The sequence below is a fragment of the Salvelinus namaycush genome, chromosome 4 (genome assembly GCF_016432855.1).
Source record: "Salvelinus namaycush isolate Seneca chromosome 4, SaNama_1.0, whole genome shotgun sequence".
Taxonomy (NCBI): domain Eukaryota; kingdom Metazoa; phylum Chordata; class Actinopteri; order Salmoniformes; family Salmonidae; genus Salvelinus; species Salvelinus namaycush.
Genome location: NC_052310.1, coordinates 25,845,069 through 25,917,157, shown reverse-complemented (window position 1 = coordinate 25,917,157; position 72,089 = coordinate 25,845,069). Strand labels below are relative to the sequence as shown.

Here is a 72,089-nt window from a genome sequence, read left to right as displayed (position 1 = left end):
GTGTTCGTTTTGTTTGATAAAATCAATTTTTATAGCCTAACACGAAACATTTGTAAACCGGTTGCGTTGTGATTTCCGTCTCATTCAACTTTGGACGAAGCGTTCGTGGTAATTACACACACTAAACAAACATTTATCCAGTCATGGTTGGTTTCATTGCAATCCTCTGGTTGTTACTAACACAACCATACATGATGGCTCTTTTCCCGGGACGTATTGACCGAAACAAACCGATTTGAAGACACCAATCAATGACCTCATTGCGCACCAATGGTAGGACCGGTCTATCGTTGATTGACTGTATTTTGGCCCAGTGACCACTGAAATCTAGCTTGGAAGATAGCCAATGAGCTGAGGTAAACGGCAATATGTAATGGTTATACGTTTGAAGACCAACCTTTGTCGTAAACTCTGGCGTAAAAGAGGTTCATTCGCCATTGCAAATCCTACTTGACGGAGCCACGAGTGTTACGCATAGCAGTACATATTCAATAGCATTTTCAACAAGTTTATATATTTAAATTATGCCGAATAAATCAGGAAAAGCTAAAACAAAGTCTAGGTATACAGAATTAACCCAAATTATAGAGGAAATTGATAGAGACAGCCCCCCATCTCACATCTAGCCTTCAGGGAGCTGCTCATCCAGGAGCTTGCTAGCTACAGCAAGTCCACTGCAGCACCTTCTGCTCCGTCAACCAGTGGTGTTCACCTGCCTAGATTCATCTCTGCAGGCATGAATATGCCTCAGGGCAAAAAGGGCACAGTGGGGAGGTGACGTTGTGCCCTTTGTCACAGGAAATGCCCCATCACCTGCACCACCTGTTCAGTAAGCCTCTGCTTTACAGCAGAAAGAGACAAATAACAATAAAAAAACAGAAAACGTATGTTTATTTTCTTCTACCAGATCTATTGTGTTATATTCAATTCACATTTCCAAACAATTCAGAGTGTTTCCTTTCAAATGATACCAAGAATATGCATATCCTTGCTTCTGGGCCTGAGCTACAGGCAGTTAGATTAGGGTATGTCTTTAGGTGGAAATTGAGAAGAAGGGGGGGGTACCCCAAATAAGTTAATTATAGCCATAATGCTGCATCAGTTGGTCTACAGGTGATAATGCTTATTGCTAATGGCATACCTGATAATATAGACCAAGCATAGTCAAGATGCATGGTCCAATATGTATACATATTTGTAACAAATTATTTTTCCAATATGTTGTGCTCATTTCTGGAGTTGGAAATGTATATTTTAGATGTCAGCATAATTACATTTTCATTCATTTTAGAGTAGAATGCCCTTTTTGAAAAGTCACCAGAACTGAGCTTCGCAGTCTTTCTACATAAAACGTATCTAGGCTGGACATACAAATTATCCAGGGGGGAACACTTTAGGTATAAATATGTCTGCTTCATTTGATGAGGTGATTTAAAAACAAACTTTTGTTGTTCCTGACAGGTGAGTGACACTGAGACTCGTCTGGAATGCCTGCTCAACAACAACAAAAACTCAGACTTCTGTGCACCGCTGACATCCTTTGACTGGAATGAGGTGGACCCTAACCTGCTGGGTGAGAATAACTTTATCCTTTTTTTTATGGCCAGACTACGTTACCGGATTCTCTGGACGCCTCTTCCAGATTGCCTTTGACATTTAGTGTTCAAAATAAGCTAAACAATTGAGTCTTGAGCAAGTATGAGCTCTTGACGCCTCTTCACAAACAAGAGACACTAGCATATACCATTAGCTCTCCAGGTGTCATTGTTATACAGCCTTGGTTGGTCTCATTTACACATTTTTTTTTTTACTTAAGACTTTATATAGAGCATTCATAATGTCTTCTACATCGACGCTTCATTTGATATTTTTTAAGCAAAGTCATACTACATGAAAGGTGATATAAAAGGTCCTTACATCTGTTGCTTTGCCAAATGCAGCATAACCCTTTTGCCACCCTTTATATAGCATGCCGTTTGCTTATGAATGATACATAGGCCTTAAAGGGTATAGGAAGGCATCATTAAAGATGTGTTGTAAAGCTTTTGTATAATTTCAGCCAGTAGTTTTGTCGCTCACAAGCCAAAACAGGTCCCCTGCAATTGAAATGATATGTTACAAACTCCAATTCATACAACATGTTACGAATTTATAAGTGCTTATGATCCCGTTCAATAAATCTCATGATGTTTCTTCTCTGTAGGTACCTCCAGTATTGACACCACCTGCACTATCTGGGGCCTGGAGACAGGTCAGGTACTGGGCAGGGTCAACCTGGTGTCTGGCCATGTCAAGACTCAGCTCATCGCCCATGACAAAGAGGTAAAGGCACTGCAGGGGTTAGGCCAGAGCTGAAATAAATAAAGTTCCAATATCCACACTTGCATACCAAGTATGTGGTGATGTATTGGCCATTCAGGCTAAGTAGTATGCTAGTGTGGATATTGGGCATAGTCAATGTAATGGTATAGCAATGTTCCAAGTGATCAATGAAATTACCGCCTCCACCCATTGTCAGTTGTTGTATTTTAGCCGTACTTGCCTAAAGTATCTGTCAAGTCAATAGACTATGAACAAACCATATTTTCTATCTCAGCAGTAGATGTCACCTGTTATTTCACCAAATGTGTGTCCTTGTCGCAGGTCTATGACATCGCATTCAGCCGAGCCGGTGGTGGTCGGGACATGTTTGCGTCGGTGGGGGCAGACGGCTCTGTGCGCATGTTTGACTTGCGCCACTTGGAGCACAGCACCATCATCTACGAGGACCCCCAGCACCACCCGCTGCTCCGCCTCTGCTGGAACAAACAAGACCCCAACTACCTGGCCACCATGGCGATGGATGGAATGGAGGTCAGCCCTGCATCTGTTTGCCTGTCCGTCTGCCTGTCTGTCTGCCTGTCCATCTGCATGTCTGTCCCATCCTTCATTGTACTGTATGTGATTACGTTCATGTGATTTGATCAATGCTATAGCAATTCAAATAATGCATGTTTGGTTATCTGGCTACAGTATTGGACCAGTAAAAGTCGGTCAATTATGCTGAACAAAAATTCTAGTAGTCTATGATTATATGTATTCTACCTTAGCATGTGCATTTTTCTCTCTGTCCGTCCCAGGTGGTGATCTTGGACGTCCGTGTGCCATGCACCCCAGTGGCCAGACTTAACAACCACCGCGCCTGTGTCAACGGCATCGCCTGGGCGCCCCACTCCTCCTGCCACATCTGTACAGCAGGTAAGCCCTCTGTTTCCTCCCGCTTATCTTATACAGTATTATCAATGTGCGTATGTGCCAACCAGCCATGTGCTAACCTTCCAAGTTAAAAAATACATATTTGTTTCCTCTTTTTTTTTAAGCAGTATATGGAAAATGCCAAGGACTTTGGGATTATTTTTACTTGAAAATTAAAGTATGATAATATAGGATACAGTTACTTAAATTGGTTTTTGGTTGTAAAATGCTAAAGTTGGCGGATGGTGGCAGTGGCTAGGTAAACAAACTCAAAGCTTGCAATGCACTCCGTCCTTCAATAGAGTGCCTACAAGGTATGGAAACATATGTAAATTTGTAATTTGGGTGAACTATCCCTTAAATGTATATTATTGATTCATTAATCCATAAGATTCTGTTGACAAAAACATCAGACATTCTCAGAAAATATGAATATAAATGAAATGGCACATCTGCATCGCGGGTGAGATTTTATTTTATAAGTCGTTGTTCCATAACATCCCCATGGAATTATTTAGTAAAACTAGAGCACAGGGCTGAAAAATATATACCATCGATTATCAAATCTGCCCTCTAGTAGCCCAGAACACAAGCATTGATTTCAGTCTACAATACACTAACTACTGTCCCCTTTCCTGTTCGGAAAGTAGCGGATGACCATCAGGCGCTGATCTGGGACATCCAGCAGATGCCCAGGGCCATCGAGGACCCCATCCTGGCCTACACGGCCGAAGGCGAGATCAATAACGTCCAGTGGGCATCCACCCAGCCTGACTGGATCGCAATCTGCTACAACAACTGCCTAGAGATTCTCCGCGTCTGACATAACCTGGGCTCAGCTCTTAGCGGGACAGTCTGAGGTGATCCTTGGAATCTGATCTGAGCTCAGTGTCGATGTCCTATTTTAATACAGTTGGTAAATCGAGAGGGATAGTTTAACTCCGGCCCGCTCAAGAACGGACATGGCAACTTCATTTTTATGATCTGACGTCAACAGGGACTCCTGTTCGTGTAGGACTGAACTGTATGATACTGGATTGTGTATGTGTTGTTGCCCTTTTCATTTGAGGATAATGTTATAGATGCCCTTTACATTCAAAGGGGGGCGACAACATTACCCACAGACAACGTTTACACCCTCCTGAGTAATTTACGGAAATGCTCAAGACTCCCCCTGGCTGCCTCTCAATTTAGAATTTTCTCAGAAGCTGTTATTTTTGACAGACATGTTTGAATAAGATGCGGTTCATTGTGAGATCATGTTTGTGAAGGGGAGAAACAAGAACACAAATCAAGAGTAGCCAAAAGACTCAACTTGTCACAATTATACCCACACTTACCAGGGCACTTTGTTTAAACCTGAGACTTTTTTCAGCATGTTGTTTGATAAGCGTATAGGCTTTAACATGTGAATGGATCTATTTCTTTAAAGTGGTCTTTGGTAGAATCAGCAGTTGCTACATCCATTTTTGGACTTATACATTTAATGATGTGTACCCATTTTGATTCTTGAAGAATATAACCTATAAATGCTTCATTAGTTCAAAGTCGTTCCAAATCAGAACCCAAAATATAAGCTCATGTTTGTAAACACTGTATAGCCTCTAAACATGGTACAACTATAGTTTTGATCTCATGAATGGTCAGTACTTGCATCCATAGCTGTCTACGAATTTGAGTGGTTCGATTTCTCCAGCCCCACCCCTCAGCTTTTGACCGAAACGGGGCGGGGAGTCTCTTGTTATTGTTTCTACTGCTGATTCCGCTTGTAAGCTTTTTTTTTTTTTTATGCAGTATAATGTACGTAGTTATTAGTTGAGTGGCCATTGTAATTTACAATATCTTTATTCTCTTAACACCCCATTTATGTCTGAATCACATCGTTTCAGATCATATGGTTATCTTTAAAACGGGACTGAATTCAACTGTTCAGGTATTCAATTGTTTATCTTCACATTTACAATGTGATATGAAAAACATCTTTATTTAATACAAACTACAGTAAATATCTGCATTGAACTTATTCATCCACTACTACAATACAGCTTTCCTATTTGTCTTGGTTCTGCCTGTAAAATATTGTAAAAAATGTTCATAGTGCTAAAGGTAACCCTAAACACTTTGTGTATAAACTAGATTAGGTAAATGTATATGAATTGTTGTAATGTACAGAGTGATATTGTATTGTTGAGGTGCAAACGTCATATCAAGAAGTGGTTCTACTTTTTACATTTTACTTCAAGCCTCGGTCGTAAGGGCTACATAACACTGTCACAATGACATAAACAGCCATGACAGCTGGTGTCACCTTATGGCAACCAACTTAAAAAATGACACAAACCATTAATAGGCTTAGTCAGTGGTGGTGGGGGGAGGGGAATAAGGGAGGGTTGTCAAAATAAAGTTTTTGTTTAACTTTTTTTTATTGGGCACAGAGGGTAGTGCTTTTTTTATTCTCGCTCTCTGTTTACATTCACCTTTTTTGCAGGTTTTACTATATAATTTATTCTATCCTAGACAGATTTCCTCATCTGCTTGCGTGCCCCCCCCCCCCCCCCCCCCCTATAGGTTGTTATCAATAAAACCTCACAATACGGTGCAGAGCGTTCGATTTGGCTGCTCTGGGTCAAGGAGACCCCCAGCTCTGCTAAAACCATTGACTAAGCCTACGTGCTGTTTTCAAGGGATTGTTAAATAAATATGAACTACACTGAACAAAAATAAATGCAACATGCAACAATTTCAAAGATTTTATTGAGTTACAATTCATATAAGGTAATCAGTCAATTTTAATTAATTAGGTCCTAATCTATGGATTTCACATGACTGGGAATACAGATATGCATCTGTTGGTCACAGATGAAAAAAATAAAAAAGAGGTTCGTGGATCAGAAAGCCAGTCAGTATCTGGTGTGACCACTGCATCATGCAGTGCGACACATATCCTTCGCATAGAGTTGTGGATTGCTGTCCCACTCTTCTTCAATGGCTCTGCGAAGTTGCTGGATATTGGCGGGACATCCAGAGCATCCCAAACAGGCTCAATGGGTGACATGTCTGGTGAGTATGCAGGCCATGGAAGAACTGGGACATTTTCAGCTTCCAGGAATTGTGTACAGATATTTGTGACATGGGGCCGTGCATTATCATACTGAGAGATGAGGTGATGGCGGCGGATAAAGGATCTCGTCACGGTATCGCCTTAGATAAAATGCAATTGTGTTCATTGTCAATAGCTTATGCCTGCCCATGCCATAACCCCACCACCACGGGGCACTCTGTTCACAATGTTGACATCAGCAAACCGCTCTCCCACACGACGCCATAGATGCGGTCTGCCATCTGCCCGGTACAGTTGAAACCGGGATTCATTCGTGAAGAGCACACTTCTCCAGCGTGCCATCGAAGTGGCCATCGAAGGTGAGCATTTGCCCGCTGAAGTTGGTTACGATGCCGAACTGCAGTCAGGTCAAGACCCTGGTGAGGATGAAGAGCATGCAGATGAGCTTCCCTGAGACGGTTTCTGACTGTTTGTGCAGAAATTATTTGTTTTTGAATACCTACAGTTTCATCAGCTGTCTGGGTGGCTGGTTTCAGACAATCTCGCATGTGAAGAAGCTGGATGTGGAGGTCCTGGCTGGCGTGGTTACACATGGTCTGCGGTTGTGAGGCCCGGTTGGACGTACTGCCAAATTCTCTAAAAAGACTGCAGGTGGCTTATGGTAGAGAAATTAACATTCAATTCTCTGGCTACAGCTCTGGTGAACATTCCTGCAGTCAGCATGCCAATTGCTCAACTTGAGACATCTGTGGCATTGTGTTGTGTGACAAAACTTCACATTTTAGTGGCCTTTTTATTGCCCCCAGCACAAGATGCACCTGTTTATTGATCATGCTGTTTAATCAGCTTCTTGATATGCCACACCTGTCAGGTGGATGGATTATCTTGGCAAACTATAAATGCTGACTAACAGGGATGTAAACAAATGTGTGCACAACATTTGAGAGAAATAAGATCCCAGGAATGTTATATTTCAGCTCATGAAACATAGGACTAATACTTAACATGTTGCGTTTTTTTATATTTGTTTTAGTGTGCTTTGTTTTAATATCATCACCTCTTGAAGAGCATAGAACTACACATTTGATTATTTATTCCACATTTGGCCGCATCAGTTTTACAGCAAGTAACTGCGTGCTTCTCATGATCAGTAAACATCATTTGATCATGTATTTTCAGATGATCTATTTGGAATGTAGCTAGTAGATTAGGCATTTGGAAAGAGGTTGACATCGGCAAGTCCTCGTCCTGGTAAAGTTGTCAGTCGGACTACTGTCATCACCCCTATAGATGGCAAGCAAATATAACCATCTAGTTTATCACCTGACAGTTAGTTTGTTAACAAGCCATATTGACGTGATCTGTTATGAGCTAGCTCATTTGATGTGGCCCATCAATCAATGTGACTTGTCTGTCAGCAGAAATCATGCTTAAACACTCTTAAAAACAATTTTGTAAAGGGGATACTTTTAGCTAACTTCACTAGGTTGGTTGGAGGAAAAAGTACATTAGGTCTACTTACCACTATTTATTCGAACTGAACAACATTTCTACTGGTAGCTTGCCAAGTAAACATTAACAGCTAATAGTGCATCGGCAAATAAGCCCTTCTGCTGCTTGACATGCAAGAGCCCACAAAGGATGGGAAATGAACCTAAACCACTCATGCTTGTCAGGTAAAGTTCATTTTTATTTTATATTACTAAAATACAATTTATGGTGACAAATCTTGAGGCTTCTGTATCTGAAATTACTTGCCCCCCAGTAGGCAAATTAAACACCCTGCAACTTGTGACTTTTCATTGATAACGACCTGTATGAAGGTGTTTTGGTACTTCCCTTATGCACTACACTTTTCCATGCGCAAACTATACCACAGGTCAATAATAGTCTATCCGGCCCTCTATCTAGCCACCATTCATAGTTGACAGTAGGCTAACTAGTCTTATACCACACACAAAATCATTCAAAGCTGCACCAATGTTCAATATAAGCAGAGAGGCCAGGTGCATCATTGAGCATGAAAGCACAGTGAAGACATGAGACAGGCAGTTTAGGGATGATACAATTATCTTACCTAGACTAGCCTACAACACCACAATGCAATCAATAATTTTGTTGTTTTCAAGGGAGTACATAATTATACTCTAGGCTGTAAACTGCAGTGGCAATGTCATTTGAATAACGGCGTAAAATCGTTGTGATTTTTGTATTTTATTCCATTTGGATCAGTTGTGGGTCTACTCTACAGTTTTTATACGGTCAAGAAAGGTGCAGTAGCAGGCCGTATTTTAAGTTCTGATACTGAGATACTGTTGCAGATCATTATTTTCCCAAGTCTAAATATAATAGTGTGCATTTGGAAAGTATTCAGACCCCTTGACACGTTCCACATTTTGTTACGTTACAGCCTTATTCTGAAATGGATTCAATAGTTTTTTCTTCATCATCAATCTACACACAATACGCCATGACAAAGCAAAAACAGGGTTTTAGACTTTTGCCAATGTATATAAAAAAACGATGACATTTTAAACAATATTCAGACCCTTTATTCAGTACTTTGTTGGAGCGCATTTTGGCAGCAATTACAGCATCGAGTCTTGGGTATGATGCTACAATTTTGGCACACCTGTATTTGGCGAGTTTCCCCCATTCTTCTCTGCAGAGCCTCTCAAGCTCTGTCAGGTTGGATGGGGAGCGTTGCTGCACAGCTGTTTTCAGGTCTCCACAGCGAGGTTCGGGCTCTGGCTGGGACACTCATAGACATTCTCAGCGACTTGTTCGAAGCCACTCCTGCGTTGCCTTGGCTGTGTGCTTAGGGTCATTATCCTGTTGGAAGGTGAACCTTTGCCTCAGTCTGAGGTCCTGAGCGCTCTGTAGCAGGTTTTCATCAAAGAACTCTGTACTTTGCTTCGTTCATCTTTCCCTTGATCCTGACTAGTCTCCCAGTCCCTGCCGCTAAAAAACATCCCCACGCATGATGCTGCCACCACCATGCTTCACCGTAGGGATGGTGCCCGGTTTCCTCCAGACGTGACTGCTTGGTATTCAGTCCAAAGAGTTCAATATTGGTTTCATCAGACCAGAGAATCTTGTCTCTCGTGGTCTGAGAGTACTTTAGGTGCCTTTTGGCAAACTCCAAGCAGGCTGTCATGCCTTTTACTGAGTGGCTTCTGTCTGGCCATTACCATAAAGGCCTTATTGGTGGAGTGCTGCAGAGATGGTGGTCCTTCTAGAAGGTTCTCCCATCTCAACAGAGGAACTCCGGAAATCTGTCAGAGTGACCATCGGGTTCTTGGTCACCTCCCTGACCAAGGCTCTTCTTACTCGACTTTCTCAGTTTGGCCTGGCAGCCTGCACTAGGAAGAGTCTTGGTGGTTCAAAAATTCTTCCATTTAAGAATGATGGAGGCCACTGTGTTCTTTTGGACCTTCAATGCTACAGAAATGTTACGGTTACCTTCCCAAGATCTGAGCGTCGAAACAATCCTGTCTCGGAGCTCTACGAACAATTCCTTCGACCTCATGGCTTGGTTTTTGCTCAGACATACACTGTCAACTGTGGGACCTTATATAGACAGGTGTGTGCCTTTTTAATAAATAATGTCCAATCAGTTGAATTTACCCCAGGTGGACTCCAATCAAGTTGTAGAAACATCTCAAGGATAATCAATGGAAACAGGATACACCTGAGCGCAATTTCGAGTCTCATAGCAAAGGGTCTGAATACTTTTGAATATAAGGTATTTCTGTTTATTTTTGATAAGTTAGTCAACATTTCTAAAAACCTGTTTTTGCTTTGTCATTGTGGGGGTGAGGGGTTGAAAAACTATTGCATCCATTTTATAATACGGCTGTTGATGGGGGTCATGATAGGGGCTACACCAAATGATTGATGTATTATAATAATTGATTATGCTTATGTTGTATTAATAGAAGGAAGGGCTATAAGACCCCTCCCCCTACATTTATAGGGTCCTGGACTACAGATTAGCAATATATGCATTACAAGGTTTAATGTTGTTCCACAGTTCTTATCTAGTCTCTGCTTCTTATAAGAAATGGTCTGAGAGATGTGTGAGTTATTGCAGTCAAAGACAGGGTGTCTGTGAGAAAGCGCCTCAAGGCTAAAAGAGATTCATAGACACAGAACCCTGCAGGGGAGTGAAAGAGACAAGTCAGACAGACATAAAACAACTTGGGGAGTGGAAAATTACTGCTGAGCCCTTAGAAAACACCGGAACAATTGTTCTCTCCTGCAAGTTTGTGTAACTGTATATGCGTAGGCTTGGTCTCATAAGTAGAAGGTATTGACATAGGCAGTTACATCACTAGGGGTTGACTGCAAGCATAATAAAGCAACTTGGACCCTTTCCTATTTTGCAGAACTTATTTGGAAACATGCGTGCTATGTTCCCGTTGTCAACTTCTGTCTGCAATTGCATTAATAAATGAATGATTGATTTACTTCAAGATATTGTCTGTTTGCTGATTTCACCAATAAGCAAATGATTGACAAGGAGCAAGGAACCTACTCCAACACTGTAACAAAATGTGGATTAAGTCAAGGGGTCTGAATACTTTCCGAATGCACTGAATAGTCCCAGCAGGCCCAGTTATTCAGGAAAGCTTAACATGCTCTGCCTCCTCTCCAATCCGAGTGTCTATTCCTCACGCACCTAGAACTTAGTAGCCTAAATATTTGTCATTTAACTTGTAAAATGTTTTACCTTTTACATGTGGCATAAACACAACCAGTCAATGTTTTCATCTGATTTGGGCTACTTCAAAAGCGGTCTGTGCACATTTTCATCCAAAATACACTGCTCAAAAAAATAAAGGGAACACTTAAACAACACAATGTAACTCCAAGTCAATCACATTTGTGGCCTGCTGGAGGTCATTTTGCAGGGCTCTGGCAGTGCTCCTCCTTGCACAAAGGCGGAGGTAGCGGTCCTGCTGCTGGGTTGTTGCCCTCCTACGGCCTCCTCCACGTCTCCTGATGTACTGGCCTGTCTCCTGGTAGCGCCTCCATGCTCTGGACACTACGCTGACAGACACAGCAAACCTTCTTGCCACAGCTCGCATTGATGTGCCATCCTGGATGAGCTGCACTACCTGAGCCACTTGTGTGTGTTGTAGACTCCGTCTCATGCTACCACTAGAGTGAAAGCACCGCCAGCATTCAAAAGTGACCAAAACATCAGCCAGGAAGCATAGGAACTGAGAAGTGGTCTGTGGTCACCACCTGCAGAACCATTCCTTTATTGGGGGTGTCTTGCTAATTGCCTATAATTTCCACCTTTTGTCTATTCCATTTGTACAACAGCATGTGAAATTTATTGTCAATCAGTGTTGCTTCCTAAGTGGACAGTTTGATTTCACAGAAGTGTGATTGACTTGGAGTTACATTGTGTTGTTTAAGTGTTCCCTTTATTTTTTGAGCAGTGTATAATTCCATCATCCAAATTGTGTAGGGGCCATGTGTTGAATGGAAAAATACATCTGTTACCAAACACCAAGATTGCCAACCCTTTGATACTGTGTAGGCCTACAAGATGGGGAGGGATGTAGCCATGTTCTGTTTGTCGAGATTGACAGTCTATTTGATTGTGGTGTTCAAAACACACCACGATGTTGAAGCGCCCGAATTCTGTATGCTTTGCTTATTGGTTGTGTGGTACATTGACACAGAAACCTGTTGGTGGAAAATTAATTGTGTATATTTTATATCATTTTAGATATAGCGTCAGTGTTGAACCTACCAAGCTGATCATTTTCTGCAGTTGACTCTGATTGTAGTCTAATGAAACATGCAGGGAAGAGTTGGCTCATCCGTGGAGGTCAGTGAACACCCCCCCCCCCCCCCCCCCCCCCCCCCCAGCACAAAGTGATAAGTGGAAATCATGTTAATGTTTTGTACTTTGAGGACTATCCCTTCAAGGTACATCAACTTCATCAACACTTCAGTTTAGCTGGAGAGATGGGTTGGCTACATGGAAAAGTGATGGAAGACAGTGGAGGCCAGTACAGGTAGGAAGAGAAGAATGGACTAGATAAGCCACGGTTCCATCTTGCAGTCTGTATTTAACAGAGAGATAGCAGCCGAAAAAGAGAGGATTGTGGTGTCAGATCCCAAACCAGCCCCTCGACCTTACCAACTCACTCAGTGGGCCTCCGTTGTCACGTGCTGCTGACTAGAGGTTGACTTCAAAAGGGGCTATTGTATCAAATAAACCCATCAACTTTGGGACCAATGACTGTATACATTGTGTACAAAACGTTAATGGTCCACCACCCAAAGGACATCCAGCCAACTAGACACAACTGTGGGAAGCATTGGAGTCAACATGGGCCAGCATCCCTGTGGAACGCTTTCAAACATCTTGTAGAGCCCATGCCCCAACTAATTGAGGCTGTTCTGAGGGCAAAAGGGGATGCAACTCAATATAAGGAAGGTGTTCTTTATGTTTTGTGCCCTCAGTGTATATGAATGGATAAAGCCATTGATCACGTGACACGATTCATTCCTATGTGAAGACTCAATATAGTGCATTTGAAACCCAGGAAGTCGGTTAAGGTGGGAGAGTTCTGTAGACGGGGAGAATCTCAACTCCATACTCCCCGTGTCCTCACTCCCCACCTCAAATAAAATATTTTTTAATTTGTCATGCTTCATAAACAACTGGTGTAGGCTAACTGTGAATTGCTTACTTTCGGGCCATTCCCAACAATGTAGAGAAACATGGAAAAATAATAGAATTCAAATAAATACACATTGAGTAACGATAACTTTGCTGTGTGCAGGGGTATGAGGTAATTGAGGTAGATACGTACATAGGGGTAAAGTGACTAGGCAACAGGATAAATCATAAGCAGTAGCAGCAGCGTATGTGATGAGTCTAAAGAGTTAGTGCAAAGGGGTCAATACAGATAGTCCGGGTTGCTAATTGGTTAACTACACTGAACAAAAATATAAACGCAACATGTGAAGTGTTTGCCCCATGTTTCATGAGCTAAAATAAAATATCACAGAAATGTTCTATTTGCACAATGCTTATTTCTCTCATTTTGTGCACACATTTGTTTACATCCCTGTTAGTGAGCATTTGTCCTTTGCTGCAATAGTCCATTCACCTGACAGATGTGGCATATCAAGAAGCTGATTAAACGGCATGATCATTACACATTGTAATGTGCTGGGGACAATAAAAGTCCACTGTAAAATGTGCAGTTTGTTTCACCCAACACAATGCCACAGGTATCTCAAGTTTTGAGGGAGCGTGCAATTGAGATGCTGACTGCAGGAATGTCCACCAGAGCTGTTGCCAGAGAATTGACTGTTCATTTCTTTGTCATAAGCCACCGTCGTCATTTTAGAGAATTTGGCAGTACGTCCCACCGGCCCCAGAACTGCAGACTACGTGTATGGCGTTGTGTGGGCCAGCAGTTTGCTGAGTGCCCCACGGTGACATGGTTATAGTATGGGCAGGGTAAGCTAAGGCCAACGAACACAATTGCATTTTAACAATGGCAATTTGAATGCACAGAGATACCGTGACGAGATCCTGAGGCCCGTTGTCATGCCATTCATCAACCACCATCACCTCATGTTTCATCATGATAATCCACAGCCTCATGTTGCAAGGATCTGCACACAATTCCTGGAAGCTGAAAATGTCCCAGTTCTTCCATGGCCTGCATACTCACCAGACGTGTCACCTATTTAGCATGTTTGGGATGCTCTGGGTCGACGTGTATGACAGTTGGTTCCAGTTCTCGCCAATAACCAGCAACTATGCACAGCCATTGAAGTGGAGTGGGACAAAATTCCACAGGCCACAATCAACAGCCTGATCAACTCTATGCTAAGGAGATATGGCAAATGGTGGTCACGGACTAATTTTATGATCCGTGCCCCAACTTTTTTTACATTTAAGGTGCTGTGACAGATGCATATCAGTATTCCCAGTTGTGAAATCTATAGATTAGGACTTAATTTATTTCAATTGACTGACTTCCTTGTATGAACTGTAGCTCAGTAAAATCTTTGAAATTGTTGCACCAGCTCTGACGCTCGTCGGATGTGGCAGGGTTTGCAAACTATTATGGACTACAAAGGGAAACCTAGCCGCGAGCTGCCCAGTGACATGAGCCTACCAGGCGAGCTAAATGCCTTTCATTCTCGTTTCGAGACAAGAAACGCGGAAGCATGCATGAGAGCAACAGCTGTTCCTGGAGGACTGTGTGATCACGCTCTCCGTAGCTGATTTGAGCAAGACCTTTTAAACAGGTCAACATTCATAAGACCGCCTGGCCAGACGGATTATCAGGACGTGTACTCCAAGCATACGTGGATCATCTGGCAAGTGTCTTCGCTGACATTTTCAACCTTTACCTGACCGAGTCTGTAATACCTACATGTTTCAAGCAGACCACCATAGTCCCTATGCCCAAGAAAGCGAAGGTAACCTGCCTAAATGACTACCACCCCGTAGCACTCACGTCTGTAGCCATGAAGTGCTTTGAAAGGCTGGTCATGACTCGCATCATCCCAGAAACCCTAGACCCACTCCAATTCACATACCACCCCAACGGATCCACAGATGATGCAATTGCACTCCACAACACCCTTTCCCACCTGGACAAAAGGAACACCTATGTGACAATGCTGTTCATTGACTACAGGTCAGCGTTCGACACCATAGTGCCCTCAATGCTCATCACTATGCTAAGGACCCTGGGACTAAACACCTCCCACTGCAACTGGATCCTGGACTTCCTGACGGGCCCCCCCATGTGGTCAGGGTAGTTTAACAACACTTCCCCCACGCTGATCCTCAACACAGGGGCCCCTAATGGGTGCGTGCTTAATCCGCCCTGTACTCCTTGTTCACCCACAACTGCGTGACCAAGTTTCCTGATGACACAACAGTGGTAGGCCTGATAACCGACAACGATGAGACAGCCTTTAGGGAGGAGGTCAGAGACCTGGCAGTGGGGTGCCAGGACAACAACCTTTCCCTCAATGTGAGCAAAACAAAGGAGCTGATTGTGGACTACAGGAAAAATAGGGCCAAACAGGCCGTGATTAACATCGACGGAGCTGCAGTAGAGCAGTTTGAGAGCTTCAAGTTCCTTGGTGTCCACATCACCAACAAACTATCATGGTCCAAACACACCGAGACAGTTGTGAAGAGGGCACAACAACACCTTTTCCCCCTCAGAAGACTGAAAAGATTTGGCATGGGTCCCCAGATCCTCAAAGTTCTACAGCTGCACCATTGAGAGCATCCTGACCGGTTGCATCACCGCCTGATATGGCAACTGCTTGGTATCTGACCGTAAGGCGCTACAGAGGGTGGTGTGTATGGCCCGGTACATCACTGGGGCCAAGCTTCCTGCCATCCAGGACCTCTATACGAGGCAGTATCCAAGGAAGGTCCAAAAAATTGTCAGACTCCAGCCACCCTAGTCATGGACTGTTCTCTTTTCTACCGCACGGAAAGCTGTACCAGAACACCAAGTCTAGGTCCAAGAGGCTCCTCAACAGCTTTTACCCCCAAGCCATAAGACTGCTGAACAATTAATCAAATGGCCACCCGGACCATTTACATTGAACCCCCCCCCCCCCTTTTGTTTATACACTGCTGCTACTCGCTGTTAATTATCTAGTCATGCTACCCCTACCTACATGTACAAATTACCTTGACTAACCTTTACCCCTGCACACCATGTATATAGCCTCATTAGTTATTTTGTGTTAAGTTTTATAAAATGTTTTACTTTAGTTTATTTAGTAAATATTTTCTTAACTCTATTTCTTGAACTGCATTGTTGGTTAACGGGTTGTAAGGGTGGGGCGCAATGTGCAACTGACGTGTTGTCCGTTTGCTCCCGCAGTGTTCTTAAAGTTTGTGAATTTTGCAGCAAAACCGTATTTATTATCAAATATTAGTTTGGTGATCCCTTTCCGTAATACCCAAGACTACTTTGCTTTCAAATGTCAGCATGTCGATGAAACATAAGGCCGAAAACCCGGCCTACAAGACCCATTTTTATCAGCGTCCTCTCCTGAGTCTGAGGACCCAGAGACTAGCACTTTACCTGGGGATGCGGCTTTGCCTGGTGGCGCTGAAATGAACATTCGAGGCCATCAGGCTACTACGCTCGGAGATAGTTGAAATGAAAACGGAGGTAGTTGCTACGATTGAGGCCCGAATACAATAGGTTTCTAATACTTTAAAAGCAGATTTAACTATCCTACGAAATGAGACGGCGGCAGCTATCGTATTACTCAAAACAACAGAGTTGCACACCATGCCGATTGCAGCACTGGAGACCTCCACTACCAGTGTCTCTGACCTGACTACCTGCCTGGAGGCTGACGTGAAACGCCTGACTGCGGATCTGAAAATGGTACAGGAGAACTGTGTGAGCTTAGGTTATTGCGGGGAGAAAATCCCTCTGAGACTGGTATCGGTCCCAGAGTATGTGGAAATACCTTGCGCCACGGATTTTGTCTCCGGGCTGCAGAAGGATGTTCTCGCCATGGATGAGAAGCCCTTGATTGATCGTGCCCACCAGTGACTGCACCCAAAGCCCCGGGACTGTGAGAGGCCCCGTGACATCATTCTTCGAGTGCGGTTTTTCCATGAGAAGATGGAGGTACTACCAGGACTACTCCCCCACTGTGTCCAGGCAGCGCGTAGCTTTCGGGCAGGCCAAATGACTACTACTGGACCATCCAGATGTGAAGTACAAACTGGTATTCCCAGCCCATCTATTGCTTTCTGATGATGGAAAAGACTACACCTTTGATTCTCCGGAGGTGGCTATGGCTCACATCCAATGCCACATCAAGAAGTCTTGAACTTGCTCATAGATCAGCAACTGTTGCTTGATAACTGTGGATAGTATGTAGCCCTCCAGTGGTATAACTATGTTTAATTATAATTGTACTATTCCTGTATAGTTTGTGAGTTGGCGAACCCACTCTCAGGCTTATTTGATGTGATTTGAATGTTTTGGTCATCCAGTGTGCTTGCCTTAAAAGCATTTTTATTTCATTTTATTAAGGGTTTACGTAATACGTTTGTTTCCATATTGTCTCATTTGACCCCAACATTTTTTGGGTTATTTGTTTACCCCATCACATTTTCTTGAACCAGTAAACAGTAAATGTTCCCGAGGCTACAAGTTTTTGGGGAGTCTATACGTCAATGTTGAAAGTTTAACATAATTTATACTCAGAAAACGTTCAACAATGCACAGACGTAATTTTGTGGTCTTGACTGTACGTTGTCAAACTATTTGGGGTTGTTTTACTTTGATTTGCTTACTTCAAATGAGAGGTTTTTGGCTGAGAGCCTTGATATATTTTATGTATTTTCTCTCTCAATACCTGTTAAGACTAGCAATATAATGTTATACTTCGACAAGTGCTGCTTTCCTAATTTCGTGTCTGCACATGGGATTCACTTTATTTTTTCTATTTTTTTTGCTGCTTGATTCAGTAACACAGAACGCTACTTTAAAGGGCGGGATTGTGGGTTTGGGTGTAACACCACACTCTCACAGACATACTGTGATAAGAAAACATGTTCTATATAGGCGTGTACCTCCTTTTGGGGAGGTATTGTCTGGGGTGGGGGGAGGAAGGAGGTTGAATTGTTCAGTTCTAATGTTGTCACTCTTCTTTTTAGTTTCTTTTCCAAGTATCTTACCCCATACATTATTACTCTGAGAAGTTATCCTGGGGCTTTTGGGTATTCATTTATTTTCCACTCTGTGCTCTAATGACAGGGTTGTATAACGGGAGTGCTCAGGGTGGCCAAAATCATACCATCAGGTACATTTCGTGGAATTTCAAAGGGGCTAACAACCCAGTGAAACATAAGAGGGTGCTGACAAAGGGTTTGAATGCAAATGTTGCATTTCTACAAGAGACTCACTTGAGGACAGGTGAGCACTTTAGGATTCGCAGGGACTGGGTTGGTCAACTGTTCTACTCTAACTTTCATAGTAAATCAAGAGGTGCTTCCATTTTGGTTGATAAATCTACTCCCTTTGTAGCTTCTGAGGTTATTCCTGATCCTAAGGGACGATACGACATAGTAACTGGAAAACTATTTTCTCCTCTTGTTTTGGCTAGTGTTTATGCTCCCAATTGTGATGATACAAGTTTAATTTCTACCTTTTTTTATTTGCTATACCCAATTTAGATTCCCATTCGTTGATGTTAGGGCGACGATTTCAACTGTACAATATCCCTGGTTCTTGACAAGTCCTCACGGAGAACTACAGGCCCATCTAAATGTGCCCTACTTATTCAATCTTTTCTGCAGAAATATGCGTGAGGTCTGGCGTTTCCTACAGACAGACCATATTTTTTTTTTCTCATGTTCATCAAACACTCCCGGATTGATTACTTATTTTTGGACAAAAAACTTCTGCCTAACCTTCAGAGGTGTACTTATGAGAGTTTTGTTATTTCTGACCATTAGTGCTTGAGCTAGAGTTTCCCTAGCAAACTAAGTGTTATCAATGGCATCTTAACTCCATTTTATTCTCAGATAAGGAGTTTATTCCTAGAAATGAATTCAACCCCAGGTAAAACCCGCTCTTCAATATAGGAGTCCCTCAAAGCATACCTACGTAGACAAATAATTTCTTATACAGCCAACAAAAACAAAGCTCGCTCTCATTGGCTTCGGGACCTGAGCGAAGCCATAGCTACATTGGATGAGAAGTATGCTACAGATCCTTCCTCTGATCTATATAAAGAACGGCAGTTACTCAAATCTGAATTTGACGAGCTCTCTACCAGACAAGTTTAACAATTACTCTTACGAGCTCGATACAGTGTATGAGCAAGGTGACAAGGCCAGTAAACTCCTTGCACATCAGATCCGTAAATCTGAGGCTTCACATTTAATCCCACAAACAAGGACCCTGTCTGGTGCTACCACAGTTGTACATAGAGATCAATGACCAATTCCAACAATTTTACTCTGCGCTATACACCTCAAGACCCTTTTCTGATTTTGTTCTTCGATGGTCTGAGTATGCCTTCAATTGATACAGACTCCCATGACGGTTTAGAAGAAGAATTTACACCTGAGGAGATTGCAATGAAAAGTGGTAAATCACCGGGTACGGACGGTTTCTGTCGGCTGGGTAGTAAGACAGTGTGTGCGTAGCAGGACATTGTGTGGGTGTGAATGTGTGTGCGTGGGAAGTCAGTATAAAATTAATTGTTTAGTATTGACTTCAGAATGTTCCCGTGAATAAACCTTTTTGACTATTTTAGCTGGGCCTCCGTCTGTTTCATTCGACCAGACAAATTCTGGTTTGCAGACTGAGTAATATTATTAAATTGGGTTATGTACCTTGAGAACATAATTCTCTTATCACTAACACACCTGAATGTCCTAACAGCCCTGCGAGTACAGCTATAGAGAGCATCTTTGAGCAAAACAAACTTCCCAAGGGTGCAATTTCAGATGTGTATGAAATAATTAATGACTTACAGAACCCTTCTTTGTTGCCTTTAAAGACTCAATGGGAAAAGGATTTGGGGGAGGAACTTGGGGATGACACCTGGGAAACTGTGCTGCACAGGGTGCATTCTTCCTCTTTTATCACTAGACACAGCCTCATTCAATTCAAGGTCGTTCACCGTATCCTCTGGTCTGGGGCCAAACTCTGAAAAATATATTTTGATCCTACTAGGGTTTGATGTAAAACGGAAACCAGCCACACTGTTTCATATGTTTTGTGGCTGTCATAAACTGTCTGGTTTCTGGGAATTCATATTTAAATGTTCATCATATATATGTGTGTGTAAATGGCACTATTATAGATCCGTCTCCCCTTACAGACGTTTTTGGAGTACTGCACATAGGTACCACCCTGTCACGTATTCAGTCGGACACTGTTGCCTATACAACTATTTTAGCTAGACGGCTAGTACTCCAGAACTGGAAGATGGTAAACTCAGCAAAAAAAGAAACGTCGCTTTTTCAGGACCCTGTCTTTCAAAGATAAATAATAAAAATCCAAATAACTTCACAGATCTTCATTGTAAAGGGTTTAAACACTGTTTCCCATGCTTGTTCAATGAACCATAAACAATTAATGAACATGCACCTGTGGAACGGTCATTAAGCCACTAACAGCTTACAGACGGTAAGCAATTAAGGTCACAACTATGAAAACTTAGAACACTAAAGAGGCCTTTCTATGGACTCTGAAAAACACCAAAAGAAAGATGCCCAGGGTCCCTGTTCATCTGCGCGAACGTGCCTTAGGCATGCTGTAAGCAGGCATGAGGACTGCAGATGTGGCCAGGGCAATAAATTGCAATGTCCATACTGTGAGACGCCTAAGACAGCGCTACAGGAAGACAGAATGGGCAGCTGATCGTCCTCGCAGTGGCAGACCATGTGTAACAAAACCTGCACGGGATCGGTACATCCGAACATCACACCTGCGGGACAGGTACAGGATGGCAACAACAACTGCCCGAGTTACACCAGGAATGCACAATCCCTCCATCAGTGCTCAGACTGTCCGCAATAGGCTGAGAGAGGCTGGACTGAGGGCTTGTAGGCCTCTTTGTTCAGGGACACATAATTCCATTTCTGTTAGTCACATGTCTGTGGAACTTATTCAGTTTATGTCTCAGTTGTTGAATCTTGTTATGTTCATACAAATATTTACACATGTTAAGCTTGCTGAAAATAAATGCAGTTGACAGTGAGAGGACGTTTTCTTTTTTTGAGTTTAGTTCCCCCATCTTATAAATATTGGGTTGGAAATGTGTTGTGCTCTCTGAAACGAGAGAAAATCTTATTCAATACACGTGGGAACTCCAAACTGTTTTATGATGCATGGCTCCATTCTGGTCTTATTTTGAACAGTCCACCCTCTGATGGCATTGTTATTATAACAAGTCTGTATTTGACACCCTGTGACTTACTGGTTGGAGGAGGATTTCTTTGTGGGTATTTTGGGAGGACATTGAGGTTGATAATGTGACTTGTGGATGCCTTATTCCTCTTGCCCTATCAGAGCCTAAAATGTGAGCATTTTTTTTATTTTGTTTTACATTAACATTGTAAAAAATGACTTCGTGTGAGTGGTTGCATTTCTCCTCCCCTATCCAGCATCTGTTAACTACAGATTGCCCTTTAACCTCTGCACACGTCTGCCTAGTGTGTTTAATTTGTCTAAAGTACACTATCTTACGGTATCGGTGCAGCTTTTCAAATGGTGCGGCCACATTTTTTCAGCCTCCTGAGGGGGAAGAGGCATTGTCGTGCCTTTTTCACAACTGTGTTGGTGTGTGGACCATGTTAATTCCTTAGTGATGTGGACGCCGAGGAATTTGAAGCGCTCAACACGCTCCACTACAGCCCCGTCAATGTGGATGGGGGCGTGGTCTGCCCTCCATTTCCTGTAGTCCATGATCAGCTCCTTTTGTCTTTCTGACATTGAGGAAATTGTTGTAGGCTTCTCATCATAGTTGGTGATCAGGCCTTCCACTGTCATGAGAAAAAAATATTCTCTGGTCTGATGATACCAAGATTGAACTCTTTGGCTTGAATGCCAAGTGTCATGTCTGGAGGAGACCTGGCACCAATCCTACTGTGAAGCATGTTGGTGGCAGCATCATGTGTGGGGATGTTTTTCAGCAGCAGGGTCTGGGAGACTAGTCAGGATCGATGGAAAGATGAACGGAGCAAAGTACAGAGTTCCTTGATGAAAACCTACTCCAGAGCGACCAGGACCTCAGACTGGGGCAAAGGTTCACCTTCCAACAGGACAATGACCCTAAGCTCACAGCCAAGACAACACAGGAGTGGCTTCGGGACAAGTCTCTGAATGTCCTTGAGTGGCCCAGCCAAAGCCTGGGATTGAACCCGATCAAACATCTCTGGAGAGACGTGAAAATGGCTATGCCGTATTGCTCCCCATCCAACCTGACAGCTTGAGAGGATCTGCAGAGAAGAATGGAGGAACTCCCCAAATACAGGTGTGCCAAGCTTTTAGCGTCATACCCAAGAAGACTCGAGGCTGTAATTACTGCCAAAGGTGCTTCAACAAAGTGCTGAGTAAAGGGTCTGAATACTTTGTTTAAATAAGGAATCTGTTTTTAATTTTTATATATTAGCCCAAAATTTCTAAAAACCTGTTTTTGATTTGTCATTATGGGATATTGTGTGTAGATTGATGAGGTGTATTTAAAAAAAAAAATCCTTTTAGAATAAGGCTGTAACGTAACAAAATGTGGAAAAAGTCAAGGGGTCTGAATACTTTCTGAAGGCACTGAAGTGTTCCTCTTATCCAGGTGGGAGAGGGCAGTGTGGTGTGCAATAGAGAGAGCATCATCTGTGTATCTGTTGGGGCGATATGCTAATTGTTGTGGTTCTGGGATGGAGTTGATATGAGTCATTACCAGTCTTTCAAAGCATTTCAGATGTGAGTGCTACATGGTGATAGTCATTTAGACCGATTACCTTGGCATTCTTGGGCACAGGGAGAATGGTTGTCTGCTTGAAACATATAGGTATTACAGACTGGGTAAGGGAGAGGTTGAAAATGTCAGCGAAGACACTTTCCAGCTGATCAGAGCAGTGCAGTCATGGTAATCCATCTGGTCCCGCGGCCTTATGATAGTTGACCTTTTTTAAATGTCTTACTCGCATCAACTACGGAGAGCGAGATCACGTAGTTGTCCGGAACAGCTGGTTTTCTCATACATGGTTCAGTGTTGCTTGCCTCGATGCAAGCATTGAAGTCATTTAGCTCATCTGGCAGGCGCATACCACTGGGCAGCTCGCTGCTGTGTTCCTTTTCGTAATCCATGATAGTTTGCTTGCCTTGCCTCATCCGACGAGTGTCAGAGCCAGCCTCTGGCTCTGGGATGGACCTCTGGCTTTTTCATCCAATGGGTTTTAAGAAGGCGAGGACGCGAGGAGTATGCATTGAGTTTCTCCCATAACATGCGCAGTTTGAGCTAGTCCAGGAAGTGCCGTTGCAGGCCAACTCCAGTGCCTCTCCCTCTAATTGAGTATGTCAAGTTGAAGGCCAACTGGGGTACTGCAGGCTATTGGCTACGATGTTAAAATCATCAGTTCAAGGACATACATCTGGTGTAGTAATTGTTATTGGTAATAATAGGTACCATTATTGTCTTACATTTGTATTTATTTTTTACACAAAGATTGCCATTTCCCCCTTCTCTATAATGGGGATCCTGTTTTCTGCAAATAATGCCTGCAGTACTGCCATCAGCCTTGAACTTTGTGGCTTCAATAAGAGAGGGCAGTCATTCTCCCCTGTTCGGGAGACACTGGTGACTTGAATGATGCAGTTCATGTTCCACATTTAAATAATAAAATGAGCATGAAATTCAGGTTGAATTTTCTTATCATTTTACAAAAAAGACCTCTAACAGTTAAACATTTAATTTGGGAGGTATTTCAAATGTTACATGTGTCAATTCTCAATCAGACACCCAACAAATAAAGGTGGCTCATAATTAGGCATGCCTCAATTATTTTATGTAAAACTCACAAAATAAAGTGGTGCGTTATGGGATACCAGGTTTGTATGCTCGGCTATGAAAGGCCAACAGACTTGTTCCTGAGGTGTTGACCTGTTGCGCCCGCTATAACCAGTGTGATTATTATTTGACCCTGCTGGTCATCTATGAACGTTTGAACATTTTTAAGAACTATCTGGCCTTAATGGCTATGTACTCTTATCTCCACCCGGCCCAGTCAGAAGATGACTGGCCACCCCTCAGAGCCTGGTTCCTCTCTAGGTTTCTTCCTAGGTTCCTGCCTTTCTAGGGAGTTTTTCCTAGCTGCTGTGCTTCTGCATTGCTTGCTGTTTGTGGTTTTAGGCTGGGTTTCTGTATAAGCACTTTAAGACATCTGATGATGTAAAAAGGGCTTTATAAATACATTTGAATCCGCTTTGCTCTGAAGCGGCAGCTGACTTCACCCACTTTGAGACTAACACAGTGCCAACGACGTGGGCCCGCTACCAAGAACTGTGGGCTCTCCTTCTCCGTGGCCGACGTGAGTAAGACATTTAAGCTTGTTAACCCTTGCAGGGCTGCTGGCCCAGACGGCATCCCTAGCCGCGTCCTCAGAGCATGCGCAGACCAGCTGGCTGGAGTGTTAACTTTTTATGGCTGCAGGGGCAGTATTGAGTAGCTCTGATTAAAGGTGCCCATTTCAAACGGCCTCGTACTCAATTCTTGCTCGTACAATATGCATATTATTATTACTATTGGATAGAAAACACTCTCTAGTTTCTAAAACCGTTTGAATTATATCTGTGAGTCAAACAGAACTCATTTGGCACAAGTGGAAAGTCTGAAATCGAGGCTCTGTTCTTCTTCCTGCCTATACATGGGCATGATACGTAAGAGTCTACGTGCACTTCATAGACCTTCCCCTGGATGTCAAGAGGCTGTGAGAGAAGAAATTTAGTGTTTATCTTGGTCTGAATTGGAATACAAGCTCTTTGTATGACGTGTCCCTCATTTCCGGTACTCTTGGGAGCACGAGGTGGACAGTGGGATTGCCTTCTGTTTAGCTGCCGTTATGGACGACTACTATCTCCGGCTCTGATTTTATTTGATACATGTGACCATATCATCGTAAAGTATGTTTTTTCAATATAGTTTAATCAGATTATTGAAATTTTTTCGGGAGTTTTGCCGTGTTCCGTTCTCTGACTTTGTTGACGATGGAGAGATCCGTGCCACTTGGCTAGTGCGCGTGCTAAATGAAGAGGGAAAGTTGCCGTTCTAAATCCAAACAACGACTGTTCTGGACAAAGGACACCTTGTCCAACATTCTGATGGAAGATCAGCAAAAGTAAGAAACATTTTATGATGCTATTTCATATATCTGTCGTAGATGTGAACTAGTCGTCGGCGCCCAAGTGTTTCTGGCTATTGTGCTAAGCTAATATAACGCTACATTTTGTTTTCGCTGTAAAACACTTAATAAATCGGAAATATTGGCTGGAATCACAAGATGCCTGTCTTTCATTTGCTGTACACTATGTATTTTTCAGAAATGTTTTATGATGAGTAATTAGGTATTTGACGTTGGTGTCTGTAAGTTTTATGGCTGCTTTCGGTGCAATTTCTGATTGTAGCTGCAATGTAAACTATGATTTATACCTGAAATATGCACATTTTTCTAACAAAACATATGCTATACAATAAATATGTTATCAGACTGTCATCTGATGAAGTTGTTTCTTGGTTAGTGGCTATTTATATCTTTATTTGGTCGAATTTGTGATAGCTACTGATGGAGTAAAAAACTGGTGGAGTAAAAAAAGTGGTGTCTTTTGCTAACGTGGTTAGCTAATAGATTTACATATTGTGTCTTCCCTGTAAAACGTTTTAAAAATCAGACATGTTGGCTGGATTCACAAGATGTGTACCTTTCATATGCTGTATTGGACTTGTTAATGTGTGAAAGTTAAATATTTAAAAAATATATATTTTGAATTTCGCGCCCTGCACTTGAGCTGGCTGTTGTCATAAGTGTACCGACGTCGGGCTTGCAGCCATAAGAAGTTAACAGACATATTCAATCGCTCCCTATCCCAGTCTGTTTTCCCCACATGCTTCAAGATGTCCACCATTGCTCCTGTACCCAAGAAAGCAAAGGTAACTGAACTAATTGACTATCGCCCGGTAGCACTCACTTCTGTCATCGTGAAGTGCTTTGAGAGACTAGTCGGATCATATCACCTATGACCTACTTCAATTTCCTTATCGCCCAATAGATCCACAGACGATGCCATCGCACTGCACACTGCCCTATCCCATCTGGACAAGAGGAATACCTATGTAAGAATGTTGTTCATTGACTATAGCTCAGTATTCAACACCATAGTATCCTCCAGGCCTGTGCAACTGGGTCCTGGACTTCCTGACGGTGGTGAAGGTGGGAAACAACACCTCCACTTTGCAGATCCTCAACACTGGGGCCCCACAAGGATGCATGCTCAGCCCCCTCTTGTACTCCCTGTTCACCTATGAATGCGTGGCCACGCACGCCTCTAACTCAATCATCAAGTTTGCAGATGACAACAGTAGTAGGCCTGATTACCAACAATGATGAGACAGCCTACAGGGAGGTGGTGAGGGCCCTGGGAGTCTGGTGCCAGGAAAATAACCTCGCCCAAAGTCAACAAAACTAAAGAGCTCATCGTGGACTTCAGGAAACAGCAGAGAGATCATCCCCCCCCCCCCCCCCCCCCCCCCATCCACAGACGGGACCCCAGTGGAGAAGGTGGAAAGCTTCAAGTTCCTCGCCGTACACATCACTGACAAACTGAAATGGTCCACCCACACAGACAGTGTGGTGAAGAAACCCTCAAACTTTTACAGATGCACAATTGAATACATCCTGTTGGCTGTATCACTGCCTGGTACAGCAACTGCACCGCCCGCAACCACAGGGCTCTCCAGAGGGTGGTGCGGTCTGTTCAACGCATCACCGGGGGTAAGCTACCTGTTTCTGTATGATAAGTTGGATTAAGGAATAAAGACAGACACCAATGTTAAGTTCAATAGCCTTGTTAAGCATTGTACAAATCCCTACGCCTGGAGTCTGGGGAACAGTCCAACTAGTCGATTACCTATCAACTAGACTCCGTAACATCATCCTTTTCAATAGAAAGTGCAAACATAACGGCATAACATTGAGTTCTTAACAGTCAAGTCATAACAATTGAAAAGCATGACATTTTCTTTTTACTTCAGCTGTCATCTTCCTTTTTTAAATTTTTTAAATTTTTGAAATATTTTTTTAAATTAACAGACAACAAGTTAAGTCTCTTGCTTACAGAGTAAGCCTGTCCGGTGGCTTGCACAGCCGACCCACCCGTGAGTAAGTATTGGCTCTGACAGGGGTAGGATTAGGGCCACGAGCTGGAGAGTTTGGTGGGGTAGAAGCTTCACCTTCAGTTGGCTCATGTCTCAATTCTGCACCCCTTACCCTTAGGCCTGGACTGTGATCCAGCTCATCTAGGTGAGTGTATGGCATGTTCTGGTTTGTCTGCTCTGCTACGCGCAGATCCACCCGATTGCGACGATAGAGGGAGCCACCAACATCCACCAGGTAAGAACGTGGTGCAACTCTCTGTAGGCATGTGCCCAGCCTCCAAAGTCCTGTGTGGTCTCCCGGCAGCAGTTTCATCCTTATAGTTTCACCCACCTCCAGCTCTGGTAGGTCTCGAGCAGTCCGGTCGTAGAAGCACTTAGCGAGCTGCTTTCTGTGACGCAGTTTGTCCGTGACGCCAACCATGACGCAGGGCTCAAGTAGCTTGTTAGCTACGGGGATAGTAGTCTTCAGACGTCTGGACAGAAGGCGTTGTGCTGGGCTGCTGTCCATGTTTTCGGTGGGTGTGTTCCTCCACTGTAAGATCGCTTTCCATGGGTCGTTGCTGTCGCGCAAGGCCCTGCTTAACAGGTTTTTTGCAATCTTGACAGCTGATTCTGCCTTGCCATTTGCTTTTGGGTGTCTTGGAGAGGAGGTCACGTGGTCAAACTCCCATTCTGAGGCGAAACGCTTGAACTGTGCAGTGAATTGTGGGCCATTGTCCGTGATTACCTTGTCAGGCTGACCTTGCCTTGCAAACTGCGCCTTGCAGCGCTTTATGACCGTCTCTGCAGACAAGTCAGGGAGCAGTTCAATTTCCCAAAAGTCAGAGTAATGATCAACGAGGAGAAGATAGTCCTTTTGTCTGTGGCTGAATAAGTCCATGCTGATGATTTGCCAGGCCCTTGTGGGCAGTTCGTGTGACATCATGGTTTCCTTTTGCTGTTCATGAGCGTACTCGTTGCATGTGGTACAGTTGCTGACAAAGTCTTTAATTTCTGCTTGCATGTTTGGCCAGTATAATGTTTCACGAGCCTGACGGTAGCATGCGTCACCTCCAACGTGACTGGAGTGTATGCGGGTAAGCATCTCTGGACGTAGTGATTTGGGAATAATGACCTTCTGACCTCTGAACAAGACGCCATTTTGCACACTGATCTCATCTCGAAAGGTCCAGTATTCTCTCACTGTGAAAGGTGTCTCCTCTTTCAGATATGGCCAACCTGCGAGAGCCATGGACTTCAGTGACTGTAGGTGTTCGTCCTTGTCAGTATGTTGCCTGATCTGGGCTAGGCGGTGATCTGTCACGTTTAAGTAGTCTGCCTGATTGATCTGTTGAACATCTTGTTGTTCCTGCTGTAGCGAACAGATGGCCTGCCGCTGATAGGCAGTGCCTCTACCTGTACATTGTGCTGTTGCCCTGCTCAGTGTGTCGCTGATGTACATCTCAGGTCCTGGCTTGTAAATGACCTTCAGGCTGTAGTTTTGCAGAGTCAGGAGCATACTTTGAAGCCTCTTGGGCGCGTTGAGGAGAGGTTTACTGAATATGGCAATGAGTGGTTTGTGGTCAGTTTCAGCGGTGACCAGCTCTCGACCATATAAGTAGTGATGGAATCGCTGGCAGGAGAAGACGATGCTGAGGCACTCTTTCTCAATTTGTGCATAGTTTTGTTCGGTGGGGGTGAGCGCTCTCGAGGCAAACGCAACGGGCTGGCCTTCCTGCATAAGGCAGCATCCAAGTCCCCTTTGGCTAGAGTCGCTCTGGATTGTGACTGGCTTCGTGACGTCGTAGTAGCGCAACACTGGCATGGATGAAGCCAGAGATTTCATCTCCTGCACTGCGGCCTCGTGCTTGGGTAGCCAGTGCCATGGTGTGTCTTTGTCCAGCAACCGGCGCAGAGGCTCACAGACTGCTGATAGGTGTGGCATGAACTTTGCAAGATAGTTTGCAAAGCCGATGAGACGCTGTACTCCTTTTGCATCAGACGGGTTTGGCATGTCGAGGATCGCTTGGACCTTGTCTGGGTCCGGCTTCAGGCCTTTTGCCGAGAGAATGTGGCCATGGAAGTGGACGTCTTTCACCTTGAACTGCAGCTTCTTCAGGCCAAGACGAAGCTTAACTGATCGGCAGCGCTCCATCAGTGCCAGGAGCTTCACATCGTGGTCGCGTTCTGCTTCTTCGTCTGTTTCACCACAGCCTACGATCAGGATATCATCGGCGATGGGTTCAATGCCCTTGAGCCCAGCCAGTAACTCGTGCTGCTTGCGTTGGTATACCTCAGGCGCCACTGAGACACCAAACGGGAGCTTGAGCCAGCGTTTCCGACCCCAGGGGGTCCAGAAGGTAGTCATGAAGCTGCTTTCTTCGTCCAGCTTGCATTGAAGGAATGCATCTCGGGCATCCACCAAGGTGAAAATCCTGGCCTTGGGAAGCTTATAGAGGACATCCTCTAGTGTCGGCATGATGTAGTGGGATCGTTTCAGTGCTTGGTTCAGATGCTTTGGGTCGATGCAGACCCTCAGCTTCTCTGGTTTTTTCACTATGACCATATTGCTGATCCAGTCAGTTGGTTCAGTCACAGATGTCATGTGGCCATCGGCCTCATACTTGTCCAGCTGGGCCTTCACAGCCACTTTCATTGCAATGGGCACATTGCGAGGAGCACACTGGACTGGAGTAATGCTCTCATCCACTTCAAAGTGTACCTCCCCAGGCACTGATTCAACGGGCATGTTGAATACATCGTCATATCTGCTGAGTAGTTGTTCTTTGGACAGGGGTCCATGCTGGACATGATCCACAATGTGCAGGTCATTTGGTACAGTGAACTGCATCAGTCCCAGGCGTTCGCATGTAGAGCCTGAGAGGAGAGGATTTTGACTGGTTTTCACAATCTCAAACTCCAGCTTGTGTTTGCGTCCCCGAATAACACATTCGGTCTCAAAGGTGCCCATAGAGCTCATTAGTTCTCCTGAGTACAGCTTTAGTCTAGTATCGCTGGGAAATAGATGTGTGTCAGGTGCCAGATTGATTTTGTCTTTGTAGCTCATTACGTTGCATGTAGCACCCGAATCCAGTTGACATTGTTGTTGCTTGTTGTGTAATCGTAGTGTCACAAACCATTTCTTCCCTCTTGAGTGTACAGCCCCAATGGATTCATGCATGTAAATGTCACTTTCACTGTTCAGCTCTGAACATTGAGTAACATCATCAACACAGTGAATCTTGCCCTCACTCACCCTTCTTTTGCTTTTGAGACACACTTTTGCAAAGTGATTATTAGTTCCACAAGCTCTGCATGGTTTTCCATAGGCCGGGCAGTGCTCTTTGCCACGTGTGTGTGTATTCCCACAGTATTTACATGCTACGGGGCTCTCTGTGTTCACCGTTCGTGGTGAATTACTCTGCCTCGATTGGTTTTGTCTGAATGTCTGCCTAGCAACAGCGTGAACAGTATCAACGTCGGAGCGTGGGGTTTCCGTTTCCATTGCTCTCATTCTCATGTCAGTGACTTCAGCAGTGCGGCACATTTCGATGGCAGTTACTAATGTTAAGCCTCTCTCTCTCAGTAGACGCCGGCGCGTATTCTCATTTGCAATTCCCAGTACTATTTTGTCACGAATCAGTTCATCTTTCAATCCCCCGTATTCACAAGTGGCGGATTTCTCTCTCAAACAGGTTACAAAGTTGTGTACTGACTCACCCTCTTCCTGTTTGCAGCTTCCGAAAACGAACCGCTCGTAAATTACGTTTCTGGCGGGTTTGAAGTAATTCTCCAATGCATCCAATATAGCCTTTGCATCACACTGTTGTCGTGCCGTGAGGGTGAGATTGTGCCGGTAGATATGCCTGCATTCGCTGCCCATTAAACTCCTCAGAGTTGCCGCTTGTACCTCGTTGGGTTTCTCATGTAGACCGGTCGCCAGCGCATAGTCCTCGAATTCATCCCTGAAGTTGTCCCAATTAGTATTCCAGTCCCCTGTGAGAACCATGTGATTTGGTGGCGGAATGTTCGCTGCCATAGCAATGGAATAGGAGATTTCTTTGCCTTCAGTCATGGAGGTAGGTAGTGATGCTAGCTAGCCAGCTAACAACGAGTTGATCAGTGTTGTGAGTAGGAAACGGCTTGTGTTCGCATATGGAACGTAACTGCGCCTATACTGTACTTAGCTACAAAAATAACAAACGTGTGTTTTCCGAGCCACTTCTGATACCATGTTTCTGTATGATAAGTTGGATTAAGGAATAAAGACAGACACCAATGTTAAGTTCAATAGCCTTGTTAAGCATTGTACAAATCCCTACGCCTGGAGTCTGGGGAACAGTCCAACTAGTCGATTACCTATCAACTAGACTCCGTAACACTACCTGCCCTCCAGGACAGCTACAGCACTCGATGTCACAGGAAGGTCAAAAAGATCAAGGACTACAACCACCCGAGCCACTGCCTGTTCACCTCGTTATCATCCAGAAGGCGAGCTCAGTACAGGTGCATCAAAGCTGGGACCGAGAGACTGAAAAACCAGCTATCTCAAGGCCATCAGACTGTTAAATAGCCATCACTAGCACATTAGAGGCTGCTGCCCTATATACATAGACTTGAAATCACTGTCCAGTTAAATAATAGAACACTAGTCACTTTAATGTATACATATTTTGCATTACTCACCTCATATGTGTATATACTGTATTCTATCCTATTCTACTGTATCTTAGTCTATGCTGATCTGATGTTGCTCGTCCAAATATTTATTTAGTCTTAATTCCATTCCTTTACTTTAGATTGTTTATATTGTTAGATATTACTGCACTGTTGGAGCTAGAAACGAGCATTTCGCTACACCCACAATAACATCTGCTAAACACGTATGTGACAAATACATTTGATTTGAAGTGGCTATTGGAGGGTCTAATTAGCCCCTGCACCCACTAATTTTCACTCCCTCTGCTTTGGGACATTTGCATATGTCGGAGGAGCGGGTGAATGCGCAAATGGAAGGACAAGGGGAAGGGAGTGACATGGAATTCAGCCTTTCCATAAACAACCTCAACCCCCTCCCCTAGGCACTTAATCTTAAAGGGGAAGTTCAGTGTTTTCCAACTTAATGTTAGATGGTTTTTCACCCTGAAAGTATTTTATGAGCCATGAGAATCGTATTCATGGTTCGGTTTTCTCTGAACAGCCATTAAAATCTTCAGCTAACCCTAGCCGACGCTAGCAAAAAATCTATGAAAGTGATGGGGGCATTCAGTACTTGTATAAACATTGCCAAAACAACTGTAATCAACTCATTATTTGGTTTGATGTTACATGATTTTACCTTTTTCGTACAGTTCCGCATGCCATGTCCCCATCAATTTCAGATTTTTTGTCTAGTGGTGGCTAAAGTTAGCAGGACTTTAACGGCTGTTTATTCTCATCCACCTACTCCGATCTCAGTACATAGGGGATAGGGGCTGTTAAAGGGCAGGGCCTGGAAAGACATGTTTTGCTACTATCTTGCAATCCGTATATGAGTGGAAGCAGTCTGTAGGATCCCAGGTTTGGGGAACTAGGGACAGGGGTCTCAGGTCACAGAAAGCACAGGATCTGAGAGATGTTTCTGGATCTCCGCCTGCCCTGAGGCGTCCAGTTTCCCGGGCAATGAGGGGAAGCGGAGGCTGCCACTTAGTCTGGACGTTTCCATGAGAGACAGTGACCGCTTGACCGTCGGCTGGGAGGAGAGTGACACAGTCGGCTCCATCTCCGGGGTGACGGACATGGTGTCGTCGGACTCAACAGTCAGATGGATACCGCTGGACAGCGACTCCTGGGATTTCAGGGGCAACTTGAGGTCAGGCTGGGCAGAGCTCTACAACAAAACAATCAAGGGTGAGTATTCAGTCACAGGTTGGAGGTTTAACTACAGTAACACAGCTTCTGTGAATGTTTCAGGTGCTTTTTCCTACCTGCGTGGATGCTTGGTTGTCCATCTGTATGGGTGGGATCTGGTACATGGTGTGCAACACTGGCGCACCCATCCCATATAGGCCAGGTGAGTCTATGGCTGACACAGTGCTGTAAGCGGGCGGTACCGGCGTCATCTGCCTTTGGAGCAGCTGCAGGATGACGTTGATATCGGCAGTCATTTGAATCTCCAGTCTGGTAATGGAGGGATAAAGGGGGCAGAAAGAGGGAAGGAAAAGGAGGATTACGTAGTAGTCATGTATTCACTGTTGCCATTAAAGACCTTGCAGATAACTAAGTGGAATGTCTCTCTGGTCAAAGTTAGTCTAACTCCATAAGCTCCAGTTTGTTAATGTGTGGAGTGGGGGTACAGGAACTGCTTTTGTTTGAATTAGAGATGGTCCCTTTTAAGGTAAAGTGTAAATGAAAACAATTTACTGAGTTACAGTGCATAAGGAAATCAGTCGGATTTCATATGACTGAGAATACAGATATGCATCTGTTGGTCACATACCTTAATAAAAAAGGTAGGGGTGTGGATCAGAGAAACAAGTCAGTATCTGGTATGACCACCATTTTGTCTCCTATAGCGCTACATCTCCTTTGCATAAAGTTGACTGTGTTGACTGTGGGCCTGTGGAATGTTGTCCCACTTCTCTTCAATGGCTCTGCGAAGTTGCAAGATATTGGCAGGAACTGGAACACGCTGTTGTACACATTGAACCAGAACATCCCAAACGTGCTCAATGGGTGACATGTCTGGTGCGTATACAGGCCATGGAAGAACTGGGACATTTTCAGGTTCCAGGAATTGTATACAGATCCTTGCAACGTCGGCTGTGCATTTATCATGCTGAAACAGGAGGTGATGGTGGCGGATAAATGGCACAACAATGGGCCTCAGGATATCGTCATGGTATCTTTGTGCATTCAAATTGCCATCGATAAAATGCAATTATGTTCATTGTCTGTAGCTTATGCCTGCCCATACCATAACCCCACCGCCACCATGTGTCACTGTTCACAACGTTGAAAACAGCAAATCGCTCACCCACACAAGGCCATTCATCTGTGCCATGTGCCCGGTACAGGTGAAACTGGGATTCATTCGTGAAGAGTATACTTCTCCAGCGTGACAGTGGCCATCCAAGGTGAGCATTTGCCCACTGAAGTCGGTTACGATGCCGAACTGCAGTCAGGTCAAGACCCTGGTGAGGACGACCACGCAAATGAGCTTCCCTGAGACAGTTTCTTCGGTTGTGCAAAACCCACAGTTTCATCAGCTGTCCGGGTGGCTGGTCTGAGACGATCCTGTAGGTGAAGAAGCAGGATGTGGAGGACCTGGGCTGGCGTGGTTACACGTGGTCTGCGGTTGTGAGGCCGGTTGGACGTACTGCCAAATTCTCTAAAAGACATTGGAGGTGGCTTATGGTAGAGAAATTAACATTCAATTCTCTGGCAACAGCTCTGGTGGACATTACTGCAGTCAGCATGTCAATTGCATGCTCCCTCAACTTGAGACGTGTGGCATTGTGTTGTGGCTTTTATTGTCCCCAGCACAAGGCGCAACTGTGTAATGATCATGCTGTTTAACCAGTTTCTTGATATGCCACACCTGTCAGGTGGATGGATTATCTTGGCAAAGGAGAAATTCTCACTAACAGGGATGTAAACAAATTAGTGCACAAAATGTGAGCTAAATAAGCTTTTTGTGCATATGGAACATTTCTGGGATCTTTCATTTCAGCTCAGGAAACATTTTATTTCAGATCGTATCAGCCAGCGTTGCACCCTAGGTAAGTTGAAAATAAGCTAAAATGTGCAGGCTCAGCTGTTTGTCTGGCTCAACTGTTGAAAATCGTTTTGTAATAGTAAGCGTGTTGTTCCTCGCACCTGTTGAGCTGTGACTGTAATAGTTCCAGTCGGGACTCCAGCTCACTGGGCCTCTCCTCTGTGAACGGGGGCGGGTGGTATGAGGTCCGAACCGAAGAGGAGCGCCACTGCCTGTTGGAGTACTGGACCGACTGCCTCTCTGGCCAGTATTGAACATACCCAGACATGTTCGGTGAGAGGTTAGAGGTGGCTGGAAACATTTACAGAGTGAAAATAACAGAACATTATTGTTGATCAACTGATGTCTTTTTGATTCTTTTGGGATTCGAATCAACAACCAACCCTCCGGTCCAGTAATGCTACATAACATACAATTGAAATGGAGGTACCATACTGCTCATACTGTACCTGGTTGAGCCCTGTCCATGGGGGCCTCTCTGCCCACTGTGGCGCCACTAGGGGGCTTCAGCCGCACCACTGAGGGGGAGTATTCCAGCCAATCGTCGTCCGGAGGGTACAGCTCCACCTTGCCCCCTTGGGTTAGGGGCTTGTTTAGGTCCTCGCTGGACTGGGAGCAAGGCGACTCACAGCTGCAGCCCTCCTCCCAGGGGGGCTGTGGGACCGAATGGCGTTGGCGGTAGGGGTACGGGTCGTCCTGGTCCATGCCGTCTGTCCAAAGTAGAATGTAAAAAATAAGACCATACAGCTAGCTCGCTTGATACATACAGTCCCTGATTCAACTAATCAACTTAACTTACCAGGACCGTTGCGACAGTCCAGGGAGTGTCCCCTGTGTCGTGGCTTACTACGACTGTATCCACAATCATCACCAGAATCATCAGCCAACAGTATTGGTGGGACCTGGTCAGCCTGACATACCAGACATACAGAAATGGCAAGACACAAACTGAACACATCCCAATACACTGATACAGTGCCAACAATCCCATTTCATTGGACACAGTGAACCAAAAGGATCTTGTTCATCAATACCATAAATATCCCAAATAAAATGTGTCCATTTTCTCAGTTTAGCCACGTGTGTGTGTATGTGTGTGTGTGTGTGTGTGTGTGTGTGTGTGTGTGTGTGTGTGTGTGTGTGTGTGTGTGTGTGTGTGTGTGTGTGTGTGTGTGTGTGTGTGTGTGTGTGTGTGTGTGTGTGTGTGTGTGTGTGTGTGTGTGTGTGTGTGTTTTTTTCTTACGTCTCTTAGGTCAAAGGTGAACTCCAAGTTTGCCCAAAAGTTGTCGGCAAAGCCTGGATAAATGTCTAGAACTTCGAGAAGGTCATCCCTCTGAATCCGGTGCAGGTCACAGTAAGTGATGGCGCGCACGTCAGAGTTGGACTTGCCTGGCTCTGCATACATGTGGATAGGCTCCCCAAAGATGTCATTCTTCCCTACAGGATAGAGGGAGGAAGGGGGACAGTGAGAGTACATTAAGGGGGATGGCATCACTGTTATTTTAAAGAATGCTGAACTATAGGATGTAGTTACTGTATATGATTCACATCTGTTTAAGAGGATACTGTATTTAGCTGTGGTCTGGCTGGTCTAGTGGCAATGCCGCAGCCTCCAGCACACGTCTACAGTGTCGGCATAGGTTCGAGTCTGGCCTACATCCCTTTGACAACTTCACTATCCTTCCCCCACTGTCATTCTATATCTGTTCAATAAAATCTGAAAATACCTTAAATAGAATATGTAGCCTCTTTCTGCTGTTAACCATAGACATGAGAAGGGGAATGATCTTCAGAAACTACATTTACATTTCTAAAATAGTTTGAAAGACATCAATGACTAACATATAGCTAAAGCCAATGCAGCAGATCTGACACATGTATTTATTTAACTAGGCAAATCAGTTAAGGACAAATTCTTATTTACAATGACGGCCTACCAAAAGGCAAAAGGCCTCCTGTGGGGACGGGGGCTGGAATTTAAAAATAATAATATAGGACAAAACACACATCACTACGAGAACACAACACTACATATAGACAACAACATGGCAGAAACACGACAACAACACAGCATGGTAGCAGCACACAACATGGTACAAACATTATTGGGCACAGACAACAGCACAAAGGGCAAGAAGGTAGAGACAACAATATCACGCCAAGCAGCCACATCTGTCAGTAAGTGTCCATGATTGAGTCTTTGAAAGAAGAGATTGAGATAAAACTGTCCAGTTTGAGTGTTTGTTGCAGCTCGTTCCAGTCGCCAGCTGCAGCGGCTGAACAATAGATTTCATAGCCTTCCTTACCCAGTATGGCCACCACGACATCATCATGGGTGACCTGGATGGTACCGCGAGTGACAAAGAAGAGAGAGTTGAGGATGTCGCCTGAGTGGATGAGTGTATCCCCTGGTGGGGCATGTACAGTCTTGAAGCACATTGCCAGAGCCCGCAGACAGGCCTTGCTGCCCCCCCGGAACGCCTTGCAGTTTTGCAGCAGACTGCGGTTCAGGTGCAGACATATATCAGCCTGCAAGCACTCTGGAAAACCCTTCAGCACCTTGGGAGGAAGATGGAAAGTCAACATAAATGTCAAAATCAGTAATTTTGCAATAGGGCATTCTCAATGTAAACTGAGTTTTCAGCACTGCAGTTTATTACGCTGGATGCCTTGGGGATTTGAATAGATTTGTTGACCAGAAGATAGTCTACAGGTATAATGCTTTATAACATGTTATAAGCACATAGCCTTTATAATTTCTTAAGGCTTATAATATGTTATTTCTCAATGTACTACACCTTAACTGACTGAAAATGGCTGGTATTTAGTCAGGATCATGATGGCAGGATTATAAGACATAAGGAGGTCATACATGCTCATGACAAGTCTTACAATGCATTATAACTGCATCATAATGCATTATACCTGCAGGTTTTACGTAAAGTGTTACCGAAGAAAGTGTTTCTTACGAGTTTGGTGGCCGGTTTTCTACTCACTGCATTCATGTCAATGCCATTGGTGTAGGACCAGGCGTGCTGGAAGTACTCCTCCAGGCGGTTGCGAAGCCCGCTGGGGATCTGGTGGAAGCGGATAAACTCCTTGACCCTCAGCATCTGGGTGTGGTAGCGCGTCGTCCCTGAGTATAGGCGCTGGATGATTGCCGACACGTTTCCAAAGATGCTGGCGTACATGAGAGCTGGAGGATGAGGAGGAGCCAATGGGGCTTATAAAGGCTTATGTCAACAATTGCACGTTGATAATGCAGTATAAGTGACATAATAAAAATATCTTGCAGTTGTTGACATAAGTATTTATGAAATGTACTACTTTTGAATGCAGTGTGTATGGATTGTGAATGTGGTCTGAGTAAATCGAACATTTAGGGACTTACAGCCAATAACCATAACACAGATGGAGAAGAGCTTCTCTGAATTGGTGTTGGGGGAGACGTTCCCAAAGCCCACACTGGTCAAGCTGCTGAAGGTAAAGTAGAGTGCAGTGATGTAATAGTCCTTAGCGGACGGACCCGAGCCAGGTTCACTTGCGTTGTACGCCTTGCCCAGCTGCTCAGCCAGGTTGTCCAGCCAACCCGTCTCAGTGTAGGGCCTCTCCACGTAGCCAACAGCGTACCAGATACAGGCCAGCCAATGGGCGATGAGCACAAAGGTGCACATGAGCAGAAAGAGGACAGCGGCCCCGTACTCCGAGTAGCGGTCGAGCTTCCGCGCCACACGAACCAACCGAAGCAGCCGCGCTGTTTTCAGCAGGCCAATCAAGGTGGCCATCTTTAGTAGGTGGCCATTTATTGAGAATAGTAGCGAGAAGATGGGAAAAGAGATGCAGAATGAATTGATGGGAAAATGGCTACAGGTTACTAGCAAATGTTGTTGTAAATAAGTAACACAGGAAATGTTCATGCTTGGTGTCCCTAGTGGGATCTGAAACCTGCTCTCCCATGGGAGAAACCAGCATCTTGACCATTAGATCAAAAGGGAATTCTTTCTTGGACTGATGGCAACTTACTTTTTTTTATTGCAGACATGGTTACCTCATCACGAGACCATGAGCCCAACTCATGTCCGCTAAATAAGCTTAAACCTTTATATTGTCTTATAAGGGTTATAATATTTTATGCCTATCTGGTTGGTATTTACTCAGGATCATTGAGAGATTAACCCACTTTTGATGTCTTATTAAAGGCGTAAATGCTTTATAATGCATTATACCTGTTGGCTTCAAGGAAAGTGTTAGCCCACCAAAAAGGTTGGTTGCATTATTCTCACCTCGTCAGACCCTGAGCGGAAGATAAGCAGGTCGAAGGGTAGGGCGGCCACCAGGTCGATGGCAAACCACCCCTTGAGGTAATGCACAGCGATCTTCCACGGCTGGGTCACCACCTCGTCGTTGGGGTTGACGAACGTTGTGCGAAAGTTGATCCCGATATCCACGATGAACAGCACATCCACCATGAGGTCCACCACGTTTAGTGGATTGCAGGTATAGCCGCAACGCCGCCGCAGCGAGTCCCCACGCTCATCCAATAGGAAGGCGGCCGAGTAGGGGGTGAAGAGGGCTGTGTAGAGGACCAGGAGCAGGATGACCCAGTCCCATGCCGCTTTGACGGGGCTGTAGTGCAGCATGGTCCATGCGTGGGTGACCGGGGCCTCGATTTTGTACTCCGGCAGGACGTCAGCACCCAGAGACAGAACCTAACAGAGATCCAAATTATATTTCAGTGTTTCATTAGCATAGAGTGAGGGCCAGAGGCATTCAGCAAGTGCTCGCACACCAATTACTAATCAATACTTATTACTTTGATTTGAAGGCAAGTAGTGCAACCTGCTGTAGCCTATTGATTGTGTATATGTTCATGTATTGCTTTTCTCAGTAAACAGATATGGTGCCTTGAGAAAGTATTCACACCCCTTGACCTTTTCCACGTTTTGTGTTACATCCTGAATTTAAAATGGATTAAATTGAGATTTTTTTTGTCACTGGCCTACACACAATACCCCATAATGTCAAAGTGGAATTTTTACAAATTAAAAACAACTGTTTTTAGTCAATAAGTATTCAACCCCTTTGTTATGGCAAGGACTCACTTTGTGTGCAATAAGTGTTTAACACGATTTGTTTAATGACTAACCCCATCTCTGTACCCCCATAAACCAGGTCCCTCGGTCGAGCAGTGAATTTCAACCACAAAGACCAGGACAGTTTTCCAATATCTTGCAAAGAAGGGCACCTATTGGTAAATGGGTAAAAAAAAAGCAGACATTGAATATCCCTTTGAGCATGGTGACAATTAATTACACTTTGGATGGTGTATCGATACACCCAGTCACTACAAAGATGCGGTTGCCAATACACCCAGTCACTAACTCAGTTCATGAAGAGGAAGGAAACTGCTCAGGAATTTCACCATGAGGCCAATGGTGAATTTAAAACCGTTAGAGTTCTCTAGGGTACGTGAGACGTTAGCGTCCCACCTCTTCAACAGCCAGTGAAACTGCTGGGCGCCAAATTCAAATACAGAAATACTCATTATAAAAATTCAGAAAACAAAACATATTTTACATAGGTTCAAAGATGAACTTCTTGTGAATCCAACCACGATGTCAGATTTAAAAAATACGGCGAAAGCATACCTTACGATTATTTGAGAACATAGCCCAGCAGACAAATCATTACAAACAGTAACCAGACAAGTAGAGGAGTTACACAAGTCAGAAATAGAGATAAAATGAATCCCTTACCTTTGATGATCTTCATATGGTTGCATTCAGCAGACATTAATTTACTCAATAAATGTTCCTTTTGTTCGGTAAAGTCTCTTTATATCCAAAAACCTCAGTTTTGTTCCCACGTTTTCTTCAGTAATCCACAGGCTCAAACGCAGTCAAAACAGGCAGACAACAAATCTAAATTGTATCCGTAAAGTTCATAGAAACATGTCAAACAATGTTTATATTCAATTCTCAGGTTGTTTTTAGCCTAAATAATCGATAATATTTCAACCGGACAATAACGTTGTCAATATAAAAGGTAAACAAGAAAGGCACTCTCTCGGTCGTGCGCATGAAAAAGCTCTGTGACACTTTAGGGTCCACTCATTCAGACTGCTCTTACTTGCTCATTTTTCAGAATACAAGCCTGAAACAATTTCTAAAGACTGTTGACATCTAGTGGAAGGCATAGGAACTGCAATGTGAGTCCTAAGTCAATGGATACTGTAATGGCATTGAATAGAAAACTACAAAACCAACAAAAAAAACGACTTCCCGAATGGATTTTTCTCAGGTTTTCGCCTGCCAAATCAGTTCTGTTATACTCACAGACACTATTCTAACAGTTTTACAAACTTTAGAGTGTTTTCTATCCAAATCTACCAGTTATATGCATATCATATCTTCTGGGCCCGAGTAGCAGGCAATTTAATTTGGGCATGCTTTTCATCCAAAATTCCGAATGCTGCCCCCTACCCTAGAGAAGTTAATGGCTGTGATATGAGAAAACTGAGGATGGATCAACAACATTGCAGTTACTCCACAATACTAACCTAATTGGAAGAATGAAAAGAAGAAAGCCTGTACAGAATAGAAATATTCAAACACATGCATCCTGTTTGCAACAAGGCACTAAAGTAACATGCTGACCAGATCGCCATCGCGACACACAGATTGAAATATCAAAACAAACTCTGAACCAACTATATTAATTTGGGAACAGGTCGAAAAGTATTAAACATTTATGACAATAGCTAGCTAGCTTTCTGTTGCTAGTTAATTTGTCCTCTACTCCGACAATTAATCCACAGATGAAAGGGTAACGTTAAACCGAGTTAGTTTCTAGTAATCTCCTACAGGCTTGTTCTTTGGACTTTATATGGTGGTTGGCAACCAACTTTAAGGTGCATTAACACAACTGACTAGAGTGTGGACCTCAGTTCAGCTTTCAATCACCCACGTGGGTATATGATCCGAAAAACTAATGAGATGGGAGAGGCAGGACTTGCAGCGCGTCACAAATAGAACCAAGTTCTATTTTAGCACCTGGCTATACAGACGCTTGTTGACGCGCATGAGCAATGGGAGGCAATGATTGAATAACATGTATGTGTAAATGTATTTTGCAGCGCATGCGACGTGAGCGGTGTGGTCAGCATGTAATACTGCCCCAAAAAATTGCTATGCAATTAACTTTGTCCTGCATACAAAATGTTATGTTTGAGGCAAACCAATACAACACATTACTGAGTATCACTCTCCATATTTTCAAGCATAATGGTGGCTGCATCATGTTATGGGTATGCTTGTATCGTGAAGGATTGGAGTTTTAAGGATAAAAAGAAACAGAATGGTGCTTAGCACAGAAAACCTGGTTGTCTGCTTTCCATCAGTAGGACAATAACCTAAAACACAAGGCCAAATCTACACTGGAGTTGCTTACCAAGAAGACCGTGAATGTTCCTGAGTGGCCAGGTTACAGTTTTGACTTAAATCTACTTCAAAATCTATGGCAAGACCTGAAAATGGTTCTCTAGCAATGATCAACAACCAATTTGACAGAGCTTGAATATTTTTTAAAATAATAAATTGCCAAATGTTGCACAATCCAAGTGTGGAAAGCTCTTACAGACTTACCCAGAAAGACACAGCTGTAAGTCAAGGGGTATACATACTTGTTAAAGGGACTGTACAAAACGTGTTACATAGAGGGTGAGATTGAAATAGGCTCATTTATACTCACATTGATGTACATTTCTGTCTATTGTATTCACTATTCAAAAACATTAAAATATATATTCAAGCACTTCCTCCACCATGTACTACATAACAAACACACACAAAAACAACAGTTCTTAAAGGACAGTTTTTTTTTTTTACTTGTTACTTGTAAAATGTTTTATTTTACCTTGAAAGTAGTATTCTGCGCAAGAAAAACAAATCTGTGGTTCGGATTTGTAAATATCTTCTGTCATTGTTTCCCTATTTTAATCCTATTGTGTTTTTGGTTAGCCATGGCTAAAGTTAGATGAAGTTGGCTGTTTAAACCAACACTGGATTACAGTTTCTCCTAGCCCACTTTCAGGGTCAAAATAAATGTAAATAAAAAAATGATATTGTCCGTTTAAAGGTCTAATGCAGCTGTTTTTTTTATCTCAATATCAAATTATTTCTGGGGAACAATTAAGTTCCTTACTGTGATTGTTTTTCAATTAAAATGGTCAAAAAGAAACAATAGCTTCTTAGCAAAGAGCAATTTCTCAAGCAAGAATTTTGCTAGGGCTGTCAGTGGGGAGGGGAAAACTAGTTTTATTTGATTTTATTTGAGTTTTGGAACGCTTTCTGATTGGTCTATTAACTAATTTACCGCCTTAACAAAGCCATCCAGACCAGCTCTTATGGACAAAGTAGTCAACTATTGTCTATCACAACCCCAGCATAGCAATAGTGTCGCTGATTAACTCCAGATCACATAGAAAAGACAACAAATAGCTAGCTGTAAGGTATTTTCTCCCTTTCACATTTATAGTTGGAGAGGAATAAGGGATCTTGCTGTCTGATAACCTTGTCTCTGATTATGTTCGTAATCAATCAGGTGTGAGATCACCTGTGTTTACAAACTGACTCTAGTCCTCAAATACTCTCTAGTCTGGTGGACGTCTGTGAACTGGCTCATTTGCATAAACTGTTGTTCAAAGCAGCATGTGGTCCTGCCTCTCATGAGTACCCCACCCCGACAAACACACAATACTGATTAGTGATGCTCGGGTTGACTCATAACCCACTGTCCCAACGGTTTAACTGCGGGCCCAGCCTGGTCTCAGACTAGACGTAACATAGTAAACATAAATCCGGCACTCAAATTAGTATGATTGATACGTTTGGTATGGTTACATAGGATAGGTGGTTACTTAATTACAAATGTACATTTCTATATCATAACACTAGATATGTTGACATCAAAGTTAAGAAACTGCTAGTTTCAACCTTTGATTCAGTGTAATATTGATTATGCCTACTCTGCTTGGTATAGTGGGCTATCAAAAAAGCTGGAAAAGAGAATTCATGTCATGCAAAAATAATGTTCAGGTATATACTGAATGTCCCCCCCTAGGACCCACATAGGGGTACAGGAGTTACAGGAGGTGGACTTGTTGCCTTTAGAGTCTAGAGTGGACCTTTAAACTTAATCATATGTTTGACATCTTAAATGATAGTGTCCCAGGTTATATGAAAAAACACATTGATATGGTCTATAACCAACACAGTTACAATACCAGAGCTAGTGTTATGTCTTGTAAAATCCCAAGAGTAAACAGTACTGCAAGGAGCATGTTTTTCTGTACAGGCATTTGTCTGTGGAATAGCATCCCCCTGGAGATCAAGCAAGTAGAAATAGATTTAAAAAGCAGGCAAAGGTTTTAATTGGGACAAGGTTGTCTAAGTAAGAGAAACTACTCCACTGCCCCTTGTGCCCCCTACTTCTGGTCAGGTGTATTTATTTGAATGATAGGTATACGAAATGAATAGATTGTTTTAATGTGAAATTAATATGGTTGATTTAAGGTTAGGGAAATGTGCAGTGAATAGTGAATAATGTATTTATTGTTGTTTGTAAAATGGTCTTGCCTTTTAATCATTATGTTATTGTTTTTACCATTGAGGACCATTTTGGAAACAAGCGTATTAATTAATACAGTTAAGTGATATCCTCTGGGTCCACATTGTTCATTTTGTTGTATATGTCTGTTACCCAAAATAAATTCAATTCGACGTCTAGAAACCCAAAGGTTGAGTTTGAATCTCATCACGGAGAACTTTAGCATTTTAGTCAATTAGCAACTTTAACTACTTACTACTTTTTAGTTACTTTGCAACTACTTAGCATGTTAGCTAACCCTAACTTTTTAGCTAACCCAAGCCTTAACCCTTTAATCTAATTGCTAAACTTAACCTTAACCACATAAGATTTCAGTCGGGCTTAGATGCATATTTTATCAGAAACATTTCATTTTCACGGCTTACTGTTTCATATTTTTTTGTTTGTTATTTATTGCATTTTCTCCCTGGTCCCTAAATGTCTTTGCTCCATGAAAGAAGCAGAGATGATAGAAAAAACTTTACGACGTTAACTAAATTGAAGCATTCATTCTATCATTTATGACATTATTCTGGTAAGCAAGGGTTTATTAATCTTCTACACTCTACAAATTAGGGGTTCAACAAATGTTCTTCTAAGATCCTCAATGTTCTAGTCACTGAAAATAGCCCCTAAAAGGTTCTTCCAAGAACACCATAGGAGGTGGGATTCATTGAGGAACCGCCTTAGTTGGTGGGGAGTCTTGTAGGACCCTAACTGCTCAACTGAACTTTTGGATTTGAATTTGAGAGGACAGCAGGTGCAGGCACTTAACTTAAATTGAGATATTAACATTTTTCAGTTAAGTGAATGCACCGGCTGTCCTTTCAAATTCAAATCCAAAGTTTCAGTTGGGCAGTTAGTTGGTGGGGGTTCTTACAGGACCCTAAGGCGCAACACAATTCAACAGATGCATTTGGCATGCTGACTGCAGGAATGCCCACCAGAGCTGTTGCCAGAGAATTGAATGTCGTTTTAGAGAATTTGGCAGTACGTCCAACCGGCCTCACATCTGCAGACCATGTGTAACCATGCCAGGCCATGACCTCCACATCCGAAATCTTCACCTGCGGGATCATCTGAGTTCAGCCACCTGGACAGCTGATGAAACTGAGGAGTATTTCTGTCTGTAATAAAGCCTGTTTGTGGGGGAAAACTCATTCTGATAGGCTGGGCCTTGCTCCGCAGTGGGTGGGCCTATGTCCTCCCAGGCCCACCCATGGCTGCACAGTCATGTGAAATCTATATATTAGGGCCTAATACGTTTATTTTAATTGACTGATTTCCTTATATATACTGTAACTAAGTGAAATTGTTCCATGTTGCGTTTACACAGTTGAAGTTGGAAGTTTACATACACTTAGGTTGGAGTCATTAAAACTCGTTTTTCAACCACTCCACAAATTTCTTGTTAACAAACTATAGTTTTGTCAAGTCGGTTAGGACATCTACTTTGTGCATGACACAAGTAATTTTTCCAACAATTGTTTACAGATTATTTCACTTATAATTCACTGTATCACAATTCCAGTGGGTCAGAAGTTTACATTCACTAAGTTGACTGTGTCTTTAAACAGCTTCGAAAATTCCAGAACATGATGTCATGGCTTTAGAATCTTTTGTTAGGCTAATTGACATCATTTGAGTCAATTGGAGGTGTACCTGTGGATGTATTTCAAGACCTACCTTCAAACTCAGTGCCTCTTTGCTTGACATCATGGGGAAATCAAAAGAAATCAGACAAGACCTCAGAAAATAAATTGTGGACCTCCACAAGTCTGGTTCATCCTTGGGAGCAATTTCCAAATGCCTGAAGGTACCACGTTCATCTTTACAAACAATAGTACGCAAGTATAAACACCATGGGACCACGCAGCCATCATACCACTCAGGAAGGAGACGCATTCTGTCTCCTAGAGAAGAACGTACTTTCGTGCAAAAAGTGCAAATCAATCCCAGAACAACAGCAAAGGACCTTGTGTAGATGCTGGAGGAAACAGGTACAAAAGTATCTATATCCACAGTAAAACAAGTCCTATATCGACATGACCTGAAAGGCCGCTCAGCAAAGGAGAAGCCACTGCTCCAAAACCGCCATAAAAAAAGCCAGACTACGGTTTGCAACTGCACATTTGGACAAAGATCGTACTTTTTGGAGAAATGTCCTCTGGTCTGATGAAACAAAAATATAACTGTTTGGCCATAATGACCATTATTATGTTTGGAAGAAAAATGGGGAGGCTTGCAAGCCAAAGAACACCATTCCAATCGTGAAGCACGGGGGTGGCAGCATCATGTAGTGGGGGTGCTGTGCTGCAGGAGGGACTGGTGCACTTCAAAAAATAGATGGCATCATGAGGTAGGAAATTTATGTGGATATATTGAAGCAACATCTCAAGACATCAGTCAGGAAGTTAAAGCTTGGTCGCAAATGGGTCTTCCAAATGGACAATGACCTCAAGCATACTTCCAAAGTTGTGGCAAAATGGCTTAAGGACAACAAAGTCAAGGTATTGGAGTGGCCATCACAAAGCACTGACCTCAATCCTATAGAAGATTTGTGGCCAGAACTGAAAAAGCTTGTGCTAGCAAGGAGGCCTACAAAACTGACTCAGTTACACCAGCTCTGTCAGGAGGAATGGGCCAAAATTCCCCCAACTTAATGTGGGAAGCTGGTGGAAGTCTACCTGAAGCGTTTGACCCAAGTTAAACAATTTAAAGGCAATGCTACCAAATACTAATTGAGTGTATGTGAACTTCTGACCCACTGGGAATGTGATGAAATAAATAAAAGCTGAAATAAATAATTCTCTCTATTATTATTCTGACATTTCACATTCTTAAAATAAAGTGGTGATCCTAACTGACCTAAGACAGGGAATTTTTATTAGGATTAAATGTCAGGAATTGTGAAAAACTGAGTTTCAAAGTATGCTAAGGTGTATGTAAACTTCCGACTTCAACTGTATTGATGTTCATTATATAAGCAGAAACATATCTAAATTAGGCCCAAAAATATTCTGCACCTTGTCCCAAAAAACATCTGATGACTCTGACTGTAGCCTACAGCACCATTTCTATAAGCTAAGCAGGGTTGGTCCTGGATGGGAGACCAAGTGGTGATGGCCAGTAGGAGGCACCCTTTCCCCTGGTCAAAGATATATAAATATCCCATTCCCCCAGGGCTGTGATTGGGGACGTTTCCCTATGTAGGGTGCTGTCTTTCTGTCTCTGTCTCGTTTTAGGGATGTTAAACAGGTGTCTTGACTCTCTGTGGTCACTAAAGATCCCATGATACTTACCATAAGAGTAGGGGTGTTAACCCCGGTGTCCTGGCAAAATTCCCAATCTGGCCCTCTAACCATCACGGTTACCTAATCATCCCCAGTTTACAATTGGCTCTTTCATCCCCCCTCCTCTCCCCTGTAACTATTCCCCAGGTTGTTGCTGTAAATGAGAATGTGTTCTTTGTCAACTTATCTGGTTAAAAGATGCAGAGTAGGTGAACGGATGATCTCTTCATATGTGGTTCCCACCGTGAAGCATGGAGGAGGAGTTGTGATGGTGCTTTGCTGGTGACATTGTCTGTGATTTATTTAGATTTCATGGCACACTTAACCAGCATGGCTACCACAGCATTCTGTAGCAATATGCCATCTCATCTGGTTTGCGCTTAATGGGACTATCATTTGTTTTTTAACAGGACAATGACCCAAAACACACCTCCAGGCTGTGTAAGGGCTATTTGACCAAGAATGAGATTGAGGGAGTGCTGCATCAGATTACCTGGCCTCCACAATCACCCAACCCAACCCAATTGATATGATTTGGACCACAGAGTGAAGGAAAAGCAGCCAACAAGTGCTCAGCATATGTGGGAACTCCTTCAGGACTGTTGGAAAAGCATTCCTCATGAAGCTGGTTGAGAGAATGCCAAGAGTGTGCAAAGCTGTCATCAAGGCTACTTTAAAGAATATAAAACATAAAACATATTGATTTAACACTTTTTGGGTTACTACATGATTCCATATGTGTTATTTCATAGTTATGTCTTCACTATTATTCTACAACGCAGAAAATAGTCTAGATAAATAAAAACCCTGGAATGAGTAGGTGTCTCCAAACTTTTGACTGGTACTGTATATAGGGCTCATGAAGACTAGGAATGCTCTATGAAGCCTTTAAGTTGATGTCCATTTCAATTGGATTCAATTAAATGTGCTAATCACCTTTTGACAGAAAGGTCAACAGTCATGGCCATGGGTCCCATACATACATTATAGAATGCACAGTACAAAACTACAGCCTGTTGTCCTTCACTGATATCAAACACACATTATACCATGGCACTGAACCAGGATGCTGTCCCTGGGGCTCCAGCAGGCATAGATTGGACAGTGGCAGCCAGCCATTCTCCACACCCAGGAGATATAACATCTATTCAACACCCATAGTGATTTTTCCACTAGCGGGTCAACCACATTGCCTCCCACGTGCCCTAATACTGATACCAGGCATCAATGATTTCCCTGTAGGGTGCCAAGTCAGTATGAGTCACGGGTTAGAGGACAAATCTCAATACACCAACAAAGCACCGCATTGAGCAAATAAATTCAGTGAGCGATCGGAGACAGCTCTATGCAAGTTGTGTAACTTTGATTAGAAATGTGTGTGTGGGGAGGTGGAGACCTTCCCCTAGAATGTTTTGCCTTTCTATGCTAATTTATGGCATTTCTACACTATCTAGTTTCTACATTTCTACACTATTCCCCTGTCCCTACAGTGTAAATGATGCCTACTATTATATGACATGATACGAAATATGATATGATATTACTAACTAGACGAATTGACCGCTATGTGTAACATCATATGGAGTTAAGATGTTCATGATGACAATAATTCCAAGTGCTTACCCTGTCTCACAATACCAAACTCTGATAAGCCAACTCAAATGTTGCTATCTGAGATATACAAACACAGCGAGACTGAATCCTGAGGAATACTTAAATATAATATGGTTAAATATAATATACATATACACTACCGTTCAAAAGTTTGGGTTCACTTAGCAATGTCCTTGTTTTTTCAAGAAAAGCGGGAAAAAATTGTCTATTAAAATAACATCAAATTGATCAGAAATACAGTGTAGACATTGTTAATGTTATAAATTACTTTTGTAGCTGGAAACAGCAGATTTTTTATGGAATATCTACATAGACACAGGCCCATTATCAGCAACCATTACTCCTGTGTTCCAACGGCAGGTTGTGTTAGCTAATCCAAGTTTATCATTTTAAAAGGCTAATTGATCATTAGAAAACCCTTTTGCATGTATGTTAGCACAGCTGAAAGCTGTTGTTCTGATTAAAGAAGCAATAAAACTTATTTAGACTAGTTGAGTATCTGGGTTTGTGGTATTTGTGGGTTTGATTACAGGCTCAAAATATTAAGAAACAAATACTTTCTTCAGAAACTCGTCAGTCTATTCTTGTTCTGAGAAATTAAGGCTATTCCATGCGAGAAATTGGCAAGAGAGATCTCGTACAATGCTGTGTACTACTCCCTTCACAGAACAGCGCAAACTGGCTCTAACCAGAATAGAAAGAGGAGTGGGAGGCCCCGGTGCACAACTGAGCAAGAGGACAAGTACATTAGTGTCTAGTTTGAGAAACAGATGCCTCACAACTGGTGGCGACTCTGGGATGCTGGCCTTCTAGGCAGAGTTGCAAAGAAAAAGCCTTGTCTCAGACTGGTGAATTAAAAAAAAAGATTAAGATGGGCAAAAGAACACAGACACTGGACAGAGTAACTCTGCCTAGAAGGCCAGCATCCTGGAGTCACCTCTTCACTGTTAACGTTGAGACTGGTGTTTTGTGGGTACTATTTAATGAAGCTGCCAGTTGAGGACTTGTGAAACTTGTGAGGAGTTCTTTGTTTCTGGCCATTTTGAGCCTGTAATCAAACCCACAAATGCTGATTCTCCAGATACTCAACTAGTCTAAAGAAGACCAGTTTTATTGCTTCTTTAATCAGGACAACAGTTTTCAGCTGTGCTAACATAATTGCAAAAGGGTTTTCTAATGGTCAACTAGCCTTTTAAAATGATAAACTTGGATTAGCTAACACAACGTGCCATTGGAACACAGGAGTGATGGTTGCTGATAATGGGCCTCTGTAGATATTCCATTAAAAATCAGCCGTTTCCAGCAGTAACAATGTCTACACTGTATTTCTGATTAATTTGATGTTATTTTAATGGACAAAAAATGTGCTTTTTTTCAGAAACAAGGACATTTCTAAGTGACCCCAAACTGGTAGTTGAATGGTAGTGTACAAATCCTTAACCAACAATGCAGTTTTAAGAAAATGGGGGTAGAAGCGGTTTAGACGCCTCTTGGACCTAGACTTGGCGCTCCGGTACTCCTTGCCATGCTGTAGCACAGAGAACAGTCTATGACTAGGGTGGCTGGAGTCTTTGACAATTTTTAGGGCCTTCCTCGGACACCACCTGGAATAGAGATCCTGGATGGCAGGAAGCTTGGCCCCGGTGATGTACTGGGCCGTACGCACTACCCTCTGTAGTGCCTTGTGGTCGGAGGCCGAGCAGTTGTCATACCAGACCAGGCATACCAGGTTTTCTTTTATTGGATTTTGTCTGTGCTTAGCTCTATTCCATTTATTTTTATCCCAAAAAACTCTCTAGTCCTTGCCAATTACAAGCATACCCATAACATGATGCAGCTCCCACCATGCTTGAAAATTTTAAGAGTGGTACTCAGTGATGTGTTCTGTTGGATTTGCCCCAAACATAACACTTCATATTCAGGACATGAAGTTAATTTGTTTGCAGTTTTACTTTAGTGCCTTATTGCAAACAGGATGCATGTTTTGGAGTATTCGCTACAGGCTTCCTTCTTTTCAATCTGTCATTTAGGTTAGTATTTAGGTCATGTTGTTGATCCATCCTCAGTTCTCTCTTATCACAGCCATTAATAAACTAACTTTTTTAAAGTCACCATTGTCCTCATGGTGAAATCCCTGAGCAGTTTCCTTCCTCTATGGCAGCTGAGTTAGGAAGGACACCTGTATCTTTGCAGTGGCTGGGTGCATTGATACACCATCAAAAGTGTAATTATTAACTTCACCATGCTCAAAGGGCTATTCAATGTCTGTTTCTTTTCTTTTTTACCCATCTACCAATAGGTGCCCTTCTTTGCGAGGCATTGGAAAACCTCCCTTGTCGTTGTGGTTGAATCTGTGTTTGAAATTCACTGCTCAACTGAGGGACTTTATAGATAATTGTATGTGTGGGGTACAGAGAGGAGGTAGTCATTCGAAAATCATGTTTTAAACACTACTATTGCACACAGAGAGCCCAGGCAACTTATTATGTGACTTGTAAAGCAAACGTTTACTCCTGAACTTATTTGGGCTTGCCGTATAACAAAGGGGTTGACTATTTACTGAATCAAGACATTTCAGCTTGACATTTTTTTATGAACATAATTCCACTTTGACATTATTGGGTATTGTGTGTAGGCCAGTGACACAAAATCTACATTTAATTTACATTTGACATTTTAGTCATTTAGCAGACGCTCTTATCCAGAGCGACTTACAGTTAATCAATTTGAATTCAGGCTGTAACACAAAATGTGGAAAAGGGGTGTGGATACACTGTATACATTTTTATACTATACTTATATACACACACACACACACCACCCTACCTGTGTGACCTTGTCTGTGACGTTCTGTGTGCGCTCCTTCACCTTGGCTGGGGAAAGGAGCTCCACCCTGGAGGCTGGGGGGGACAGCATGTCGGGTTTGAAGGGAGGGGGGGCCCGGTTGGCTGTTCCCCAAGTCTTCATTAGGTCCGAGTCGGACGTGGAGTTCAGCTGGCAAAGCTGGAGGTCTGATGGAGCTCCAATGTTCCCACCAGACAGGTAATTCGGGGCCAATGACAGGAGACAAAGAAAAACAGGCACCCATGTTTAGTTAAAGAGACAATGACATGAGTCCCAATGTGGTTATGTATGCATTTGCTTATTAACATTTTGATGAAGAACCAAAATATGATTTCTTATCTTGACCCAGAACCAAGTTTGTCTCAAGAGACTAGAATTTGCAAATATGCTATTAAAGAGTGACTATTGTGGCAGAATTCAACCTTTCAGCTCCCCTTCTCTTTTCAAAAATCCCCACAAGTTTGGAGTGTTGTGATGCTTATAAAAATCCATATAATTACCTAAATTAAGGTGTATATCTCCCCTCCCCTAATTTGTGGCAGCTAAATGAGGTAATGGGGGTGTTTCCCAATCACACCATTTATTTTTTATTTTTTACTGTATCTGTGACAAATTGCACTCTTGTTGATGTAGATGCATACCAGAATACACATAAACATCCCTATTTTCACGGCCTCCGGTCGGAATCATTCAAAGACATGTAGAATGTCAGGGAAATAGCCTTTTCAAAAGGCACATTGTCTGTAGCGCCATGCGCAGCGCTAAAACACTCCTTTGAATTCATTCCAACCTCCATTTTACTAGGGGGAGGAAATGTTTGACTATGTTTGACTTGATTTCAGGACTAGAATTCATGTACATTACTATAACAAACATTAGAAAAATGGCTTTTAAAAAGGAAACTTTATTATTAGGCTGTGAGCGAAAGACCTGGGTTCAAATACGTGTGTATTTGAATATCTGGTATTTCAAATCATTTCTGTGTACACAGCCCTAAACAAGTACTTTTATTTGAGTATTTGAATGGTTATTTGTCAAAACCAACTAGTATGTTCAAATACTTATTTCATATACCTGGGTTAAATGCATGGGAGTGTATTTGAGTGAGTGTATTACAGTTTTTCAAATACTTTCCAAGTGTATTTCCAAATAATACAAAATATTAAACTACTTGTCTTGTCAAATAGAATATATCTGAATACATACTTCAAAATGTATGTGAAAGTAATTGAGATTTTTGAAATAGTATTTGAACTCAGGTCTGTTGAGCAAGCACAAAATTGATTTTGAATGTATTTTAACACTGACAGAGGGAATGTCTGAAATGGCACCTACTCCCTACGTATGCTACTTTTGCCCATAGGGAATAGGTTGCAATTTCAAATGCAGACGGACTTACTGGTAGTGACGTGCACTTCCCCACCCTGGGCTCCCCAATCCGCCCTCATGTCCCTGGGAGAGACAGAAAGGATATCCCCTCAGGATACTAGTTCCACTAAGATGGTCCTCCACAGAATGTTCCAACAAGCAACTGGTTCAGCAACTTGTTCCACCACAAATAAAAGTCAGAGACAGTTTTAAAATCGTATCTCCTCTGAGAAAATGTCTTCTGTTGGTCTTCCTCTCCTCCCCAAAAAACTTTACCAGTATAAAACCAGTTCCCTCAGAAAATGTCTGCCAAAATTGCGATTTCTGTAAATAGTTTGAAGAGATTTCGTCAAAGTGTTTGCCAGTTGTTTTCTGGTTCCTTTTTTGCTCATAATATACATTAGAATGCTTTCCGTTAATCTGCGCAGATGACAACCTCTCTTAGCGTCATACCCTCCAGAGTCTGACTCCCACAGGCCAGTTAACTGGGTTAGCGTTAACACGTGGCTATGCCTCTATGCCTCATTCACTAACACAGTGAACTGATCAATGACTACAGCAGAGAGCCGCCGACAAATAAAATCAATCCCAAATCACGGATAACAACAGGAAATGGTCTCAATGTTATTACATTGGACATTCCTGTCACTACATTCAATGGACCCTTTCAGTTTTGCTATAAGTATCACGCAGACACCGAAAAATGTTGTGATGTGTGGGGAACCCTACCTCAAAAACAGCACGTAAAACACATTTGACTTTTCCTAGAGTGACCCCAACATTAGAAAAAATGAAACATCGCCTTTGTTCATATTTCCATGAAAGCTGTACACCACCAGGGTACAAAGATTGTCTTAGGGTAATTTTTGACCCGGCAGTTATAAAATCATTTACACACCACAAAAACCACAAAGACACACACACACACACACACACACACACACACACACACACACACACACACACACACACACACACACACACACACACACACACACACACACACACACACACAATGAGAAATTGAGAATGTGTGCTACTGATTGAACTCAGACAAAACTAAAACGTTCTTGTGCATGTGCAGCATCTCCCCTCCACGACCCCTCCACGACCCCACACATGGCTCAAGTTCACAGACAAAATAAAAACAATTTCAGACAAAATAAACATTTCTTGAAAGCATTGTTTACTAATGGGGAATGCAGTCAGAGGCTATAAAGGTGCTGCAAGTGACAGTTCTCCCTTTGCTGAAGCCATGAGTGCACATTTCAGTGCCCAACAGGTCGTATATCTGATTTTTTCAGATGTCCAGGAGGAACAAGAGAACAATGATATAGAAGAGGAGGTATCAGAAAAAGAAGATGGGGAAGAATACAACCCAAAGAACAATGCATCATCTTCAGATGAAGAAGAAATCCCACAAGCTGAAAGAGAGACATTTTTGTCAAAGAATAGCAAAATAACATGGTCCTTGTCACAATATCCTGTGGCGCACTGCATTAGCTTCGAATAGTCCCCGCGATATGCAACTTTTCAGGGAAGTCAGGAACCAATATACACAAGTCAGTTAGGAAAGCAAAGGCTAGCTTTTTCAAACAGAACAGAACATTTGCATCCTGCAGCACTAATTGCAAAAAGCTTTGGGACACTCTAAAGTCCATGGAGAATAAGAGCACCTCCTCTCAGCTGCCCACTGCACTGAGGCTAGGAAACACTGTCACCACCGATAAATCCACGATAATCGAGAATTTCAATAAGCATTTCTCTACGGCTGGCCACACTTTCCACCTGACTACCCCAACCCCGGCTAACAGCTTTGCACCCCCCGCAGTAACTGGCTCGAAGCCCCCCCGCTTCTCCTTCACCCAAATCCAGACAGCTGATGTCCTGAAAGAGCTGCAGAATCTGGATCCCTACAAATCAGATGGACTAGACAATCTGGACCCTCTCTTCCTAAAATTATCTGCCGATATTGTCGCAACTCCTATTACTAGTCTGTTCAACCTCTCTTTCGTATCGTCTGAGATTCCTAAAGACTGGAAAGTGGCCGCGGTCTCCCCTCTTCAAAGGGGGAGACACTCTAGACCCAAACTGTTACAGACCTATATCCATCCTGCCCTGCCTTTCTAAAGTCTTCGAAAGCCAAGTGAACAAATAGATCACCGACCATCTCGAATCTCACCATACCTTCTCCGCTATGCAATCCGGTTTCCGAGCTGGTCACGGGTGCACCTCAGCCACGCTCAAGGTACTAAACGATATCATAACCACCATCGATAAAAAACAGTACTGTGCAGCCGTCTTCATCAACCTGGCCAAGGCTTTCGACTCTGTCAATCACCGTATTCTTATCGGCAGACTCAACAGCTTTGGTTTCTCTAATGACTGCCTGGTTCACTAACTACTTCTCAGATAGAGTTCAGTGTGTCAAATCGGAGGGCCTGTTGTCCGGACCTCTAACAGTCTCTATGGGGGTGCCACATGGTTCAATTCTCGGGCCGACTCTTTTGTCTGTATATTTCAATGATGTCGCTCTTGCTGTGGGTGATTATTTGATCCACCTCTACGCAGATGACACCATTCTGTATACATCTGGCCCTTCTTTGGACACTGTGTAACCAAACCTCCAAACGAGCTTCAATGCCGTACAACACTTCTTACGTGGCCTCCAACTGCTCTTAAACGCTAGTAAAACTAAATGCATGCTCTTCAACTGATCGCTGCCCGCCGACCTAGCATCACTACTCTGGACGGTTCTGACTTAGAAAATCTGGACAACTACAAATACCTAGATGTCTGGCTAGACTGTAAACACTCCTTCCAAACTCATATTAAGCATCTCCAATCCAAAATTAAATCTAGAATCGGCTTCCTATTTCGCAAAAAAGCCTCCTTCACTCATGCTGCCAAACATAACCTCATAAAACGGACTATCCTACTGATCCTTGACTTCGGCGATGTCATTTACAAAATAGCCTCCAACACTCTATTCAGCAAATTGGATGCAGTCTATCACAGTGCCATCCGTTTTGTCACCAAAGCCCCATATACTAACCACCATTGCGACCTGTCTGCTCTAATTGGATGGTCCTCACTACATATTCATCGCCAAAGCCACTGGCTCCAGATCATCTACAAGTATTTGCCAGGGAAAGCCCCGCCTTATCTCAGCTCACTGATCACCATAGCAACACGCACTCCAGGAGGTATATTTCACTGGTCATCCCCAAAGCCAACACCTCATTTGGCCGCCTTTCCTTCCAGTTCTCTGCTGCCAATGACTTGAACGAATTGCAAAAGTCACTAAAGTTGGAGACTTACAGTTGAAGTCGAAAGTTTACATACACTTAGGTTGGAGTCATTAAAACTCATATTTCAACCACTCCACAAATTTCTTGTTAACAAACTATAGTTTTGGCAAGTCGGTTAGGACACCAGTAATTTTCCCATCAATTGTTAACAGACAGATTAGTTCACTTATCATTCACTGTATCACAATTCTAGCGAGTCAGAAGTTTACATACAGTTGACTGTGCCTTTAAACAGCTTGGGAAATTCCAGAAAATGATATCATGGCTTTAGAAGCTTCTGATTTGGAGGTGTAACTGTGGATGTATTTCAAGGCCTACCTTCAAACTCAGTGGCTCTTTGCTTGACATCATGGGAAAATCAAAAGAAATCAGCCAAGACCTCAGAAAAGAAATTGTAGACCTCCACAAGTCTGGTTCATCCTTGGAAGCAATTTCCAAATGACTGAAGGTGCCACGTTCATCTATAAACACCATGGGACCACGCAGCCGTGATACTGCTCAGGAAGGAGACGCGTTCTTTCAAAGAAGAAGAGCAAAAACGACTGTATAAAATACTGAGCTACAATTGCTCAGAAAAAGTGATTTTGTAAAATAATCTCTTTCGTGTCTGTGTTGTTATGATTTAGCTTCAATTCCCTAGTGGCTGAATCTATCTCACAGGAGAATTCATCAGAGCGAGGGAAAGAGCGCCCCTCTGTCTCATGAGGTATAGCCCATGTATCGGATGTTGTCTGGCCAAAAAGAGTTTGACATTTTGCCGCCCGTAACATTAGATTGATTGATGCCAGCTAGCATTTAGCCTCCCTTGATGAAAAAATATATAAGAATTAGCCAATCAGCATTGAGCTGGCACAGCAAAAACCACCCCTCAAAGAAGCACAGTCTGGATTTAGCTTCACACCAATCAAATCACATCAAAAGCTAAACTTAATTGTTAGAAAGAAAACTTGTCTGTTCTTGGTCTGCTTATGTTGTTGTCCTGCAGTAGCTAGCTAGCTCAAATCGGCCTCTTTCATTAGTCATGGATGGAGATTTGGGTTTGTACAGGCCAATGATTATAAAGGAAATTCTGGTCTAACCATAAATCTATACATTGTGCCACTGGCCTGAGACGTATGAAGTTCCATATGTATCCTAGATGTATACTGAACAAAAATATAAAATGCAACATGCAACAATTTCAACGATTTTACCGAGTTACAGTTCATAAGGAAATCATGTTGGTGAGTATGCAGGCCATGGAAGAACTGGGACATTTTCAGGTTCCAGGAATTGTATACATATGCCTGCGACATCGGGTTGTGAATTGTCATGCTGAAACATGAGGTGATGGCAGATGAATAGCACCACAATGGGCCTCAGGATCTCATCACGGTATCTCTGTGCATCTAAATTGCCATCGATAAAATGCAATTGTTACGACTCGGAATAGGATCCCGGTGAGGACGAGCACGCAGATGAGTTTTCCTGAGACGGTTTCTGACAGTGTGTGCAGAAATTTTTCAGTTGTGCAAAACCAGTTTCACATAGCTTTCCAGGTGGCTGGTGTCAGACAATTCCGCAGGTGAAGAAGCCAGATGTGGAGGTCCTGGGCTGGAGTGGTTACACGTGGTCTGCGGTTGTGAGGCCGGTCAGCCAAATTCCCTAAAATGTTGGAGGCAGCTTATGGTAGAGAAATTAACATTCAATTCTCTGACCACAGCTCTGGTGGACATTCCTGCAGTGAGCATGGCAATGGCACGCTCCCTCAACACTTGAGACATCTGTGGCATTGTGTTGTGTGACAAAACTGCACATTTTAGAGTGGCCTTTTGTCCCCAGTACAAGGTGCACCTGTGTAATTATCATGCTGTTTAATCAGTTTCTTGATATGCCACACCTGTCAGCTGGATGGATTATCTTGGCAAAGGAGAAATGCTCACTAACAAGGATGTACACAAATTTGTGCCCAAAAGTTGAGAGAAATAAGCTTTTTGTAATTATGAAAAATGTCTTGGATCTTTTATTTAAGCTCATGAAACATGGGGAAAACACTTTACATGCCGCGTTTATATTTTTGTTTAGTGTAGTAAGCTCACATTAACTAGCTAGCTTAGCTGGTTCATTGTTGCCCATTCAAGGAACTTAGGCTAGCAAGCATTTGAACCAGGTAGCTTAGACTAGGACAACAAAAACTAAACGTGTGTACTACTATATGACAGAGTCATAGACCGTTTTGCTAACATGAAAGAGGATGGCATCTGCGTTCATCTAGGGAGAATCTCAGTTGCATAATCTTTTCCTCCTTCTCAAAGGTCAGAGTGGATACAAGTAGTGCGAATCAACATGTTTTCTCTACCTGTGCATCCACACACACACACACACACACACAGTTACACACACATACACACACACACACACACACACACACACACACACACACACACACACACACACACACACACACACACACACACACACAGAAAATCAGTACCAAGGACAGCCACATGATATTTAGCAATGTTGATTGAACCAAATAGTTTTTGCCATCTATAGGTTTTCACTGTATTAAGCTAAGCATATAGCCTAGTTGATTTGATGATGTTGAAATGTTTAAGTTGAAATGGTGCTGGAATATGGGAGGCAGTGCTCCTGTTTTCTTTGTGCTAACGGTAAATTCTACATGGTCCAAAAACAGTAGTTGTTTACATTAACTTGATTATCAGTGATGTAAAGTACTTAAGTAAAAATACTTGAAAGTACTACTTAAGTCGTTTTTTTTGTTATCTGTACTTTACTATTTATATTTGACAACTTTATACTTTTACTTCACTACATTCCTAAAGGAAATTATGTACTATTTACTCCATACATTTTCCCTGACACCCAAAAGTACTCTTTACATTTTTAAAGCTTAGCAGGACAGGAAAATGATCTAATTCACACACTTATCAAGATGTCATCCTTACTGCCTCTGATCTGGCAGACTCATTAAACACATTTTTAAATTATGTCTGAGGGTTGGAGTGTCCCCCTGGCTAACAGTAAAAAATAAAAGGTGCATCTAGTTTGCTTAAGGAATTTGAAATGATTTATTATTTTACTTTTGATACAACCTCTCTAGGGTATGTGGGACGCTAGCGTCCCACCTGGCCAACATCCGGTGAAATTGCAGAACGCCAAATTCAAAATACAGAAATACACATAATAAGCATTCATAAAATATACAAGTGTTATACATCGGCTTAAATATGAACTTCTTGTTAATCCAGCCGCTGTGTCAGATTTCAAAAAGGCTTTACGGCGAAAGCATACCATGTGATTATCTGAGGACAGCGCCCGTGTAAAAAAGCAAACAAACATTTACCAGCCAAGTAGAGGAGTCACTAAAGTCAGAAATAGCGATAAAATTAATCACTTACCTTTGATGATCTTCATATGGTTGCACTCACAAGACTCCCAGTTACATAGTAAATGTTCGTATTGTTCGATAAAGTCCCTCTTTATGTCCCAAAAACTCAGTTTTGTTGGTGAGTTTTGTTCAGTAATCCAATGGCTCCAAGGTGGTCACAACAGGCAGACGAATACATACTAAAAGTACCGGTAAAGGTCGTCGAAAACATGTCAAACGATGTTTATAATTAATCCTCAGGTTGTTTATTGTCTTTATAATCAATAATATTTCAACCGGACAATACCGTTTTCAATAGAAAGGAAAAATAACAAACGGCACGCTCACGGGAGGGCGCCAAAATCATGTCACGGTTCTTCTACAATTGAACCCAGAAGCAGACTAGGACAAGGAGAGTAGGACGAAGGTGAGTATTTATTTACAAGTTTAAACGTAGCGGTAGAAAGATCCAGGTGGCGGAGCGGGCAGTGGAGGTGAGTTGATGGGAGTGAATAGGCAGATCCAAGGGAGTAACAGAAGCCACCGACGACCAGGCAGGAAAGGGGTGAGTGTTCTGGGTGAATGACTGTAGACAGAACAAACGGAGGTAAGTTCAAGGTAAGCAAGACGTACAAAACAACAAAACAAACTCTATCAAACTGGAGGCTGATACGCTGGCACAACATACTGTTCATGGCTAACGATCCGGCAGTGAATGGATGTCAGGTCAGCGCTTATGAAGTGGAGGGGTGATGATCAGGACCAGGTGTGCAGATAGCTGATGGGATACAGGTGCGGGTACTCAGAGATCTTCCAACTAGCTACGTCGCCCGGCAACCAGACAGGGTGCGTTCCAGGACACCGGAAAAAACACTCCAGGACAGAACACAGGCAAAAACAGACTCAGGAAGCGGGATTCGTGACAAATCAGGTCTGCATACTTCCTCTGTCCTCTGATCAAAATGGCTTTTTACTCGTCGTTTTTCAAAATAAAAGCCTGAAACCATGTCTAAAGACTGTTGACATCTAGTGGAAGCCATAGGAACTGCAATCTGATTCCTAACCTATTGGATTCTCAGTTCTGTTATACTCACAGACATGATTTTAACAGTTTTAACAAACCTTAGAGTGTTTTCTATCCAAATCTACCAATTATATGCATATCCTAGCTTCTGGGCCTGAGTAACAGGCAGTTTACTTTGGGCACGCTTTTCATCCGGAGGTGAACTTTTAGATTTAAAACCAAATACTTTTACCCAAGTAGGATTTTACTGGGTGACTTTCACTTCAGTCATTTTCTATTAAGGTATCTTTACTTTTACTCAAGTATGACAATTGGGTACTTTTTACACCACTGTTGATTGACCATGCTGTGTAGGTCATGTAACTATTTGTTACATGCAATATTGGCTTTGTGGACTTCACCAGACAGATGTTGCTCTCCGGTTTTGTGATAAAACACACGTGGTTGAATTTATTCCGCCATAGTGTGGCTTTTGTCTATTTGTTTTCTCTGCCTTATTGTATACAGTATCACGGACCAATGGGTTATAGAGCAAACACCACAATTATCACAACATAGGTTGTAATACAGCTTTTTTCTCTGGCTTGGCTTCACCAGTGATTTTATCTATGCACCGCTAATGTTTAAGGGTAACAACGAAGTACCTTACTGTGATTGTTTTCAATTAAAATGCTCAAAATGAAACAAAAATAGAGGAATTTCTCAAGCAAGAATTATGCTAAGACTGTCTGGGAGTGGTCCGAGTGGGGAGAGGAAAACTGAAAAGTATCTGTTATTGGCAGACAGGTTTGGAACTCTTTCTTATTGGAGCTTCAATGCCATACAACTCTCCTTACGTGGCCTCCAACTGCTCTTAAATGCAAGTAAAATTAAATGCATGCTCTTCAACCGATCGCTGCCCGCACCTGCCCGCCAGTCTAGCATCACTACTGGACGGTTCTGACTTAGAATATGTGGACAACTACAAATACCTAGGTGTCTGGTTAGACTGTAAACTCTCCTTTCAGACCCACATTAAGCCATATTAAGCACATTACAAAATAGCCTCCAACACTCTACTCAACAAATTGGATGCAGTCTATCACAGTGCCATCCGTTTTGACACCAAAGCCACATATACTACCCACCACTGCGACCTGTACGCTTTCGTTGGCTGGCCTTCGCTTCATACTCGTCGCCAAACCCAATGGCTCCAGGTCATCTACAAGTCTTTGCTAGGTAAAGCCCCGCCTTATCTCAGTTCACTGATCACCATAGCAGCACCCACCCGCAGCACGCGCTCCAGCAGGTATATTTCACTGGTCACCCCCAAAGCCAATTCCTCCTTTGGCCACCTTTCCTTCCAGTTCTCTGCTGCCAATGACTGGAACGAACTGCAAAAATCACTGAAGCTGGAGACTCATATCTCCCTCTCTAACTTCAAGCACCAGCTGTCAGAGCAGCTCACAGATCATTGCACCTGTACATCTGTAAATAGCCCATCCAACTACCTCATCCCCATACTGTATTTATTTATTTAGCTCCATTGCACCCCAGTATCTCTACTGGCACATTCATCTTCTGCACATCTATCACTCCAGTGTTTAATTGCTATATCGTAAATACCTCGCCACTATGGCCTATTTTATTGCCTTACCTCCCTTAACTTACCTCCTTTGCACACACTGTATATAGACTTTTTATACTGTATTATTGACTGTGTGTTTGTTTATTGCATGTGTAACTGTGTTGTATGTGTCAAACTGCTTTGTTTTATCTTGGCCAGGTTGCAGTTGTAAATGAGAACTTGTTCTCAACTAGCCTACCTGGTTAAATAAATGAAAAAAAAAAAAAATGGGTCTATTAACTAATTTACTGCCTGGTGTTGCCACCAGGCAGGCAAAAACTCCATCCCACCAAAACAGGCAGAAATGTCAGTCATTTCAAACAGCTCTTACACTAAAAGGGCATTATTATCATTTTCTCAGTATTATTCAAACCTCATAGCGTGGAAATTCTATATAGGTTAAAACACAGGAAAAACATGTTTTTTTACTGCAATGGGTCTTTAATGAAAACAGACTGCTATCGGAATCTGCAGAAAGTCACCCAGTAAAATACTACTTGAGTAAAAGTCTAAAAGTATTTGGTTTAAATTATACTTATGTATCTAAAGTAAATGTAATTGCTAAAATATACTTAAGTATCAAAAGTAAAAGTATAAATAATTTCAAATTCCTTATATTAAGCAAATCAGACGGCACAATGTTTTTTGTTCATTTATGGCTAGCCAGGGGCACACTCAAACACAGATATAATTTACAAACGAAGCATGTGTGGTTAGTGAGTCTGCCAGATCAGAGGCAGAAGACATGCCCAGAGATGTTCTCTTTATAAGTGTGTGAAGCGTTTTCCTGTCCTGCTAAGTGTAACAGTATACCACCTTCCGTCCCTCTCCTCGCCCCTACCTGGGTTCAAACCAGGGACCCTTCTGCACACATCGACAACAGCCACCCTCGAAGCATCGTTACCCATCGCTCCACAAAAGCAAGGGGAACAACTGCGTCACGGGCTCAGAGCGAGTGACGTCACCGATTGAAACGCTATTAGCGCGCACCACGCTAACTAGCCATTTCACATCGGTTACATAAGCATTCAAAATGTAAAAAGTACTTTTGGGTGTCATGTGCAGGTGTAAAACACAGTTTATTTCTGTATCTTGAGTTTTGAAAATGCGTTACTGTTTATGGCAGGCTACATGACAGGCTACATTAGCACGCTCGTGCATGTGTGTGGGCTGCAAGCTTTGTACCACTCTTTTTTTGGATGTCACGGGTTAAAAAGTTTGAAAACCGTCAAATTGTAGCGAGAGAGGATTGCCATAAATATACAGCTCCAAAATAAAAATAAATAAAAAAGTGATGATCAAGAATGTTAACTGTTTACCTTGAAAGCTCACCAGCAATGGGTCATCAAGCAACAATTACTAGCATAGGTCTACTGGTCTTTTGGTATGTCAAATTGCTTGAAATTAATCATTTAATTATGAAGCCTGCATTTGAAATTTGTTAAAATGTATTATTGAATAATCATATATGCTGTAGACTACATAATGAAAAGGGCTGTCTGGTAGCCTCAATAATTTGACAAAGATTGTTTATGTATATTTGTAGATAAACAAGTCATTGCCTGTATAGAATTTTATTTACTTGACTTGAAAAAACTTCTGACTTGACATGCTCTTAGAATTCATGACTTGGCCTTGACTCAACACGTTCTACTTGGGACTTGACTTGACACTTGAATCTTGTGACTTGGTCCCACCTCTGCCTCTATGATTTAGCGATTTAAACATTCTGGTTTAACCAGTTGAGCTGACAGACAGTTTGCACTGCTTTGATATGGTTTTAATTAATTCAACAAGAGGGCAATATTTTATTGCTGTAGTAGTGTTCCCCCCCAGAAAGCTATGACTTTTTGCTTTCGCCTGGAATTGTTTGTCTGAGAAAAGAAATATCACGTTTCAACCCATGTGATTTAGTACACAAAAGTATTTTTATTTATCTCATCTTTATTTAAAGTATAATAAACATACAATTAGGATTACAAAAGTGTGAATGAATAACCCATATATACAGTATATCACAAAAGTGAGTACACCCCTCACATTTTTGTAAATATTTAAGTATATCTTTTCATCTGACAACACTGAAGAAATGACACTCTGCTACAATGTAAAGTAGTGAGTGTACATCTTGTATAACAGTGTAAATTTGCTGTCCCCTCAAAATAACTCAACACACAGCCATTAATGTCTAAACCGCTGGCAACAAAAGTGAGTACACCCCTAAGTGAAAATTTCCAAATTGGGCCCAATTAGCCATTTTCCCTCCCCGGTGTCATGTGACTCGTTAGTGTTACAAGGTCTCAGGTGTGAATGGGGAGCAGGTGTGTTAAATTTGGTGTCATCGCTCTCACACTCCCTCATACTGACTGGTCACTGGAAGTTCAACATGGCACCTCATGGCAAAGAACTCTCTGAGGATCTGAAAAAAAGAATTGTTGATCTACATAAAGATGGCCTGGCCTATAAGAAGATTGCCAAGACCCTGAAACTGAGCTGCAGCACGGTGGCCAAGACCATACAGCGGTTTAACTGGACAGGTTCCACTCAGAACAGGCCTCGCCATGGTCGACCAAAGAAGTTGAGTGCACGTGCTCAGCGTCATATCCAGAGGTTGTCTTTGGGAAATAGACGTATGAGTGCTGCCAGCATTGCTGCAGAGGTTGAAGGGGTGGGGGGTCAGCCTGTCAGTGCTCAGACCATACGCCGTACACTGCATCAAATTGGTCTGCATGGCTGTCGTCCCAGAAGGAAGCCTCTTCTAAAGATGATGCACAAGAAAGCCCGCAAACAGTTTGCTGAAGACAAGCAGACTAAGGACATGGATTACTGGAACAATGTCCTGTGGTCTGATGAGACCAAGATAAACTTATTTGGTTCAGATGGTGTCAAGCGTGTGGCGGCAACCAGGTGAGGAATACAAAGACATGTGTGTCTTGCCTACAGTCAAGCATGGTGGTGGGAGTGTCATGGTCTGGGGCTGCATGAGTGCTGCCAGCACTGGGGAGCTACAGTTCATTGAGGGAACCATGAATGCCAACATGTACTGTGACATACTGAAGCAGAGCATGATCCCCTCCCTTCGGAGACTGGGCCGCAGGGCAGTATTCCAACATGATAACGACCCCAAACACACCTCCAAGACGACCACTGTCTTGCTAAAGAAGCTGAGGGTAAACGTGATGGACTGGCCAAGCATGTCTCCAGACCTAAACCCTATTGAGCATCTGTGGGGCATCCTCAAACGGAAGGTGGAGGACTGCAAGGTCTCTAACATCCACCAGCTCCGTGATGTCGTCATGGAGGAGTGGAAGAGGACTCCAGTGGCAACATGTGAAGCTCTGGTGAACTCCATGCCCAAGAGGGTTAAGGCAGTGCTGGAAAATGATGGTGGCCACACAAAATATTGACACTTTGGGCCCAATTTGGATATTTTCACTTAGGGGTGCACTCACTTTTGTTGCCAGCGGTTTAGACATTAATGGCTGTGTGTTGAGTTATTTTGAGGGGACAGCAAATTTACACTGTTATACAAGCTGTACACTCACTACTTTACATTGTAGCAAAGTGTCATTTCTTCAGTGTTGTCACATGAAAAGATATACTCAAATATTTACAAAAATGTGAGGGGTGTACTCACTTTTGTGATATACTGTATATATATACACTGCTCAAAAAAATAAAGGGAACACTTAAACAACACAATGTAACTCCAAGTCAATCACACTTCTGTGAAATCAAACTGTCCACTTAGGAAGCAACACTGATTGACAATAAATTTCACATGCTGTTGTGCAAATGGAATAGACAACAGGTGGAAATTATAGGCAATTAGCAAGACACCCCCAATAAAGGAGTGGTTCTGCAGGTGGTGACCACAGACCACTTCTCAGTTCCTATGCTTCCTGGCTGATGTTTTGGTCACTTTTGAATGCTGGCGGTGCTTTCACTCTAGTGGTAGCATGAGACGGAGTCTACAACCCACACAAGTGGCTCAGGTAGTGCAGCTCATCCAGGATGGCACATCAATGCGAGCTGTGGCAAGAAGGTTTGCTGTGTCTGTCAGCGTAGTGTCCAGAGCATGGAGGCGCTACCAGTAGACAGGCCAGTACATCAGGAGACGTGGAGGAGGCCGTAGGAGGGCAACAACCCAGCAGCAGGACCGCTACCTCCGCCTTTGTGCAAGGAGGAGCAGGAGGAGCACTGCCAGAGCCCTGCAAAATGACCTCCAGCAGGCCACAAATGTGCATGTGTCTGCTCAAACGGTTAGAAACAGACTCCATGAGGGTGGTATGAGGGCCCGACGTCCACAGGTGGGGGTTGTGCTTACAGCCCAACACCGTGCAGGACGTTTGGCATTTGCCAGAGAACACCAAGATTGGCAAATTCGCCACTGGCGCCCTGTGCTCTTCACAGATGAAAGCAGGTTCACACTGAGCACATGTGACAGACATGACAGAGTCTGGAGACGCCGTGGAGAACGTTCTGCTGCCTGCAACATCCTCCAGCATGACCGGTTTGGCGGTGGGTCAGTCATGGTGTGGGGTGGCATTTCTTTGGGGGCCGCACAGCCCTCCATGTGCTCGCCAGAGGTAGCCTGACTGCCATTAGGTACCGAGATGAGATCCTCAGACCCCTTGTGAGACCATATGCTGGTGCGGTTGGCCCTGGGTTCCTCCTAATGCAAGACAATGCTAGACCTCATGTGGCTGGAGTGTGTCAGCAGTTCCTGCAAGAGGAAGGCATTGATGCTATGGACTGGCCCGCCCGTTCCCCAGACCTGAATCCAATTGAGCACATCTGGGACATCATGTCTCGCTCCATCCACCAACGCCACATTGCACCACAGACTGTCCAGGAGTTGGCGGATGCTTTAGTCCAGGTCTGGGAGGAGATCCCTCAGGAGACCATCCGCCACCTCATCAGGAGCATGCCCAGGCGTTGTAGGGAGGTCATACAGGCACGTGGAGGCCACACACACTACTGAGCCTCATTTTGACTTGTTTTAAGGACATTACATCAAAGTTGGATCAGCCTGTAGTGTGGTTTTCCACTTTAATTTTGAGTGTGACTCCAAATCCAGACCTCCATGGGTTGATGAATTTGATTTCCATTGATATTTTTTGTGTGATTTTGTTGTCAGCACATTCAACTATGTAAAGAAAAAAGTATTTAATAAGAATATTTCATTCATTCAGATCTAGGATGTGTTATTTTAGTGTTCCCTTTATTTTTTTGAGCAGTGTATATATATACTTTTTTCTTTACATAGTTGAATGTGCTGACAACATTGGCATTGAGGAGTACACCACATCAGTCATTGGCATCATCAATAAGTGCATCGATGATGTCATCCCCACAGTGACCGTACATACATACCCCAACCAGAAGCCATGGATTACAGGCAGCATCCGCACTGGACGAAAGGAACACCTATGTGAGAACACTATTAATTGACTACAACTCAGCGTTCAACATCATAGTGCACTCAAAGCTCATCAATAAGCTAAGGACCCTGGGACTTAACACCTGCCTCTGTAACTGGTCCTGGACTTCCCGATAGGCTGTCCCCCAGGTGCAAAGGGTAGGTAACAACACATCTGCCACGCAGATCATCAACACAGGGGCCACTCAGAGTTGCGTGCTCGGTCCCCTCCTGTACTCCCTGTTCACTCATGACTGCACGGCCAGAAACAACTCCAACACCATCATTAAATTTGCTGATGACACAACAGTGGTAGGCCTGATCTCCGACAACGACGAGACAGCCTATAGGGAGGAGGTCAGAGACCTGGCCGTGTGGTGCCAGGACAACAACCTCTCCCTCAACGTGGTTAAGACAAAGGAGATGATTGTGGACTACAGGAAAAGGAGGACCGAGCACGCCCCCATGCTCATCAACGGGGCTGCAGTGGAGCAGGTTGAGAGCTTCAAGTTCCTTGGTGTCCACATCCCCAAAAAACTAACATGGTCCAAGCACACCAAGACAGTCGTGAAGAGGGCACCACAAAACCTATTCCCCCACAGGAGACTGAAAAGATTTGGCATGGGTCCTCAGATCCTCAGAAACTGGCTCTCGTGAGGACTGCCACAGGAAAAGAAGACCCAGATTTACCTCTGCTGTAGAGAATAAGTTCATTAGAGTTACCAGCCTCAGAAATTGAAGCCCAAATAAATGCGTCACAGAGTTCAAGTAACAGACATCTCAACAACAACTATTCAGAGGAGACTGCGTGAATCAGGCCTTCATGGTCGAATTGCTGCAAAGAAACCACTACTAAAGGACACCAATAATAAGAAGAGACTTGCTTGGACCAAGAAACACAAGCAATGGACATTAGACCGGTGGAAATCTGTCCTTTGGTCTGGTGAGTCCAAATTTGCAATTTTTGGTTCCAAACGCCATGTCTTTGTGAGACGCAGAGTAGGTGAACGGATGATCTCCGCATGTGTTGTTCCCACCGTGAAGCATGGAGGAGAAGGCATCTGGTTTGCGCTAAGTGGGACTATCATTTGTTTTTCAACAGGACAATGACCCAAAACACACCTCCAGGCTCTGTAAGGGTTATTTAACCAAGAAGGAGTGTGATGGAGTGCTGAATCAGATGACCTGGCCTCCACAAATCACCTGACCTCAACCCAATTGAGGTGGTTTTGGATGAGTTGGACCACAGAGTGAAGGAAAAGCAGCTAACAAGTGCCTAGCATATGTGGGACGTCCTTCAAGACTGTTGAAAAAGCATTCCAGGTGACTACCTTGTGAAGCTGGTTGAGAGAGTTTGCAAAGCTGTCATCAAGGCAAAGGGTGACTACTTTGAATAACCTAAAATATATTTTGATTTGTTTAACACCTTTTTGGTTACTATATGATTCCATATGTGTTATTTCATTGTTTTGATGTCTTCACAATTATTTTACAATCCAGAAAATAGTAAAAATAAAGAAAAACCCTTGAACGAGTAGGTGTCTAAACTTTTGACAGGTGTACACACACACACACACACACACACACACACACACACACACACACACACACACACACACACACACACACACACACACACACACACACACACACACACATATAAATATTTCCCCTTTATTACTTTACCAAACATCATGACATTGGTGATTGTCAAAATCTGTTCACTTCTAAAAATCAACATTTGGGCCATTTAAACAGCATGCGTCCCTCCTATAGACAAAGGGGCGAATGGCTATGTAAAGGGATCGATTTGTCATTCTGAGCATATGCAATGTGTCTACCTCCGACGTAAAACAAAATGTTTGACTTCCACACAAAATTACCTCTTTACTTATTTTAGGTTTAAGGAAGTGTGTAGGTTGCATTCTTTATTGCAGAGCTATGAAAGTTATGTATTTAGATCCGACTGCTCAAGACATTCAGCGATTGCTTTGCCATGAAGCAGTAGAGCTGGATTGCTCAGAGCATAGAGATGTACAGAGATCTCTGGTACCCAAAAGCCTATATTACGAAAGGCAGCACCATTGTGGACTGATACGTTGTGATCTCTATACATCTCTATGGCTCAGAGGTGCCTGCAATTAAAGGGACAATTAACTAAAATGTGCAATTAAAGGGACAGTTAACAAAAAGATATTAGAAAAATGTTAGCCCTGTTCTACAATGAGACAATATCAGACAGCTAACATGGCCTTTATTGGTTTACAGTCACATCTAACAACACAAATAATTGTTTTCTAATTTATTTTTCAGTTAATAATTTTTGTTGACTGTAAATACTTATTATGCATGCTTTTGGTGTTATAGCAATGTTTATGTACTCCATTGCTATGGTCACTGGCCACTGTCATCCTCTGTGTGTGTGTGTGTGTGTGTTTTGCTTTCAAAATTAATGTCCCTCATTGAAAGTGAAGCAAACAAATAAAAGTACTTCTGTGTCATTTTCCAACAATGCAGAGTTAAAGACAAAGATACAAAAATATAAAATAAAAATTGTGTCACAAGAAATAAATAGACAGTGAATTATAAGTGAAATAATCTGTCTGTAAACAATTGTTGGAAAAATGACTTGTGTCATGCACAAACGGTTAGAAACAGACTCCATGAGGGTGGTATGAGGGCCCGACGTCCACAGGTGGGGGTTGTGCTTACAGCCCAACCGACTTGCCAAAACTATAGTTTGTTAACAAGAAATTTGTGGAGTGGTTGAAAAACGAGTTTTTAATGACTCCAACCTAAGTGTATGTAAACTTCCCGACTTCAAATAGCTCAAACCAGTTATCAAGTCGGACATTTCAGAGTTTCCTAGTTCGAACTAGCGCATGAACACAGCATTAGTGCTGCGTTCAAAACAACTAGGTTCTCGAGTTGGAATTCCTTGTTGGATGACCATTCACATCGATTTTTCCCAGTTGGAGCTCGTTTTTTCCCGAGTTCCCAGTTGTTTTGAAAGCACTGAAGTCAAAAGTCTGAGATTTCCGATTTGCCAGTTCCCGAGTTGTTTTGAACGCGGCAATATGCCCTGTAACTAGCGGTTCTCCGACGTCATCACAGACCAGCCCCCTTTACTGAGGTGTTATTTTTGCCAAGTTCAATGTATATCTGTTGCGCCTTCTAAAAGTAAAGATGAACTTAGTAGAGGTGTTGAGAAATGCGTTTACATTTATATATAAGAAAGCGCAGCTCTGGGCTGTAGGTGGTGGTATTACTGTTGTCGCACTTGGACTTGGATATAAGTTTTTACTCAGGCCGAATAAACTTAACCGTGTGGGCGTTGTGTCACAGCTACTCATTCACCCACTGAAGTCGGGTAGAGCTGTGTCCGTGGCCCTTGCAGAATGTCAACCGATCGGTTTGAAGTACGGTGAACTTCGAGATAGGTTAGTAACATTTTATTCTGACTTTTTCCTAATATATTATTGCAATACGTTTTTTTTTTTTTTTTTTACAAGTCGCTAATGCACTGCTTGTACTGGTCCCAAAACGTTACATAAGCCATGTCAACAGCAACTGTATTTTATGTTGTAATCATCCTTTCTCACATTTATTGATCGAAGTAATTGCATGT

At 43.0% G+C, this 72,089-nt stretch overlaps 3 protein-coding genes across 4 annotated transcripts in view; 2 read left to right on the top strand and 1 right to left on the bottom strand.

The window, feature by feature from the left end:
- The window catches only part of LOC120046381 (DDB1- and CUL4-associated factor 7), a 13,534-nt gene extending 7,553 nt beyond the window's left edge, over positions 1-5,981 (top strand). The window contains exons 3-7 of one of the 2 annotated variants that reach the window (XM_038991566.1): positions 1,462-1,573; positions 2,204-2,322; positions 2,644-2,853; positions 3,120-3,237; positions 3,885-5,981. In XM_038991566.1, coding sequence (XP_038847494.1) covers positions 1,462-1,573; positions 2,204-2,322; positions 2,644-2,853; positions 3,120-3,237; positions 3,885-4,057 — 732 coding nt within the window. In that variant the 3' untranslated portion in view covers positions 4,058-5,981. Of the gene's footprint in view, positions 1-1,461; positions 1,574-2,203; positions 2,323-2,643; positions 2,854-3,119; positions 3,238-3,881 lie in introns of both variants that reach the window. The other variant, XM_038991565.1, reaches the window with a different exon arrangement.
- Positions 5,982-32,792: 26,811 nt separating this feature from the next.
- Positions 32,793-52,483, bottom strand: LOC120045807 (potassium voltage-gated channel subfamily H member 6). The gene is made up of 11 exons (XM_038990741.1): positions 52,343-52,483; positions 39,248-39,673; positions 38,356-38,749; positions 37,961-38,160; positions 37,271-37,523; positions 36,208-36,401; positions 35,764-35,875; positions 35,414-35,674; positions 35,066-35,255; positions 33,175-33,367; positions 32,793-33,077 (listed from the first exon to the last, which is right to left on the bottom strand). Exons 1-11 carry the CDS (start codon positions 52,481-52,483, stop codon positions 32,793-32,795), a joined length of 2,649 nt encoding a protein of 882 aa, XP_038846669.1.
- Positions 52,484-71,568: 19,085 nt separating this feature from the next.
- The window catches only part of LOC120046379 (mitochondrial amidoxime-reducing component 1-like), a 2,843-nt gene continuing 2,322 nt past the window's right edge, over positions 71,569-72,089 (top strand). The window contains exon 1 of the mRNA XM_038991562.1: positions 71,569-71,901. Within this exon, the coding sequence (XP_038847490.1) occupies positions 71,648-71,901 (254 nt within the window). The 5' untranslated portion in view covers positions 71,569-71,647. The remainder of the gene's footprint in view (positions 71,902-72,089) is intronic.

Coding starts and splice junctions, on each gene's coding strand:
- LOC120045807 (XM_038990741.1), bottom strand. CDS start 52,483: ATGAAGACTTGGGGAACAGCCAACCGGGCCCCCCCTCCCTTCAAACCC. Junction 38,750..39,247: donor TCCGCTCAGGGTCTGACGAG/GTGAGAATAATG, acceptor CACCTACTAAAG/ATGGCCACCTTGATTGGCCT. Junction 33,078..33,174: donor ACAACCAAGCATCCACGCAG/GTAGGAAAAAGC, acceptor GTTTTGTTGTAG/AGCTCTGCCCAGCCTGACCT.